The following is a 72,089-nucleotide window of genomic DNA, read 5'->3' on the forward strand; positions in this document are numbered from 1 at the left end:
ACGGTATGCTGGGTGGTGGGGCTGAAAAGAGCCAAGAAACTAAGGGGAGAAAATACACTGGAATTCTGGGGTAAGAGAGATTTGAGGTAGCTGGGCCAAACACATGAGATTCTGTTTAGGTCAAGGATCACGTGGAGAAGGTTATGACATTCCCTTGAGATTGACTATCGTTAAGATCAGAGATTGTGGGACTTCCCTGGTGGCACAGTGGTTGGGAGTCTGCCTGCTGATGCAGGGGACATGGGTTTGATCCCTGGTCCGGGAGGATCCCACATGCTGTGGAGCAACTGAGCTCATGTGCCACAACTACTGAAGCCCATGCACTCTAAAGCCCATGTGCTGCAACTACTGAGTGCACGTGCTGCAACTACTGAAGCCCGCATGCTCCAGGGCCCGTGTGCCACAACTGCTGAGCCCACGTGCTGCAACTACTGAAGCTTGTGCACCTGGAGACGTGCTCTGCAGTGAGAGAGGCCGCTGCAGTGGGAGGCCTGTGAACCACGATGGGGGGTGGCTCCCGCTTGGCGCAACTAGAGAAGGCCTGCGTGCAGCAATGAAGACCCAATGCAGCCAAAAATAAAGATTTAAAAAAAAAAAAAAAAGATCAGAGATTGTTAACAACAACAACAAAAACTCAGTTAAATCCTGAGTTCAAATCTTTGCCCAGTTTCCTCATCTATAAAGGGGGAATAATGATACCTGCTTTGTGGGAGTGCTGCAAAGAAGAAGTGAGATGGACGGCGAATGTAGAGTTTAGCCTGGATGAAGCATATTGGAAGTTTTCAAGGATAAGTCAGTGGGATTTGGGTTATTATTTGCTTTATCATTATTATGGATGGATTTAAAAGAAGAAGAGATCACATTTGCTCGGGAGACTCAAGAAAGGCTTCATTCAGTAGGTGGGCTTTGAAGAGCCTTGGAGAATGTGTGATATTTCTTTAGGGCAATATGGAGGAGCTGTATCTCTCTGCAGTCCTGGCATAGGGACCCAGAGCCTGCCCGTGTAACCACCTTAAGAGTCATGGGCAGAGATGAAACTTTGTATATGTTAAAATTTACAGTACTTGTTTATGATTGTACCTGGTCTGTTCATTTATTTAATAAATTCCTATTTATATCTTTGATTTGAAACAGGCAATACTTGTTAAAGTGCTATAAATCCATAGTAGTCCAAAAAGCAAGTAAAGGGTATTCTGAATAAGTGCTATTGTAAAATAATTTCAGAAGAGCATACTTGTTATTAATGACAGGCAGTGTATTATGTACCCCTTGGCTTGTCATCCTGTCTATGGAGTACATGTTGTAAAGGAAGAAAAGTGGGTAATTATATTTCACATGAACCTCAAATTGAGTGTTCCTTCCTTGTAGTTTTGTAAAGTAGAACTGTGACAAGATTGTCCCTAGTCAATGCCAGGAAAAGTGAAAAATAAATGTCTTTTTAAAAATGTCTCTTATATAAACAAGTAAAACCTGTTAAAGTGGTTTGCAATCATTGAACATAGGTCAGTTCCCATTAAAACCAACTCCATGGATAAATCTGTATTATTTTATGTTGGTATTTTGTTATATCAAATATTGCTTAGCATGAAAGGAAATATATAAAGTTTGCATTGGAGCAAAATAAATGTCAAAATTATTATTAACTTATCCATTGTTGGCAGACTCAAATAATTTTGCAATAAAAGAGTTTTAATTCTTCCTATATTCATCTTAATGGGTACAAGTTTATGGCTCAAAAAATGAACAAGTGAATTTTTAATGTTTTTATATAAACAGAGAAGTTAATTTTTATCTCAGATGTCTATTTTAATAATTGCCTTCAAGATACTTACTAGAAAAATGCAGTTGAGATTTTGTTATAAAGATTTGTGTCTTCTTCATAAAAATTATCTAACAGATTCTAAAAATATCAATAAATAGATAAATAAATAAATAAACAAAAACAAAAAAATCATCTAAGCAGTTCTAAGATTCATTAACATTCTATATCTCAGTCTCATTCCCAAGGAGTTTCTTTGGAATAGGACCTTGTTTGGAACTATAGTTATTATCTGGGTTTTAATAGTATCACTAATTATTAAAGTTTGATATAAAATTCTGGACTCTAGTCATTTGAGGACATTTCTGATATACCTTGTGGATGTGATGTTTGGAATACTCTAACCTGATTTTGGAGATAGAGCTGATCATTGTCTAGAGAAGCACTACAACTTTCTCCTCCACCTACTTTCTCACCTTTAGTAGGCTCAGATCCCATCTAGAGCCATTCCTCAGTTCTTTGGGAACCTTTGCCAGATGTATTAGTCAAGTTTTGCCATGGACCAAAAAATTCTCACTGGCTTACAATAACAGAACTTTTACATCTTGCCTACAGGTTGGCTGGGCAGCTGTGGCAGCCGTACTCTGAGCTGTGAGTCAGGTTCAGGTATGTTCTATGGGTCTTTCATTCTGGGATACCATAATCCTAGATTATTTGGGACACCACATACCATAGTGGAACAGAGACAGGCTTCCAAAAATAAAAAGCCCATGGCAGAAGGGGAAGCAGTCACAGATCTGTAGCAATTCTAAAATCTCACTGGGCAAACATTGCCAAGTTCCCAACCTGGAGGTAGGGAATGTTCCTTGCTCAGGCTCCAATTCTCTTCCCTGGGAATAGCTCTTCTATCCATTGTTCTCATGGCTCTTGGCCCCACCTTGGGGGAGGTAGTTTTCCATGACCTCTTTGGGTCACATCTGAAGAAGTATATGTCCTCCCTGGCAGCTGAGCAGCTTCCTCATCCTACTATCTGCCTGTAGAATGTTGGGGACCCTAAGGTCTTTTTTTTTTTAAATAAAATCTTAATCGAGAATAGTTTTAGATTCACACAAAAGTTGCTGAGAGAGTACAGGGAGTTCCCATATACCCAACACCATGTTTCTCTTGTTAGTGACATCTTACAGTAATATGGTGCATTTGTCACAATTAATGAACCCATATTGATATATTATTATCATCCTAAGATCTTTCATTATGGCTCAAAGAGTAAAAATCTCATTTAGGAAAAAAAAAAAATCACAGTCTTTTTTAATCCCGGCAAGGCTGCTTTGGGACTTACATGTCTCTCAGAAACTATTAAAATTTTCTGTGTGTGGATTCAAGTGAGCTCCATGAGACGACAGCCATTTCCACATCATTTTCAAGCCATGCCTCCCTCTCTCTAGACTTAATTACAGATAGTTTGAGTTTATCAAGTTTCGTGAAACCTAGTCCTTATTTCTCTTCTACAAATTAGTTTGTCCAGATGAAAGAATTTATTGAGTGCCACCTTACTCCATTCAGAGGTTTTACAAAGAGTACGATGGTGACTTTTATTTGCTCTTTGTCCTGAGACTGGGTCTTATTCCTATCTTCATCAGCCTTTGTGGCTTTAAACATTTCTCAATGTTTCGTGTTCTATTTGGAGATGAGACACAGTTCCATTTTACAATTTGCAAGTCTTGGGATTTCTGGAGTCACTCTTCACTCTTTCCTTCCTGCTTGCGAGCAGGTCCGCTCCTTCTTGGAAGACCTTATGAAGAGCAGCAGCCAACTCATGCTAGTAACAGTGTCTCTTGAAATCTCTTCACCCAAAACCACGCATTCATGAGTTATATTTTCTGCCTTCAGGTTATCTCAGGTGACAGTTTTACCAAATATTTACTGCTTCGTAAGATGGATCATCATTTTTCCAGTTTCCAACACTTTCTTGCTGTCTGCTGTTTAGTCCCAAGACCAAAGACACATATTTTATGCTTTTTTCTCAGGAGCATCACATTTTCAAGGACTCATTTCTATGTCAGTCGGCTTTTACTGCGATAATGCTGTGTAATAAACAGCCCCCAGATCTCCATGACTTATAAAACAAAGGCATCTGGCTCATGGATCTTAGGTTGCCTGCAGTGGTTCTGCTCCGACCTGCAGGTGGTTCAGGTCTGCTTCTCTGCCCCTACTGTAGGGCCTAAGCAGAAGGAAAAGGCTCTTTTTATGGCAAAGGGCAGGAAGGCAAAAGGCTAAGCTAAACCACACAAGCACAGTTTAAGTCTCTGCTCCCATTTTATTGACCAAAGCAAGTCACACCGTCTTGTCCACGGAGGGAGGAGAGGAGAGAGCAAACAGTTACCTGACAACAATACACTCTGCCTCACCGCACAGAAGTCTGGCCTCCAGTATTCATCGTTCACGTGGTCCCTAAAATGGAGGGGGGTTGGAAGGCGAGGGGTAAAAATATGGTTAGGAAAAGATTTTTTTACATCTCCTGCCACTCAAAGCTTTAATCCCCGTTTTCCTCCCTCTGAAATAGCTCCTTTCCCCAAAAGACCAGCCAGAGCTGGGCTGCGTCAGTATCTAATTTCCGAGGGGAGTACAGAGACTTTTCAGCTCCACACCTAAATGCTCCTCGGCACTCCCCGAGGGCTGCTGTCCTGCCCTTCACCGGTTGTGTCCATCTCCAAGTGACCCAGAGATGTCTCTTCCGAGCCTTGCTACCTCTGCTGCATATGAGAGTCCGCTTGTACCACTCTCTTCTGAATGGGATGATCCATCTGCCTTTCTAAGGAATTTACAACGTGCTGCCAGGTCTCTAAGTTCTTTCCTGACCTTGGGCAGAGAGGACTGAGGGCAGAGTGGCTCTGCCTTGGTCCCAGCCATGGCATCCAGTTCCTCAACACCAAAGCCAAGGATCCTGGCCCCGCAGATGTACCTTTGCACACGTCCCTCCTGGGGTGTTGGACAGCAGGCCTAGCCACACTTGTAATCCCTACATTTTTCTCAGTGCCCTCCTCTCTTCATCCCCACTAGCTCCAGTTCTTCTAGGCCATCATCACCGCTGGCCTGGCTTCCTACAACAGCCTTTGAGCCCGGCTTTACCGCCAGCCTGCCCATCTTCCAAACGCTCTCAAAGTGATCCAGAGTAATCTCTCCAGGGTGAAAATTTGATCTTGCGGCTCTCTCAGCTTAAATCTTCCGATGTTTTTACATTTTGTCTCTAGTAAATAAAAGATGGCTTTCCACGTGTGCCACGCCCCCCAACCTGTCCCAAAATATTCAGCTTTGGTAAAGGATCAAGTTTCTCCCATGCACTCAGACTCCCACACCTGCAGACCCCTGGATGCCAGGGAAATGGCCCTGGTCACCCTGCTGGATGGACCTCCTGGGCAGGAGGAAGCCTGAGAGCCTCAGGGCCCCACAAGCTTCCCCTCACCCCAGCCCAGCTGCCACGCACCATTCCTGACCTCCCCCAAGGGGGAAATGACTACTGACAGGAGTGGGTTCACACTGCTGGATACATGGTGTCAGCACCACAAATTGTGACACTTACGTCTGTGCCCATTTGATTCTGTCTCTGTGGTATCAGGAAGTAAGTAAAGAAGGAGTTGCTGGGAAGTCAGTGGAGAAGGGGAAAAAGTTAACACTTAAGGAAATTTGAAAAATTCTCTTCTGTAGGGTTCCAGAAACTAGAAGGAAACAATTCCTGTCTGAGGTGGGAATAGATGACCCCGTGAGGCACCTTCTTAAGATTCTCTGGCAGCATTACTGGGAGGTGGAAGATGTCCTTTAGTATTCCTTCCATTTCTGTACATGAGGAAGTGAAGAGATCAAAGCATAGTCACCAAGTTGACAGCACTGTCAGGAATAATCCATAAAAGTCACGTTTACTCATTAACAGATCCTCTTCCCTGGACAGAATTACTGTTCTCTTTGGAAATTATTTTAATCAAGGCTTTTTTTGTTTTCAAGTAATAAACACATCAAACGAGGTCAAGCAAAGCAGTGTGGTTATTGTAAGGATTCTAGGGCATCTTATAAAACTCAAGGTCAAGAAAGTGGGTCTTGTGAGTAACTCAAATGAGAAACTGGCTACTACAGAAAAAATTGAAGCCAAATATGAGCAGTATGTGTTGGTATTCACGTTTTCCTATAATTATTAATGCGAGTAGCCCAGGAGACCAAATGCTGGACTTGTCAAATACCAGCTGTATCCAGCTTCTCTTTCTCCCTGAAACTGACCCTCCCACCACTTTCTATGCAGGGAACCAGCATGTACTTGTCCCCTACACATGGCAGCCACCGGTGGAACCACATGAAGGCATATGATCCAAACGCAGTTTACCCAGTGCTGGCCAGAAACCCATGAGGTGGATCAGTGTGAAGGTCTCGCTCCAGTAGTATCAGTGGTAGTTAGCCAAGCCAAGTAGTTTAGGTTCCTTTGGATTGTGGGGAATATGGAAAGGTTGGCCAGTGAGTAATAAAGATAAATGGAACCAATTTACAGAGGGACACAGATAACTTAGCTAAGAGACCATGTTGGCTCAGGGAGCTGGGGAGAGTCATTGGCCTCTAGAAATGCCTTTCCCAGTTGTAGTTTATAGGTGTCAGTGTTAGTTTGCTAGGGCTGCTATAACAAAGTACCACAGGCTAAGTGGCTTAAACAACAGGTATTTATTTTGTCACAATTCTGGAGGCTAGAAGTCTGATATCACGGTGTTGGCAGGGTTGGTTTCTCCTTGCCTCATAGATAGCTGTCTTCTCCCTTTGTCTTCACAGTGTTCTCCATCTGTGCATGTCTGTGTTCTAATCTCTTTTTATAAGGATACCAGTCAGATTGGGTTAGGGCCCATGTAATGACTTCATTTTAACCTAATTAACTCTTTCAAGACCCTATCTCCAAATACAATCACATTCTGAGGTACTGGGGGTTAGGACTTCAACATGTAAGTTTGAGTTTGAGGGAACCCAATTGAGTCCATAACAATGCCACCTCCCTTTTTTTTTTTTTTTTTTTGCGGTACGTGGGCCTCTCACTGCTGTGGCCTCTCCCATTGTGGAGCACAGGCCCTGGACGCGCAGGCCCAGCGGCCATGGCTCACGGGCCCAGCCGCTCCACGGCATGTGGGATCTTCCCGGACCGGGGCACGAACCCGTGTCCCCTGCATCGGCAGACGGACCCTCAACCACTGCGCCACCAGGGAAGCCCAACCTCCCCTTTTCTAAGAGTCTTGTGTAAGTCTATGCAATCAAAAGAACCTAACAAACTGTATTAGGACCCTCTGTTGTAAGCATCAGAAAACTCAGTTCAAACAGCCTTAAGGAAAAAGGGAATTTATTGGCTCAAGTAACTGAGAAGTCAGGAGTGTCATTATCTTTAAGTATGTCTGAATCCAGAACTCAAATAATGTCATTTGATTTGTCGGGGTCCTGGCAGGAATAGATGACTCCATCCAATTAGGGTTTTGTTTTGTTTTTTTTCAGGCAAGGCTTTACTGGGGCCCCTGCTGCAGCAGCAGGGAGCGAGAACAAACAACAGGTTCTCTTGCTTGCTCACTCCCGGAGTGGGCGGCAAGCTTGTTCCTTATATGGGGGTGAGGGTACGGGTGTGTCCAGGGGTCGGGCCAGAGGGTGGCTTAGGTGTTTTGCCCACCCCTTGGTGGTGTTGTGTGCAGGTTTTAAAAAGAGGACTACTTACAAAGATGAGAGCAGGATTTAGGGAAATTACAAGGGGTATTGAAGTACCAGAGCAAGTAACAGTTAATAGTGGGACATCGTTACCGTCTCTAGGCCTAAAGGAGTAAAGCAAGTATGGATCCTGGAACCTGAAGACAGTGAGCTATATGAACAGGTCCCCTGACAGAAGCCATAGCCTTCAGCAGAGAGACAGCTAACCTGAGGGGACCCCACGGAAAGGCACTGGGAAATAAATGATCTAATGTCTCTGATCTCCTGACAGCATTCCCACCTTGAAGCCAAAGGGGAAGAGAGGTAGATCGAGTCCATTTAGTCAGCTGGTAGAGAGCAGGAGAGAGATCTGGGGGCAAGTGGAAAATACCCAACAGCACTTGGTCTCCCTCTCCATCTTCTGTGTTGGTGTCTTTCTAGGCAGGGCCTTAGCTCATCACCCTTACAGCTTGCAATCTGTGGGAAGAAAGCTTCTCTTGCACAAGTTTTTCCAACAGAAGCCCAGAATTTAGTCTTGTTAGCCTGGCTTATATCACCAAACTCATCTCTATTTCAGTCTATATTTATGCCCATCTCGAAATCAATTACTGTGGCCAAAGGACAACTGAGCAGGTCATGATCACCTGAATATCCTTGGAACTGGGAGGATGGGATCAACCCCATAGAAACACATAGTGTGGAATGGGGGAGAGTGGTTCCCCAAAGGAAAATTCAGGTGGTGGTAACAGAAGAGGGGGGAATACATAGAGGCTGGACAGGCAAGGACATCATGTGTACACTACATTACCCAGACTACTCATAGTCCAGCTCTGGATAAAAATGGAATGACTGATTGCCTTGATTGGATGCAGTATGCTTTGAGAATTATTCATTGCACATAGTTGGAGGTCAGTAAACATTTGCAAAAATCTGTTGGATTATAAATGTTTAGAACCTATGTACAGAATTATTTTGCAATTGACTAGGAGACATTTCTGAATCCAGAGGACATTTTTTCCACTTCCAATCTTTATAGCAATCCTTATATGAATATTGACCTATGATTATTAACATCTTGTTTGTAAAACTCTATATTTACACCCCAAACACTGCCTCTTTCAGTGTTCTGAATTATTTTGTAAACCCTGTTTATTTGCTTTCCTTAGACCACAGTCTTGTGAATTTCTGGCTTGTTTACACACATCACCAAGTATTTTTTTAGACTCATTTAGCAAAAGATCATCATGAAAGAGGCAATAAACTAAAGTAAGGTTAGTGAACAATTTAAATTTAACTGTTCATAAGGCTCCTCTGTTTTGTCCATTAAAGAGAACTGTCCGTGTTGCTAAGAGCTATTTATTAAACTGATAAAAATGAGTCTTGTCTTTGAAAAGTCTAGCTGCTGTTATCTGATCTCAAAGGTGAGCCTGTAAAATTAATCCTTATAGTGTTTGCTTGTCATTCAAGCATGACGTTGATTCTGCCACACCCACTGGTTTTTTTGTTCAGCTCCAGCAGGTTTTTGGCAGTCCTTCTGTCAATGGCTCTTTGGATAAGAAGCCCTGCCAGCAGCGTTTAAGCAGCATTTTGCAGGGAGTGGGAGCAGGGATTCAGATTGGGCTGACGTTGAAAACCAGAGGATTTCCAAAGTGTAAGAATCACTATTTTTAGAGCTTTAATGCCCTTGAAAGGTTCAGATAGGAAACCTTTCCCTTTATGTCTCCTATATTCTGGAGAGCAGTGATTTTAGTGATTTAGTCCATAAATATTTATGCAGTAGACAAGAGAAGCATGGACCCCACCTTAATGGGACTTAATCTCCTGTAGGGGGTTCCCCAAATACATGGATGATGGGGGTTGCCATGGTGTCTGCAGGTAAATTCATGCAGGGTGGTACACCTGCTGCCCATTCATCCTTGCACAGGACATGCCAGGGAGAACAGGAGAGAAAGCCTGAAGTTAGGAAGCAGACACCTTTCTATCTGCGGCAACAAAGGCAAGCAACAATATAAAGAGCCCCCCAAATCTCACACATCCAATTTTGGAATACATGACAAACAGCAAGAGCAGGAGATTGAACTTCTTTCTCATCTCTTACACAGGCATTTCATCTATCTGAATCCCTGCCTCTTTTACTAAGCCTTTCTTATCATTCCAGCTCAGAGTGATCTCATTGTCCCCTTTCTCTCAAAGCCTGTGGTTCTTAGACTTGATCATATACTCCCTCATAGTAGTATTGGATTTTTAGATGTCCCCCTATGCTCCTTGAGGGCAGGGACCAGATTGAGTGCTTTTTTACATCCCATATGGCCTGTATTCTGGGGTAGAACAGGAGCTGTATAATCACTGACTAAAATAACAGAAATGCTTTGCTCAGGTTAATGTTACATTTAGTTTGCATTCTCAGGCCATAAACCACCCAGTAATTAGAGGGTCATTTGTACAGAAGCAGCCTTGAATGTAACAGTAATGAAAAAGATCTTGTCTGGTGTCTGGACGAAGTAGAGCGACCAAATAAAACTCTAATAAACTGGGTCAAAACGAACCCAGAGAACATCAGAGCTGAGAGAGTTTGTACAAAAATCATTTGGTTCACAGTCCCTCCTTTCACAGAAAGGAAACTAGGGCCCTTAGAGGCTGTGGCTTGCTCAAGGTTACATTGAATTTGTGATAGAGGCCAGACCAGTAACTACAGTTCTTGACCAAGTTACTGGGTGAAGAGTCAAGTTGGGAGTCAGCTAGACTCAACTTTGTGTTTACCAAGCCGTCGTGATAGTAACTGGCATTTTGCAACACCATTTTGTTCCTGGCACTGTGTCAGGTGCTTCTTATACAGTAACACACTACTTCATTTAGTCTTCACAACCCATCTGAAGGATGTACTGTATCAGCCAGGGTTCCTCTTGAGAAACAAAACCAGTAGGAGACAGATATCAAGAAATATGTTTATTAGAGAAATGCAAATCAAAGCTACAATGAGGTATCACCTCACACCTGTCAGAATGGCCATCATCAAAAAGTCTACAAATAACAAGTGTTGGTGAGGATGTGGAGGAAAGGGAACCCTCGTACACTGTTGGTGGGAACGTAAATTAGTGCAACCACTATGGAGAACAGTATGGAGCTTCCTCAAAAAACTAAAACTAGAACTACCATATGATCCAGCAGTTCCACTCCTGGGTATATATCCAAAGAAAATGAAAACACTAGTTCGAAAAGATGCATGCACCCCAGTGTTCAGAGCAGCATTATTTACAGTAGCCAAGATATGGAAGCAAATCAAATGCCCATCGGATGAATGGATAAAGAACATGTGGCATATATATATATATAATATATGGAACTCAGCCATAAAGAAGAATGAATTTCTGCCATTTGCAGCAGTGTGGATTGACCTAGAGAAGATTATACTTGGTGAAATAAGTCAGACAGAGAAAGACAAATACTCTGTGATATCACTTATATGTGGAATCTAAAAAATAATACAAATGAATGTATACACAAAACAGAAACAGACTCACAGATACAGAGAACAAACTAGTTACCAAAGGGGAGAGGGAAGGGGGGAGGGGCACATTAGGGGTATGGGATTAAGAGATATAAACTACTATGTATAAAATAGATGAGCAACAAGGATATGTTGTATAGCACAGGGAATTATAGCCATTATCTTGTAATAAAGTTAAATGGAGTATAATCTGTAAAAATACTGAACCACTATGCTATACACCTGAAACTATACTTCAGTTTAAAAGGGAGAGATTTGTTGCGATTGGTTTACAGGATTTGGGGAGCTGACTAGGAGAATCCGAAATCCATAAGGAAGGGTAGCCTGGGGTTTGGGACACAGAGTGAAGCTGCTATCCACAGGCAGAATTTCTTCTTCTTCAAGGAAGCCTCAGCCCTACTTTTAAGTCCTTTCAGTACCTTCTGGGGTGTGTGTCTGATTCACCCCCATGTCGCTCTCCTGCTTTGACTTGTATCTGCTGGAAGTTTGGTTCACTTTCTTAGCCAGACAAAAGAGGACAAATTGGTTGATTCTGGCTCTTGCTCTGTTACGTTTAGCCTGCCTCATCTGAATTCAAACCTCTTTTCTAAAAAAGAAATATTTCTGCCTTCATGAAATAGTTGTAAGAAATGGCCTTGTATGTGGACACTTGGTGAGCATATTCCCCAAAAGTCACTGTCCTACTGCTTCCTGGAATGTTGAAGGTTGTCTACAAGGGCAATAGAATTGGACTTGTTGGGATTCTTTTGTCTCCCATGACTTGAGTAGGGCAAAAAGGGAGTTGATTACCCCTTTTGTGTTCTCAAGATAAGAGCAGTCACAACCCCAGGTCCAATAACCAAGTGGCACCACCGGATATTACAGTTTATCTATCCAAACTTGAAACCAACCACCTTAGAAGACCTTCATGGCCTTGACATTAACATCACCAAATGAAAACATTTTTTTCCCATTGGAAAGTCACAAGTGCATGTTTTTCTATACTACCAACCTGTACTTCGTAGTAGGGGAGCAGATATTTATCGAAGGCCTCACCTGTCTCAACCTGCTGTCCCTGAACACATCTCATGATAGCATCTCTGCACCTCATCCAGGTGCAGCTGGGGAAAAATATACTATAAGTCTTAAATATACTCGGTGTCTCTAACGTGTGGTCCCACACACTCGAGCCTTTTGCCATGTACCTTCTCTCCCCTGTCCCATTCCCTGCTGTCACTGTTCCAGACCTCTCACTATGTCCCTCTACCCAGCTCCTGCCTCCATACCTTACTCTCAGCAGATGACCTTGCCAACGGCCTTGCAGAGAACTTGAAGGCTAGCAGACAGAAACTCCCTCAGCTTCCTGGCTGATCACCTCCTGCTTTCCCACTAAAACCTTCCTGGATCTGCCACTTTTCCTTCCTTCCTCCACTCAGAGGAAGGGATATTCCTTCCTGTCATTCAAGGTGACTCCATCCATCTATTCTCCCCCTCACTCACCCTCCTTCTCTATCATTTCCTTTCTGGACTTTAGACTCTTTTTCATAAGATCCTACCCAAGAGCCTTTAAAGAGGTCCAAGTCTTGCCCGTCAGAGGGGAAGAAGAGAGGAGGGGACCGACTCCTCTAGCTGCTGTCTTGCCTCCTGTCCTCAGACAGGCTTCCTGGGACGGTTGTCCTCATGTCTCAAGTTTCTCATCTTTCCCTCTCTATGAACACACTGCAGTTTGCCTTTTGCTTCCACCATTTCACTAAAGATGCTTTTGCTACGGTTACCAGTGACCTCCCAATGCCAAATCCAATGGATACTTTCAATTCCTTATCAAACTTGATGATGATAGGACACACACTTCACACTGTCTCCTTAAAAAATGCTTCCTAATTTCCAGGACACCACACACTCCTGGTTCTCTCCCACCTCCTGACAGATTCTCACCAGAACACTTCACTGACTTTCTCCTACAACCTGCTCCCTAAGCTTCTGTCCTGACTCTTATTTTCTTCTCATTCTATACCTCTTCCAGTGATGTCCAGGCCTCACCAAGACCTTTAATGGCTCCTTTCTTCTGGTGTCAGAGATCACTAGAACCTATACAAGTTGCTGCAGCAATTCCCTGCAGCCTAGGGAATTTCTCTAGACAACACCGTTCATCCACTGCTTAGAACCTTCTTCTCTTGTTTGGTTTCCATCCCACTTCCTGGAACAGGATCCTTGCTCTCTGCTAAGCCTCTTGGCATGCATGACTTATTTAGATGATCAGCCTGGTTTTTGAGTCTACTGTAACAAGAACAAAATTATTAATGCATGAGTCCTTCCAACCTTTCCCCTCTTCCTGGCCTCTAAAAGGATCCTGACTTTGCAGGTTTTATTTCTTCTCCTCCCTCACCCCCCAGAGAAGCCTCTCTTGCCTTACCAGACTCATCTTTGGGGAAGTGGGAGGGAGATAGGAACAGGAGATCTGGAGACTGGGGTGGGGAAAGGCTTTTCAGGACATGTATGAGGGTTGGAGGAGCAGTTTGTGATGAGAGGGACATAAATGGGAAAGAGACAAGGCTTTTAAGAGGTATTGCTATGGTCTGTGTTCATTCAAAATGTTAAAGAAATGAAAGCGAATAACGAATAATTTTGACGGTACTTGTGGGTTTTGGCAGATTATGATGGCAGTTTTGCTCTAAAAATGGGCCACAGGGTTTCTCAAGCTTACAACTCCTCCCCCCAAGACTGCGAACTGAAGCACGATTCCCCCTTGGACACCAGCCCCACAGCTCAGACTTCCTCATTTTCCTTGAGGCCAGCCTGTGTGGGAGAAAATATCCAAGTGCTCATCTGGTCTTACATATGAGGCTCTGGCTTCCAGACCTGAATATCCAGGTCAGTTCTGTCTTCTGAGCTCCAGACCAGTACATTAAACTGCTTACAAGACATTTCATCTAGACATTTCACAGAACCCTCACAGTCACCTTGTCCCAAAGTTGCCTCTTTATCTTCATCATCCCTTCTTCTTAATGTCCCTCCTCTTAGGTCCCTCAGTAAGACATCAACCTCAACTTAGTCACCCACTACAGAAACCTGGGTGTCATCCTTCCTTCGCTAAGCCCTCTCATCCGGATGGTCACCAGTCCTCTCCTGATACTTACATGTATCGACATGCTGAGCCACTTGATGCTTCCTAAACTCTTGAAGTTTCAAAATTTCTCCCATCATGCCATTGAGCCTTCCGTTGTGTTTGCATTCAATGTCTTTCTATTCCCTACCTCAGCTCTTCTGTTAAACCTTAGAGGATACTTAAACTTCATCTCTTTTTCGAAGCCTTCCTTGATTGCCCTACACGGACTGATCAGTTCCTCCTTTATACTACCCTGAACTTACCGTATTAAGGCAGGTATCACAATGTATTGCAATTATTTTATTTATTCAACTGTCTCTGCTCCTAGACAATGAAATCCTTGAGAGAAAACATTGTATCTTATTACTGAATCTCTAGCACCCAGCATGGTGTCTGGTTTCTAGTAATAGCTCAATAAATAATCACTTAATAATTGTGCAAATGAATTAACAATAAGTTTATGAGGCAGCCAGGAATCCAAATTAAAGATAGAAAAGATAGGCTTCATGGAGTTAAGTAATTTGCCAAAGTTATGCAGCTACTAAGTGAGGGAACAGAATTTGATCTTGGTCTGTTACTACAGCCCGTACCTTTTGTTTACAATAATTACACCACCTCTTAGCTGGTCAAAGCCCTTCTTATACTTTAGAAAATTTTATGTAAATTTTCTTTGCTGATAGTGATAATGTTTATCTCTTTATGGTGACATTTTTAGGGCTTTTTCTTTTTTTTAATAAATTTATTTATTCATTTATTTATTTTTGGCTGCGTTGGGTCTTTGTTGCTGTACGTGGACTTTAGTTGCAACAAGCGGGGGCTACTCTTCGTTGTGGTGCGCGGGCTTCTCATTGCAGTGGCTTCTCTTGTTGCGGAGCACAGGCTCTAGGCGCGCGGGCTTCAGGAGTTGTGACACGTGGGCTCAGTAGTTGTGGCTCGCAGGCTCTAGAGCACAGGCTCAGCAGTTATGGCGCATGGGCTTAGTTGCTCCGTGGCATGTGGGATCTTCCCAGACCAGGGCTCGAACCCATGTCCCCTGCACTGACAGGAGGATTCTTAACCACTGTGCCACCAGGGAAGTCCTAGGGCATTTTCTTGGAGGTATCCCGGGGATACAAGAATTATTTCAACCATTCTGTTTTCATTGCATATTTTTATGCTCATCTTTGAAGGTTTCCTCAAATATTCAAGCTTTTAAAGCCATTTTTTCTACATTTATTTCACAAATTCTAGGTGGTGATATTGTTGGAAAGTAGGTTGGAGTTAGAGTCCCCCATTTCTACCCGTTGTCACTCATGGAACGACAGCCATCAATACCAAGGGCACCCTGAAGCAAAGGTAGGTGGAAGAGTTTATTTTGAAGAAAATTAAAGGATACAATAGTGCTAGTTGTTTGCGGGGAAGTATTTTGTGTTCAATAAATCCTCAGTATTACTCAGCCGAGGACCTCCCTACGGATTTCTAAGAAGTCAAGTCGAACAGCCACGGATACCGCACGAATGTTCTTCTTTGGGATTCATTTCTGTAATTGCTGCCTATGGCAATGTAGCATGTGATGTCTGGACATATTATCTCAGGAAAGAAACAAGAAATATTTCGAAGTCCACACTATTTTAAAAACTAACAAACAGTTGTTTCTCCCCAACTGGAGGCTGGAGAGTATGTGAATCAAATCGGTGGTTGTTTTGTTTTGTTTGCTCATTCACAATATCTCTTTTATTTCATCGGACAAGACTGTAGGGTAATACAGGGTCATTTCTAGTCATTAAAAAAATTGTACCACTTTCCTAAGTAGTTCAGAGCCCCTGAGTTCTCTATAAGTGGAATCCAGGAGAGATGCGGCAATAACCACGGATCAGAGTCATTACTGAATTTTCAGACATGCATCATCCCTTTCCTCCAAGGCTTCTTACAAAACTTTCATTGCCAAATAGGCATTAATCTTTCCAGTACTCAAGAAGTTGGGTGAAAGTGTACACTTTACCAGCATAAATTTATTGAACTATTTATTTAGGGAGAACAGACAGCAGCTCACTTGCAGATGGAGTATGTAGGGAGAAACGTAATGGAGATTCTAGTTAATTTGTTCCACTGTCATTTTCTAAGGACTTTCTAAGCATCAGACACTGTGGTGTGTTAGGGATGCAGAGATTAAACAGACAAACCTGGTCTCTCCTCTCAAAGCACCTCCAGAAGAGTAGGCAGTCGTGGCAGCTACACACTCACTGCTGAGGACCACGATGGCTACAAGCACTGAAACCCCAGGGGCGCACAGAGGAGCACCTTGGTGTAGGATGGGGATGAAGGAAGACTGCCCAGAGGTGGCACCTGGGCTGAGTCTTGAAGACAAATAGGAGCTGGTCCAAGAAGAATGTTAAAGGCAGAGGCAGCGGCCCTGCCTGTAATAAATGAAGGAGAGAAGACAAGGCTCTTTCAGGCAATTGTAAACATGTCAGCGTGCATGAAGTAGAAACGTGAAGGCTGGGAGTGCTAGTCCCATGAAGGGTGTGGTAAGGGGTGGGGAGCAGATCAGGTAGAACAAAAGTGGGAGCAGGAAAAGAGCAGAGGGGGCTTCCATGAAACTGCTTCCACGGCTCACTGTCCAGCTAGAGTTGAGCTGAATGTCTCTGGTTTGCAAAGCCTTTTTCTAGATAGGCCCGCTTCTCAGAAACAGCCCTGAGAGAGTCATTGCCCCAGAGTTCACAGAGCCTGATATCCGGAGCTCAGGGACTCTAGGAGGCAGAGAAAGGAGCTCCCTCCCACCCCCCATCCCAGGAAACACTTACCGAGGAGCCTCTGGCTCCCAAATGGGAATGGACTTCCTAAGAATCCAAACACTGCAGGTCTTTGCTCTGTCAGGGTTAGCCATCATCAGCAATTCAACAGCAATGTTGCCTCAAGCTGTGGAAGAACAACCTGCCTGCATTGCTGTGTGATTGTGTACCCACAGGGCAGGGACCAAGTACACAGTCTCTCCCAGCCCCTTGCTTCTGATAATTGCTTAGTAAATCCTCACAAACTATTGACTCTTCTTTTGTTTAATGGTAATTGATTGATGCTCAATAAATACTTGCAAATAATAATTACAGTTGGGCTCTGTGGTAAGGGAAAAAACAAAGGAAAAGGAAAAGAGAAAAAGTTAATGTACAGAAAGAATGTGGAAGAAGTAATCAATATTAATTCATTGAGTACGTACTAAATCACAAGTCCTCATCGTAGCACTTTTGTGTATTATGTCATTTAATATTTACAATGACCTATGATATACATATTATTATTATCTCTATTTAAAAGGTGAGAAGACTGAGACTCAGAGAAGTTGAGTAACTTTCCTAAGGCCAGGAGAGTGGTTTTCTGACTCCAGACCAGGGATCTTATTTGCTAAATCCAGCTTCTGGTGAGAGAGGGAGAGGCCTTGGGGCTTCACTGTAAAGTTTTAGTAACAGTTCAGACGTGAGTAAGAACAGCAGGAGATTCTGCCTTATATTTCAGTAACTAAAGAATAAAGTTTAAACCTTGCTTGGGAGGCTTAAAAAAAAAAAATCTAAGAATCCAGCCACCGTTCAATGCCCCGTACACTTTTCTTTGGACATTCAGGATCACCACTGTCCGTCCACAGCCTCAGTTATTCTGATCTTTGTTTATAATCCTTTTATATCTGTTTTGATGACAAGTGTGTGCATACTTTCTTGGCGCTCTGCCTTAGCAGGGAAGCCACAGTTCAGGATCTGATATCTAAAATGTGTCATGACAAATGCCCACATCTGATGTATATTTTCCCATGGTATCATCTTGGAACTGCCCATTAGACACAGGAAAAAGACTTTTCAATAGAGTTATCCATGATTGAGTAGTAGGTGGCTTTAAAAGCATTAATTCATAAATGCGCTTTGGCTATCACGTTGTCAAAAGCCCTGCTTAGAGGATCCACTTAAAGATTAAGGGGAGACTGGATAAAGATGGCAGAGTAGAAGGACGTGCTCACACTCCTCTTGGGAGAGCACTGGAATCACTACTAACTGCTGAAAAATCACCGACAGGAAGACACTGGAACTCACCAAAAAAGATACCCCACATCCAAAGACAAGGGAGAAGCCACAATGAGATGGTAGGAGGGGCGCAATCACAATAAAATCAAATCCCGTAACCACTGGGTGGGTAACTCACAAACTGGAGAACACTTAGACCACAGAAGTCCACCCACTGTAGTGAAGGTTCTGAGCCCCACGTCAGGCTTGCCAACCTGGGGGTCCGGCAACGGGAGGAGGATTTCCTAAAGAATCAGACTTTGAAGGCTAGTGGGATTTGATTACAGAACTTTGACAGGACTGGGGGAAACAGAGACTCCACTCTTGGAGGGCACACACAAAGTAGTGTGTGCATTGGGACCCAGGGGAAGGAGCAGTGACCCCATAGGAGACTGAACCAGACCTACCTGCTAGTGTTGGAGGGTCTCCTGCAGAGACGGGGGTGGGGTGGGGGGTGGGTGGCTGTGTCTCACCGTGAGGGCAAGGACACTGGCAGCAGAAGTTCTGGGAAGTACTCCTCGATGTGAGCCCTCCCAGAGTCCACCATTAGCCCCACCAAAGAGCCCGGGGAAGCTCCAGTGTTGGGTCGCCTCAGGCCAAACAACCAACAGGGAGGGAACCCAGCCCCACCCATCAGCAGACAAGATGATTAAAGTTTTACTGAGCTCTGCCCACCAGAGCAACAGCCAGCTCTACCCACCACCAGTCCCTCCCATCCGGAAACTTGCTCAAGCTTCTTAGATAACCTCATCCACCAGACGGCAGACAGCAGAAGCAAGAAGAACTACAATCCTGCAGCCTGTGCAACAAAAACCACATTCAGAGAATGATAGACAAGATGAAAAGGCAGAGGGCTATGTACCAGATGAAGGAACAAGATAAAGCCCCAGAAAAACAACTAAATGAAGTGGAGATAGGCAACCTTCCAGAAAAAAGATTTCAGAATAATGATAGTGAAGATAATCCAGGACCTCGGAAAAAGAATGGAGGCAAAGATCAAGAAGATGCAAGAAATGTTTAACAAAGACCTAGAAGAATTGAAGAGCACACAAACAGAGGTGAACAATACAATAACTGAAATGAAAAATACACTAGAAGGAATCAATAGCAGAATAACTGAGGCAGAAGAACAGATAAGTGACCTGGAAAATAGAATGGTGGAATTCACTGCTGTGGAACAGAATAAAGAAAAAAGAATTAAAAGGAATGAAGACAGCCTAAGAGACCTCTGGGACAACATTAAACGCAACAGCATTGGCATTATAGGGGTCCCAGAAGGAGGAGAGAGAGAGACAGGACCCGAGAAAATATTTGAAGAGATTATAGTCGAAAACTTCCCTAACATGGGAAAGGAAATAGCCACCCAAGTCCAGGAAGCGTAGAGAGTCCCATACAGGATAAACCCAAGGAGAAACATGCCAAGACACATAGTAAACAAATTGGCAAAAATTAAAGACAAAGAAAAATTATTGAAAGCAGCAAGGGAAAAACAACAAATAACATACAAGGGGCTCCCATAAGGTTAACAGCTGATTTCTCAGCAGAAACTCTACAAGCCAGAAGGGAGTGGCATGACATATATAAAGTGATGAAAGGGAAGAACCTACAACCAAGATTACTCTACCTGGCAAGGATCTCATTCAGATTCGATGGAGAAATCAAAAGCTTTACAGACAAGCAAAAGCTAAGAGAATTCAGCACCACCAAATCAGCTCTACAACAAATGCTAAAGGACCTTCTGTAAGTGGGAAACAGAAGAAAAGGACCTACAAAAATAAACCCAAAACAATTAAGAAAATGGTAATAGGAACAGACATACCAATAATTACCTTAAACGTGAATGGATTAAATGCTGCAACCAAAAGACACAGGCTCACTGAATGGATACAAAAACAAGACCCATATATATGCTATCTACAAGAGACCCACTTCAGACCTAGGAACACATACAGACTGAAAGTGAGGGGATGGAAACAGATATTCCATGCAAAAGGAAATCAAAAGAAAGCTAGAGTAGCAATACTCATATTAGATAAAGTAGACTTTAAAATGAAGAATGTTACAAGAGACAAGGAAGCACACTACATAATGATCAAAGGATCAATCCAAGAAGAAGATATAACAATTATAAATATGTATGCACCCAACATAGGGGCACCTCATTACATAAGGCAACTGCTAACAGCAGTTTAACACAACACGATAACAGTAACACAGTAACAGTGGGGGACTTGAACACCCCACTTACACCAATGCACACATCATCCAAACAGAAGAGTAATAAGGAAACACAAGCTCTAAATGACACAATAGACCAGATAGATTTAATTGATATTTATAGGACATTCCATCCAAAAACAACAGATTACACTTTCTCCTCAAGTGCGCATGGAACATTCTCCAGGAGAGATCACACCTTGGGTCACAAATCAAGCCTCAGTAAATTTAAGAAAATTGAAATCACATATATCATCTTTTCTGACCACAACACTATGAGATAAGAAATCAATTACAGGGGAAAAATGTAAAAAACACAAACACATGGAGGCTAAACAATATGTTACTAAATAACCAAGAGATCACTGAAGAAATCAAAGAGGAAATAAAAAAAATACCTAGAGACAAATGACAATGAAAACACGACGATCCAAAACCTATGGGATGCAGCAGAAGTAGTTCTAAGAGGGAAGTTTATAGCAATACAAGCCTACCTCAAAAAACAACAAACATCTCAAATAAACAATCTAACCTTACACCTAAAGGAACTAGAGAAAAAAGAACAAACAAAACCCAAAGTTAGCAGAAGGAAAGAAATCATAAAGATCAGAGCAGAAAAAAATGAAATAGAAACAAAGAAAACAACAGCAAAGATCAATAAAACTAAAAGCTGTTTTTTTGAGAAGATAAATAAAATTGATAAACCATTAGCCAGACTCATCAAGAAAGAGGGAGAGGACTCAAATCAATAAAATTAGAAATGAAAAAGGAGAAGTTACAACAGACACCACAGAAATACAGAGCATTCTAAGAGACTACTACAAGCAACTCTATGCCAATAAAATGGACAACCTGGAAGAAATGGACAAATTCTTAGAAAGGTATAACCTTCCAAGACTGAACCAGGAAGAAACAGAAAATATGAACAGACCAATCACAAGTAATGAAATTGAAACTGTGCTTAAAAATCTTCCAACAAACAAAAGTCCAGGACCAGATGGCTTCACAGGTGAATTCTCTCAAACATTTAGAGAGAGCTAACACCCATCCTTCTCAAACTCTTCCAAAAAATTGCAGAGGAAGGAACACTCCCAAACTCATTCTATGAGGCCACCATCACCCTGATACCAAAACCAGACAAAGATACTACAAAAAAAGAAAATTACAGACCAATATCACTGATGAATATAGATGCAGAAATCCTCAACAAAATACTAGCAAACAGAATCTAATAACACATTAAAAGGATCATACACCAGGATCAAGTTGGATTTATCCCAGGGATGCAAGGATTATTCAATATACACAAATCAATCAATGTGATACACCATATTAACAAATCAAAAAATAAAAGCCATATGATCATCTCAATAGACGCAGAAAAAGCTTTTGACAAAATTCAACACCTATTTATGATAAAAACTCTCCAGACAGTGGGCAAAGAGGGAACCTACCTCAACATAATAAAGGCCACATATGACAAACCCACAGCAAACATCATTCTCAATGGTGAAAAACTGAAGGCATTTCCTCTAAGATCAGGAACAAGACAAGGATGTCCACTCTCACCACTATTATTCAACATAGTTTTGGAAGTCCTAGCCACGGCAATCAGAGAAGAAAAGGAAATAAAAGGAATACAAATTGGAAAAGAAGTAAAACTGTCACTGTTTGCAGATGACATGATACTATACATAGAGAATCCTAAAGATGCCACCAGAAAACTACTAGAGCTAGTCAGTGAATTCGGTAAGGCTACAGGATGCAAAATTAATGCACAGAAATCTCTTGTATTCCTATACACTAATGACGAAAGATCAGAAAGTGAAATTAAGGAAACAATCCCATTATCATCGCAACAAAAAGAATAAAATACATAGGAATAAACCTACCTAAAAAGGTAAAAGACCTGTACTCAGAAAACTATAAGACACTGATGAAAGAAATGGAAGATGACACAAACAGATGGAGAGACATACCATGTTCTTGGATTGGAGGAATCAATATTGTGAAAATTGGGCTTCCCTGGTGGCACAGTGGTTGAGAGTCCACCTGCCGACGCAGGGGACATGGGTTCGTGTCCCGGTCTGGGAGGATCCCACATGCCGCGGAGTGGCTGGGCCCGTGAGCCATGGCCGCTGAACCTGTGCGTCCGGAGCCTGTGCTCCACAACGGGAGAGGCCACAACAGTGAGAGGCCTGCGTACCACAAAAAAAAAAAAAAAAGATCAAGAATACTGTGAAAATTTCTATACTGCCTAAAGCAATCTACAGATTCAATGCAATCCCTGTCACATTACCAGTGGCATTTTTTACAGAACTAAAACAAAAAATCTTAAAATTTTGTATGGAGACACAAAAGACCCCGAATAGCAAAAGCAGTCTTGAGGAAGAAAAACGGAGCTGGAGGAATCAGACTCCCTGACTTCAGACTATAGTACAAAGCTACAGTAATCAAGACAATATGGTACTGGCACAAAAACAGAAATATAGATCAATGGCACAGGATAGAAAGCCCAGAGATAAACCCATGCACCTATGGTCTACTAATCTATGACAAAAGAGGCAAGGATATACAATGGAGAAAAGACAATCTCATTAATAGGTGGTGCTGGGAAAACTGGACAGCTACATGTAAAAGAATGAAATTAGAATGGTTCCTAACACCATACACAAAAATAAACTCAAAATATATTAGAGACCTAAATGTAAGACCGGACACTATAAAACTCTTAGAGGAAAACATAGGAAGAACACTTTTTGACATAAATCACAGCAAGATCTTTTTTGGTCCACCTCCTAGAGTAATTGAAATAAAAACAAAAATAAACAAATGGGACCTAATGAAACTTAAAATCTCTTGCAAATCAAAGGAAACTACAAACAAGATGAAAAGACAACCCTCAGAGTGGGAAAAAATATTTGCAAACAAATCAACAGACAAAGGAATAATCTCCAAAATGTATAAACAGCTCATGCAGCTCAATATTAAAAAAACAAACAACCCAATCAAAAAATGGGCAGAAGACCTAAATAGACATTTCTCCAAAGAGGACATACAGATGGCCAAGAAGCACATGAAAAGCTGCTCAGCATCACTAATTATTAGAGAAATGCAAATCAAAACTACAATGAGGTATCACCTCACACCAGTTAGAATGGACATCATCAGAAAATCTACAAACAGCAAATGCTGGAGAGGGTGTGGAGAAAAGGGACCCCTGTTGCACTGTTGGTGGGAATGTAAATTGATACAGCCACTCTGGAGAACAGTATGGAGGGTCCTTAAAAAACTCAAAATAGAACTACCATATGACCCAGGAATCCAACTACTGGGCGTATACCCAGAGAAAACCATAATTCAAAAAGACACATGCACCCCAGTGTTCACTGCAGCACTATTTACAATAGCCAGGTCATGGAAGTCACCTAAGTGTCCATCGACAGACAAATGGATAAAGAAGATGTGGTACATATATACAATGGCATATTACTCGGCCATAAAAAGGAACGAAATTGGGTCATTTGTAGAGATGTGGATGAATCTAGAGACTGTCATACAGGGTAAAGTAAGTCAGAAAGAGAAAAACAAATATTGTATATTAACGCATATATGTGGAACCTAGAAAAATGGTACAGATGAACCAGTTTGCAAGGCAGAAATAGAGACACAGATGTAGAGAACAAACTTACGGACACCAAGCGGGGAAAGCGGAGAGTGGGGGTGGGGGTGTGATGAATTGGGAGATTGGGAATGACATGTATACACTAATATGTACAAAATAGATAACTAATAAGAACCTGCTGTGTAAAAAAATAAATTAATTAATAATAATAAAGATTAAACATGAGTGTGCTTGAAGATGTCTGCTTTTGCTATATGTAACGTGGCTCTGTACTTTTATGATTCATTATGTGGGTCTAGGAGGCAGACGTTCTGTCTTATTTGTTTGTTTATTTTTGGCTGCGTTAAGTCTTCGTTCCTGCACGTGGGCTTTCTCTAGTTGTGGCGAGCTGGGGCTACTCTTTGCTGCGGTGCACGAGCTTCTCATTGCAGTGGCTTCTCTTGTTGCAGAGCGCAGGCTGTAGGCGCTCGGGCTTCAGTAGTTGTGGCTCGCGGGCTCTAGAAATCAGGCTCAGTAGTTGTGGTGCACGGGCTTAGTTGCTCCACGGCATGTGGGATCTTCCGGGACCAGGGCTCGAACCCATGTCTCCTGCATTGGCAGGCAGATTCTTTTTTATTTATTTATTTATTTATTTATTTATTTATTTATTTATTTATGGCTGTGTTGGCTCTTCGTTTCTGTGCGAGGGCTTTCTCTAGTTGCGGCAAGTGGGGGCCACTCTTCATCGCGGTGCGCGGGCCTCTCACTGTCGCGGCCTCTCTTGTTGCGGAGCACAGGCTCCAGACGCGCAGGCTCAGTATTTGTGGCTCACGGGGCTAGTTGCTCCGCGGCATGTGGGATTTTCCCAGACCAGGGCTCGAACCCCGTCCCTTGCATTGGCAGGCAGATTCTCAACCACTGCGCCACCAGGGAAGCCCCCGGCAGGCAGATTCTTAACCGCTCACCACCAGGGAAGCCCTGTCTGTCTTATTTACCCTGCAGATAAAATATTACTGAGTAAGCAGTAACATATTTTAGAGTAGATTAAGGGGATCAAAAGGGTAAATAAGAGGAAAATATACCCCAGTATCAGAGGTTTATAAACATACATTTAGTCTGTAGTTAAATGCAGTAAAATTAAATGCAGTAGGCTGTTTGCTTTCATAATTTCTTATACGGTCCAACCATAACGGTTACTCCATTGAAATGAAGTACTGGTCAAGATCGTAGTTTCAAGCATCAGATTTAAAAGTGCATATTTCAGTGTCTGCCTTCAGTCATTCATTCATTGAAATAGTTACTGACCACCTGCCTTACACCAGGAACCATTCCAGGGAGTGAGGATAAAGTAGTGAAGAAAAGAAAGGTGTTCCATCGTGAAGCTTATACAGTTCCAGTGGGAGGAGACAGAAATGGACCCATGAATGCAGGGTGTCAGGTGAGGAGAAAATGAAGCCAGGCAAAGGATCTAGAGGTGATGGGGTGGTGTTATTTCAGATGGGGAGTCAGGAAAAGGCCTGTCTGCTGTGGTGACATTTGAGCAGAGATGTGGAAGAAGAAAACTCATGAGGCTTGCAGTGACTGAGGGAAAATTCCGGGCAGAGGGAATAGCACATACAAAGGCCTTAGAGTGGGAGGCTGCTTGATGTGTTTGAGAGACATTGAGGATGCCAGCGTGAAATATTATACTTAGGATTTAAATCTCACTTAATTATAAATAGATAAACATTTTCATTTTTAAAATGTTCTAATAAGCTGATGATTAAGCAGAAACACGTTTTGTTTCAATCCATATTAAAAATCTTTGTCAGTTTCCTACTCGGGATAAATAATACATTTTCAGCTTACTTTCATTTTTTATTCTTCTGTTCACGTCTCTTCTGTGCCAAGCATGTGTGGGTGCCGTTGGGCGCTGGGCAAGCAGCACTGAATTTCACAGGCACATTCCAGCTTTGACCAAGCTTACAGTGTTGAAGAACTTGCACTCCTGGAGATCTTCCTTTTCATGATTCAGTATGTTAAGGCTTAGGAGCCAGGATCGGGATCAACTAGGAAGAGGGATGGGGAGGGCTGAGGGGGGAGGCAAAGACCAGATGGTAGAGGCTCAGGAAGGTCTTGTAGGCAAACAGGTTCCAGCCTCTGAGAGAAGAAGGGAGAAATCAGGTGAGGAGCCTTGGGGCCATGGAGTCAGTGACCCACCAGGCAAAGGGTTTGGGCACCAGGGGGCAGGAGTCCTGGCCAAGCATCTCAGTCAGTTACAGCCAAGCGCCCAAAGCAAGAAACGAGCCGAAATGGCCTGATAGGACTCAAGGTTTGACATGGAGGGTTTCCAAGCATTTTTGTCAAGGCGGAGGAACAAGACCTCAGTTTTTCTGTAGTGCCCAGGCTACAAGTTGAAATGGTGAAGGCAGGGGTTTGACTACATTGTTCACCAGAGTTTGAGTTGATGCATATTTATGGAGTTGAATTGCCCAGTTTCTGACTGATTACCTTAAGTGGACCCATCTGCTTCCCAGCACTGGTGTCCTCTGGACCCCCATGAGTCTCCTGACCAGCCCCCGTCACCGTTATTACTCACGTCTGTGCCCTCTTTCCCAGACGTCCCTGCTTCCCCAGGCCCCTGACTGACAGGGCCGCTCATTGTAGAAAGTGCCAGAGCAAAAACAATGGCATTTTCAATAAATCTCTGATGTCAGTTAGACTTTTTTACATGTCTGTTTTTTTTCTGGAAAAAAATCCAAAAAACATAGCCTTTAATTTTAATTCACATATAATCAAGATTGTTTGTTGTTATTGTTTGTTCTTTGAGATGTTTTTCCTTTGGTAGCTGTTGCCCTATGTACATTTTTAAAACAGACACACACTTTCTTCCCCATACATGGATGCACACATCTTATATCTTTTACATAAACAGTACATCATGTAACTCCATATACAATTATATCTAGTATACATTCATAACCATCATTCTCTATAAAGTGAAAACAGTGTTCAAAATATAAACCAAAGTAGAATGTAAGTGCTGGTCTCTGGGCTTTATATAACACAAGGTAAAGGAAATCTGGTAGCTGGCATTCATAAAATTAGTTTAGGTGTTCGAGTCCTACTGTGTGTTTCTTGGTTGCCTTAGCATCGCAGTGTACAGATAAACTCTGACATGATGAAAACCATGGAAGGAAGGTCAAATGCTCAAAGCTACACTGTTATAAGGATGATTGCAATCACCTTGTTATAGCTCCTTCAAAAGCTTTTTTGAACAATATTTTAATTTTCTGGGTTGAGTTTTTCTTGTTAACTTTTTTCTAAAAAAAAAAAAAAGGTATTCCTACTCCATGCAGAAAATTTGATAAACATATTTATTCCTTCTACCTCTGAAAATCAAGTCCTCTTAATCTCAAGGTGAATGACTGGATGCACGGAGATCACTGTTTGCTCAACTTACGCTTCAGCCAGCATCAACTCTGTAGCAACAGGCGTGCTCAGACCAAAACAGGCCTTGCAAAGAAAGCATTCTGAAATGTCTGTCCTGATTTTGTCAATTCCGGCACAGCATCTCAACTGTGTTGGTTAGTTCCTGTCTACCCAGATTAGTTATCTTTCTGTAACAATTGATAGAGAGGATCTTTAAGTCAGGGACCTGACAAAGGAATCTGTTGGACTGACAGCACCCTTTAGAAGGAGACCTACACCTAAAGTTTACTAAACAAGTAAGTTGGATATAAACCTACAGATGATTCTGAATACTCTCTAGTTCTTTCTTACTCAGAAATTGGTGACAACACTTAGTCAGTGTGGTTTTGGGGATTGTGTCAGCTGTTATACAGCCCAGATGCTCTTTTCCCAGGTTTTGGGATATACTTCCGGGTATTTCATCCTACTGGCCATGGAATGTCCATTTCTTGTGCTGGGGGCTATTATTACTCACCTCAGAGTTTTCAGGCTTTACTTGAAGGCTTTACTTTATTTGCCTCCCTCTACTCTATAAACTGTCCTCTAAGAAACACCATCACAACTCCTGTGCCAAATATATAGATCCTGGGAAGCAGCACCAGAGGCAGCGTTATCCTTCATGTCCAGCATCTTGTGGGCTGCGTGTTATCTGCCTGTTATATGTTCCCATTGCATGTCCCGCTGCCTCTACCTCACACTCAACATCTAAACTTGAACTAATCAGGGCCTTCCCTGGTGGTCCAGGGGTTAAGACTCCGTGCTTCCGCTGCAGGGGGCGCGGGTTTGATCCCTGGTCGGGAAGTCAGATTCCCACATGCCGCGCGGCGCAGCCAAAAAATAAAAATTACAAAAAGAAAAACAACAACCTTGAACTAATCAACTTCTTCCTAAGACCAGCTCCTTTCTTGATTTCCTGCTTCTATTAGCTGTTTTCCCAGTTACCCAGGCTTAAAGCTGTGAAGTCATCTTTGTTGCTCCCTCCTCTTGGTCCTCCGTTAGTCAAGAAGCCCTGATCATTCATACTTTATAATCCCTTCCATAGTTGTATTTTTTCATCAATACCACTGCCATCATTCCAACTCATGTCCTATTACTTTGTGGAGGGACCACTGCAGTGGTCTTCTTGTCCCCTCCTCAGGCTCACCCTCTTTCAATACATTCTATGCTCTGGCCAGATTATTGGTGATCAAAGACTGCTTTAATCATGTCACTTTTCTACTCACAAATTTCCAGCGAGTCTCTATTGCTAAAGGGATAAATCCCAAACTCCTTGATTTGGTGGGTAAGGTCCCGATGCCAAGCTATCTCCCTGATCTCATCTCTTAATTCTCACCTACCCTCAGCTCCAGTGAAATGCCATCTACTTGACCTTTCTTCAACATACCCTGTACATCCCACCCCCTTGCCAGTGCCCAAGCCATTTCTTTCACTTGGTTGACTAACTCAGTTGTCATTCCTAACTTCCTTTTTCCTCTGGTCATCTTCCACTGTAGAAGCTGGAAACACTAAATATCCTCTTTCCCAACCTCCCTTGCAGCTTGGGTCAGTCATGTGTCACAGTGGAACATTTTGAATGTCATCACATTTGTTGTACTACTGTTCTGTTTTACTGCTAGAAAATTTACAGTAATTAGTGTAGAAATGTGGATTCAATGAAATGTCATGATGGGGGCTTAGTGCCAAAAGAGGAATAGTGCTACAGTTTCCAGTTTATTCGGCTAAATTAAAGATTTTCATCTAAGAAACGTAGCACCTATTCTTGAGAAGTTAAATTTTTTCCTTCTCTCTCTTTCTCTTTCTGTCTCTCTCCCTCTCTGTCTCTTCCTCCTTCTTTAGTTTGATAGAAAAAAGATGAAGGAGATGGGATTGCTTGTTTGACATCTGGAAGTAACAGAAAGGTTTAAGTCCTCTCCTTTACCTCTTCTGATTAAAAAAAAAATGGTGGCTTTATTTGATAACTATTTAGAAGCTACATTTCATTTGATTGATTACTATGGCCTGGCACAGAGGTGCTGTTAACTAGTAGTCATAAAACTCAAAGACTTCTTGCTTACCTGAATTGCAGCAGATCCCTTTCACAGGGATATTAATTTTTTTTGTTTTTTTTTTTTGTTTTTTTAATGTGCTTAGGGGGTTACCAAGTCAAATTGTCCAACCCATAAACTGTTGAACTTTAGTCCACAAAATAGTAACTATAGAAACCGAAAGGGTCATTTAGAAAGGCTGTGTACAGTTAAAGACACGTGTGGTTAACGCCAAAAAAGAAAGAAGGAAAGCCCATCAACCCTCAATCCACTCAATGAACAGTTTCACTTCTGTTTCTTAACAGTAAAGTGTAAACCGATTTTGAGGTAAGATATCTGAACAAAAGAGTTATAATGTAGCAACAGCTGCAGAGGTCAGATCAATCTCTCCCTCAGACAGGCAAGTGATGTTTGATGCCTTTGCACATCTGACCAATTTGACTTCATAATCAGTACTTTTGTCAGAGTTCTCATAAAAATAGCATCCCCTAAAGAATTTCAACTCTGGCATTTACGAGGCACGTCAGTTTCTAAAAGGAAATACAGTCACATTTGCTTTACAACCCTCATCGCATGCTTAGCCATGGCAGACACATGCTTTTTTTCCCCCCACATCTTTATTGGAGTATCATTGCTTTACAATGGTGTGTTAGTTTCTGCTGTACAACAAAGTGAATCAGCTGTACATACACATATATCCCCATATCCCCTCCCTCCCACCCTCCCTATCCCACTCCTCTAGGTTGTCACAAAGCATGAAGTTGATCTCCCTGTAGGCACATGCTTTTAAAGGCCAAACTCTAATCCTAAATATATCCCAATGTGTCTAAGAAGAGTGACTATATTTATAACCAACAAATGAAGAACCAAGAGCAGAAAGGAAGAATGAGAGGAAGGAGAAAGCAACTGGGAGAATGTAAAGTAGGAGGGAGGGTGCAAAGCAGGCTCCAAATCCCCATTCCTTCCACTGCTCCCAAGGCTAGTGGGAAGTAGCCGCGTGTAGCACAGGGAGATCAGCTCGGTGCTTTGTGACTGCCTGGAGGGGTGGGATAGGGACGGTGGGAGGGAGGGAGACGCAAGAGAGAAGTGATATGGGAACAGATGTATATGTATAACTGATTCACTTTGTTATAAAGCAGAAACTAACACACCACTGTGAAGCAATTATACTCCAATAAAGTTGTAAAAAAAAAAAAAAAATGCACAGGCCCCAGGTATGTGGTTCGGGATGCTGACTAGATAAAGAAGTCTGATGGAAAGCTGCCCTTGATAAATACTTAAATAGCTCTCTGATAGTGATGGAAGACCAGGGGATGGAAAGCTCCCTTTCTGCAGGTGGGAGGGGGGATGTTCTGATGGAGGTGGTGAGATTCGAGCAGGGTCTGGAATGATGAGTAGGATTGTGACAGATGGAGATGCACCGCAGGCCACCGTGTGCGTGGGAGCCACGATGACTGAATAGGAAAGCCAGACTCAGGTCATACACCAGGCTGAGAATTTCACGCTTTTTGGCCGCCTGAAACGTAGTCGGTGAGGCGTCTGCCACGTGAGCAGGAGGGAGAATGGTTTGAGTGAAGGCCCCAGTTTCTGGCTGAAGCCCACGCCTGCCCTTTCTCCACAGATCTCAGCCTGAGCCCCTGTCATGGCCCATAGCTTGGAATGCCCCTCCCCCTCCTCGATTTCCCCATCCTCAGCCCCACTTCCACGCCCTCCCTGCAGGGGCACCTGTTCTTCTTTTTGGCACAGGACCCTTCCCTCTTCCTGGGACTGGCTCCCTTTTCTGGGGACTTCTTCCTCTCTCCAGCCCAAGCCTCTAAGTAGAGCATCTAATGGGGTCAGCCGGTCACAGCACCTGAAGCCCTGGCAACAGCTGAACCTCAAACCAGTCCTGAGGTTTCTCACACTGAACATAGGGATTTAGTCTCTCTTTGGTGTTGAAGGTACCAGGGTAGAAGCTGCTGATGGACGAAACTGATGTAAGAGAATAAAAAGCGGAAGCAGAGAGAAAGGCGGGGATGAGAACTCAAGATGGCAGCGCTTAAATCGTGGTTCAGCTTTCCTGAGGTTCAAACAAGCTTGTTCGTTTTCCTCTGAGACTCCTTTTTGGCCTCCTTTGTTAGATCGGGATAGGGTCCTGTCACCTGCAGTGAGAAGGATTCTGACTGAAGACGTCCGTGTGGCTAACCTCCATTTTCTCAGCAGCCTTTCCATCCACGTCCACACCCTGCCCTGTGCCCCCGAGGCTGGCTGTGTGGACTGCATCCCCCTCCTCCTTCCAGTGGGAGTCGCTAGCAGGAGGCAGAGGGAGACTGGCTTCTTCTTCGCCTGCTTCTCCAGGCTCCGCAGTTGGTCCGCAAGCTTTTCCAGGACGCACAGCCCCCATCAGGAGCCTCTCCGCACAGCAGTCTCCCTTCCCTCGCCCCTTCCCACCGAAGTGTAGAAATGGCTTCCTGCTCCGACCGGCCTAAAGTAAGCCGTGTCCTTTGCTGCGCTCTCGAGACCCTGCCCCCGCATCTTTGCAAACAGTCCTTTTAGTAAAACTACCTCAGTTACTGTGCTGGAGAGAGTCCTTTCCCTCAGGACTCTGACTACTCCAAGTTCCCAGGGGACTGGTGCAGGTGGGAATCTTTCCTAGACCGGGACTCTTAAGATCTAAATCATAAACTGCTGACCATCTGGGATTATTCCGTTTTGGAACAGTAATTCTCAGTCTTCCATTATCAACTACTTTAGCCTATAGGGGGCTCGCCTTAGCCCAAGGTCGCCAAATCCACGGCCAAGGCTCAGACATTTCCCATCCCCACGTCCTCGTATAAGTTCACGGATGAGAGTGCATCAGTCACAGCTCCGTCCACTGGGCCCAGGTGTAGCATCAGAATCCTTCTCAGCACAAGCCAGCTCTTAGCAGTCGGTACCAGTCCACTGAGGCCTTTCCAGCATGAACCTCAAAGCAGAACCAGTCTGTCGACCCTGCACTTTGTCCTGACACCTGCCATGCCCAGGACACAGCCTCACAACACAGGGACAGCCAGGAATCCCAAGGCCACACCTGGATCCCACCTCCAACTGAGAATCCTTAGACCAGAGCTAAGATAGGGATCATTTACCCTACAAGGGCCCAATCTTGATTTTCTGGGAGCAATTCTTGGAGGCAGACTCCTGGCTCAGGCCTTTAATCACTGCCTGAGTGGCTTGGTCACCCTGGTCACTTATGGCATCTTAATCAACCTTATCAAGACATGGATGACATGGATGAGACATCAGGACCTTCAGTGAACATTAGGGAACTTGATGAACTTTGCAGACGTCTAGCCAGTCACAAAATTTCATAGTCAACAACCCCAAACTCCTATACAGCTTTGAAAAAATAGTTTTTTTCTTTATCTCCATTTTCTTTCTGCAGAAGAGGTATCTCATACATGATGCTGAATGATACTCACCCAAGCATGGCACACCTCCGTTGCTTTATTAGTTTCCCAGGAATGCTGTAACAAAGTACCGTAGATTGGGTGGGTTAGAACAACAAAAATTTATTCTCTCAGTTCTGGAGGCTAGAAGTTAAAATCAAAGTGTCAGCAGGGCCGTGTTCCCTCCGAAGCCTCTAAGTAGAGGATCCTTCCTTTCCTCTTCTGAGCTTCTGGTGGCCTAGGTATTCGTTGGTTTGTTGCAGTAGAACTCCGGCCTTTGTAGTGCTTCATTAATAGAATTTATGGAGAATTACAGCCAAGGCAAAAAGACAATCTGAGAGCAAGCGCACAGTTTGCAGAGGACAAAGTGATGAAATTCCTTTGGTAATCCACTCACTATTTATTGGGAACTATATCACAGGAAATAAGACATTCTGAGGGTGGGTACCAGTCCTTTCAAATCTTCAGAGAAGCAGAAACTTCAAAAAAGCCTGAATCTGCTTTTTTGTTTTCATGAGTCATTCTTTAAGGAGGACAAATCTCAGAACTGTCATTAAAAAAAACCTGTTTTCGGGGCTTCCCTGGTGGAGCAGTGGTTGGGAGTCCGCCTGCCGATGGAGGGGACGCGGGTTCGTGCCCCGGCCCGGGAGGATCCCACATGCCGCGGAGCGGCTGGGCCCGTGAGCCATGGCCGCTGAGCCTGCGCGTCCAGAGCCTGTGCTCCGCAACGGGAGAGGCCACAACAGTGAGAGGCCCACCCGCGTACCGCAAAAAAAAAAAAACAAAAAAAACCTGTTTTCTCCGTAAGAATGGGAGGCAAACCAACTAGCACACACACAACCTGGCATGAGGCCTGCCTTCTGCATTGTAGACAGTGCCCGGCGAATTTCTCGTAGAGTACAAAAAGAAAGAAAGAAAGAAATCACCTCCTTCGATCATTACAGCAAAGCTCTTTGTGATGTGTTTTAATCCATACCTGGAAGGTGTGAATTAAACTAGAAGATATTAAGTGTATCCAATAGCTTTCAGTTTGTGCCATCCTGATTCTGCCTTCGACCTTTCTCAACGGATAGATTCTTATCAGCAGAACACTGTACTGATCTGCACTTTCCTTTGATAGAATCTCTAGTGGCCATGAGGGTAACCATTGCTGGCTTGTTTGCGCTTGTCTTAGAGGCTAGGTGGAGGAAATTGGACACAATAATTAATTCAGATTCATTGCCCAGGGGTGCGTCAAGAAACCCGAACTTGAATCTCAGGTTGCAAAAACGCAATTCAAAGGGAACATGATAGTCCTTTTCCCCTGGCGTTTTGCTGATAGAATTGTAAAGCTAAATGGAAGATTACCCCCTACTGTATTACGTTCACTTTAAACATCCTCCAGTCTGAGAAGCAGCAAAACTACAAGTAAAATGATATCACCAGTGCCCTTCCTTGATTTAAAATACTTCCAGGGCCTCCCTGGTGGCGCAGTGGTTGGGAGTCCGCCTGCCGATGCAGGGGATACGGGTTCGTGCCCCGGTCTGGGAGGATCCCGTATGCCGCGGAGCGGCTGGGCCCGTGAGCCATGGCCGCTGGGCCTGCGCATCCGGAGCCTGTGCTCCGCAACGGGGTAGGCCACAACAGTGAGAGGCCCGCATACCGCAAAAAGAAAAAAAAAAAAAAAAAATACTTCCAGCACGAGTCCAGTTTGAACTTTTTATATGATCTTTGAAAAACGAAAACTGGATACTTCTACTGATTTTGCTCCTTCGTGAAAAACGCGCTGTACAGTGGTACTGCTGGGTGTTTTCTTCCAAAAGCAATTTTATAATGGAAAACCACAGTGACCTTAACCTTATGAAAAGCTGAAAAACATAGACACACTTTATGTTGAACATCAACAAAGATACCTAACTACCAGGCTTATTTCCTGGCCAGTGCATTTGATGTGTTTATGAAGCCTCGTAAAGTATTACAGCAGCTATGACTATATGGAAAGTCTCCTTGGGCAGGTTGGTACATGACCTCAGCCTTATTTAGAGTTGTCATCAGCTCCTTGTAGGATAGTGGCTTTTTACTGTGGTCTATGATCCAATTATGCTTTCCAGGGTGCAGCCACCGGCATCTGTATGATTGTTTCTTGGACTTTTGGTGATGCTTGTTAAACAGTTGCATAAGAAAATTTTTCCACTTGACAGCAGGCAATAAAACATCATCTCTTCTCTATACTCTATTTTTTAAGTATAAAAGCAATGTATGTTCTTTTTTAATTTGTAAAAACAGAGAAAAGGGTTTTTTTAAAAAAATCTTAAAAAAATCTCATCACTTCTTACATCCACTGTTAATGTCCTGGTTATAACCTCACCACTTATTTGTATGCATTGGTTCTTATGTGGTGAAGTTGGGTGATTATACAAGGTATACAACTTTGTGTTCTACTTTTTTTGAAAGGTTGTGTCTTTACTTTTGTTCATTTTTAGAGTCATTTTTAACAACTTCAAGCTATTATATAAAGTGTTGGCACCATAGCTTACTTAGCCAGTAGCTGTTCCGTTTGCCCCCCACCGCCAACTCCAACACACACATTTTCTTCTGGTTTTATAAACAACTTTGTAATGATCATCTCTGTGCGAAAAGAAGAGCGAATTCCAAAAAATTCAGTGGATCAAAAAGTATTAATATTTATAACTCTTGGGTCAGCGTGTCAAAGTACTTTCCCAAAGGGTCCTGTTCTTTTATACAGACTCTAGTTATGTGCAGAGTACCCAGTTAGTTTATCACACACCCTTCTTGCCTTTGGATTTTGTGATATTTTTAATGACTTCTCTGATTTAATTGATGGTTATGATAGTCCCCCTCAGAGTTCTTTTCTTCATAATTTGGTTTACTGCTTGTATTTCTTCTCTGATAAACAAACTGTCTTTTTGTGATCTTTCCCACATCTCTATCAGTGTCTTAATGTTTTTCTTATGTATTTGTGAGAGCTCATACTATTTAATATTTTGGTCTGCTATTTGCTATAAATATTTGTTTTACTTTTAAACTCATACACCCATATTTTAAATTTTTTACTGTAACCAAATATGTGTATTTTCCCTTTATTGACTTCTTTTAAAGAAGAAGTTGCTTTTAAACTGGGAAACCCTTCTCCATGTATAAAGTGGACAAATTCAATTCCATTTTCTTTCAGATTTTCTGTTTAACTCTTTATATGGAATTAGTGTCCATAATGATATATTGCTGTAAGCTGTTTTCTCAATAGTTAGCTAATACTCTTATTTATTTGCTGAATATTTATAATGTTGTATGGCACAGAAGTAATTCTTACATTTGAGGGTCAATCTGTTCTGTTTTATTGAGCTATCAGTTTAAGACTTACAGCTGAAATTATTGTAGCTTTATAATATACAGGCACAACCCATATGTCTCCAGAGGTAACATTTTCTTTCATTAGAATGCCTCTTGGACTGTACTACACAGACATCATTGAACATACTTATTTTTGGTACAATATTTTTTTCACCACTGGTTACATAGGAAACTGATGTTTTTCCATAAAACTCAATACCACATTTTAAGCAAAACTATGGATAGAATAAGACTTGAGTTAATAAATAGTAATAAAAATACATAATAAGTCTTGAGTGAAATAAAATTAGTAGAATAGAGTCATATCGATGTAATAATGTGTAGACCATTTTGAAAAGCACACTAAGTGTCAGCAGTGGGGATTACATCTGGGTTATTACATGCAAAGCAAAAGTTTGTGAATAACCGTTCAGTTTGGTGAGAAAGTGATGTTTTAAACATATTATGTACTAACCTAATGTATCTGATATACAGGTATTTTACTTTGTTCTGGTTTTATGTTAGGAAAATTAGTTGGGTGTTTTATGTTAATGTACCAACCATTTAATTTTTCCCATAAAAATAGTAAAAAATAGGCTCTCAGTCAGCACTTTTTGGGCAGTAAGTCTGATTATCAAGAACAAATTATTGACTTAACTGGGAGGTCCCTGTTCTTTATTATCTTGCAGGACCAGAACTGCCCTACCAATATTTCTCTTTTCTATAATATTTTTTCTTTTCTTTTTTAATTTTTTAAAAACTGAACCATTGAGAGTACGTTGTCTACATGATGCCCCAAAACCTCCAAATACTTTAGTACATAATTCCTATAAACAAAGACATTTCCCACTTAACAACCCCCCCAAAGAAAGATCAAAATTGGTAAATTAACACTGATGCACTGCTACCATCTAAGCCATAAGACTCCACCCAAATTTTGTCCTTTGTCCCAAATTGCTATTTATAGTAAAAGGATCCAGTCCAGAATCATGTGTTATATTTTTTTGTCATGTCTCTTTAGTCTCCTTCAAGCTGTAATAGTCTCTTGATGTTTCCTTGTCTTTCATGACCTTCACACTTTTGAAGAATGTCCCTCAATTGGAGTTTGCCTGATTTTTCTTATAATTGGTTTCAGCTTTTGAATTTTGGGCAGGAATGTTACAGTGTTGCTATATTTTCATTGTTTCTGCCACAGAGAAATACTAAAAGTTAGTTTATTGGTTTCATCTTCACGTTTATAAAGAAAATAAATAAATAAATTACGTAAAACTGGACAAAACTACCAATACTTCTCCACCTCGTTCTTGGTTGACAATAAATCAAATAGAAGGTTAATATACCAGTTAGCTATTGCTATGTAACAGACCGCTTCAAAACTTACAATTTAAAACAACAACCATTTTTCAGTTCATGATTCTTCACATTGGCAATTTAGGCTGGATCCAACTGGGTGGGTTCTTCTGGTCCAGGCTGGGCTCAGATGATCTCAGTTGGGCTACTCATAAGTATACAGTCAACTGGGGGGGGGCTCAGTTGGGATGACTCATTTCTTCAACTTCTAAACTTTACAAGAGAAAGAACAGAAGCACATAAGCCTCTTGAGGCCCAGGCTCAGAACTAAGACATTATCACTTCTGCCACATCTATCAACAGAAATCATAATGTCAGATTCAAATTTTGTAAATATAACAAATTCTATGAATGGGGAGAGCAAGTGCTTTTGATTAAATAGTGAATTCAAAATAGAAGTTGTTCTGGTTACCTATGGCTGTGTAATAAGCTACCCTAAACTTAGTGACTTAAAACAACCCGTTTATTTTGCTCATGTGTTTATATATTATGAATTCTAGAAGGGTTTATTTCTGATCCATGAGGTATCTGTGGTGGCTGAGACTGGATGATCTACCTCTAAGATGACTCTTGCACTCATATGTGGCACATCAGTTCTCCCCACACATGATGTCTTATCCTCCAAGGCCTCTCCAACATGGTTGGGCTTCTCACAGCGTGGTGGTATCAGGATAGCCATACCTCTCAAGTAGCAGCTGACTTCAAAGAAACAGAAAGTAAAAGTTGCCAATTTCATACACCTGAAACCAGCACAACATTGTAAGTCAACTATACTCCAATAAAAATTAAAAGAAAAAAAAAAGTTGCCTATTTCCTAAAACCTGGATTCAGAAACTGGTGCAACTTCACTTTAGCCATATTCAACTGACCAGAACAGTCACAGAATCTAACCAGATTCAAGGGGAGGGACCCAAACTCCCCACTCATCAGTGGGAGGAGTGTCAAAGAATTTGTGGCCAGTCTGCTCTGTGGTCACAAAGTATTATATTCTTCCCACATGCAAAATGCACTATCCCCCTTCCACAGTCCCCAGAAGTCTCACCCCATTTTGTCGTTAGGTTTAAATTGCAGATCTCAGGGAGAGGTGCAGATAAGCCTCCTTATATTTGGTTCCTCAGGTATATACCCTCTCAATCTGAAGTCCTCCTCTGAATAAGAAAGTAAGTTTCCTGCATACACACACACACACACAATTCTGGGGCAGTCATGTGTAGACATGCCCTTTCAAAAATGGGGAAGACGGGGGACACAAAGCAGTCACTGTTCCATAACAATATGACATCCAGGTAGGCACATGTTGCCAGTTTCTTTTTTTTTTTTTTTTTTTTTTTTTATTTTTTATTTTTTGCTGTACGCGGGCCTCTCACTGTTGTGGCCTCTCCCGTTGCGGAGCACAGGCTCCGGACGCACAGGCTCAGCGGCCATGGCTCACGGGCCCAGCCGCTCCGCGGCATATGGGATCCTCCCAGACCGGGGCACGAACCCGTATCCCCTGCATCGGCAGGCGGACTCTCAACCACTGCGCCACCAGGGAGGCCCTGTTGCCAGTTTCTTGATGAAGCTCTAGACGTGCAGCCTTGGTATGATTCTCTGTGGTTCTTGGCTTTTGACCTTTGGGCTCTTGGTTCTGCCCTCTAAGACAGTCTTCATTTTCCATAAAAAATAACCTATGTTTTCTGCTGAGTGAGTTTCTCAGCCTGAGTCCTTCCTGTATTAGTTTAGGAGTCCAAAGCCCTCTTTTTAATTTGATATTGTCTCTGACCCTTTCACTCCAAGGTGGTTTAATTCCTTTAAAAACATTGTGGGATTCCTGTATATCAAACTATAATCCATTCTGTTAGATCAAAGTCATACCCACAAATCCTTTTGAGATAGGCTTTTATCTGCCTTTGGCCTTTTGGAAATCTGCTTAAGGATGGTACAGTAGCCTTAAGATTACTAGAATCTATTGTTTAATAGAGAAGGATGATAAGGCACTTACAATCTTTTGTCTAGCTGATAGGGCATCAACTTAAATGTTTCTGAGATCTTATCAAAGGGATTTATGCTTGCAGCTTTGACTTCATCTTTACCCGAGTCTTTCTTTTACTTTGTTTTACTGCCCTGGTTTTTACTTTTACCTGGAGGCTATTTCTTGCTTTGAAAGTATGTTCTTAGCTGGGAAGCAGATCAGAAATGGTGCTGTTTTGAAGCCAACAAGTCCTGGGTTCTATATATTTCCTCTAAATTCTGCTAAAACATTGAATAACATCTTTAGCTAATTTCTCCCTATCTATACTTTGCTGTATGCAGATACAAGAGCTATTTGGCACTCTTCACATTCCGCCTGGAAATCTACTTATTGAGCTCCACTAGTTTATTATTAGGTACAGTTTATATTTTCCAAAATATGTCAGGTGACAGTTTTATTAAACCTTCTACAACCAAAAAATAGAGGTTGCCTTCTTCCCAGACCTTAATAATAACCTCCCGTTCTTCTCCGTTAACACCCTTTTTCAATCTCTGCCCACTGTCCAGTCCCCAAATCAATGCCACATGTTTTCGGTTTTTGTAATGAGAGCACCTATATCTGTTCCTGTTTTCTATTGCTGCATTACAAACTACCACAAAATTAAGTATCCCAAACAACTATTTTATTTGCTCAAAATTTGGAGGTTCAGAATTTGGATGGCCTCAGCTGGGCAACTTGTGTGTCTGATCTGTTTGTTGTCAGCTGGGGTCACTGGGGCTGGGTATCCACTTCCAAGATGGCTTATTGTCTCACTCATGTCTAGCATCTCAGTGCTCCTTGGTCTCTGTCTTGTGCCACGTAGTGTCTCATTCTCCAGGTCCTCTTCACGGGGCTTTGACTTCTCACAACATGGTGCTCTCAGGGTAACCACACTTCTACCTGGAGGATGGCTTCCAAGAGTGAGTGTTCCAAATGACAGGAAGTGGAAGCCATCAATCTCCTAAGGCCTGGGCCCCAAAACTGTCAGAGTGTCACCTTTACCATATTCTGTCCTTTAGAGCAGTCACAGCACCCACCTAGGTTCAAGCGGAGGAAACATAGACTCCACTTTCAGTGGGAGAAGTGCCAAAGATTTTGTGACCATCTTTAATCTACCATAGAGGTGAATCTTTTGTTCTCTTTCCTTTAACAGGGCAGGGACTTCTGAACCAGAAGATAAGCCAATATGATTGAATCCCAAGTCTAGCCTCCTTAACTGCTGTATTATTATCTTGGTGTCACTTTCCTTCCCTGATTCTCTGTTTCTTCATTTATAAATCCAGTAGGATATGAATATTCCATAATTTAAGATTCATGGCTACATTAGGATCATCCTGAAGGTTCATAACATGAAATAATTTGTCATTTGGCTGAGGTATCCATTTAAATTATGCTTCCTGTGAGGCTGCTGCCCTTAGTCAGCTTATCAACATCTGCAGACAACTCAATAGAGCTTTGTTTTCTTCTTGATGTCATGTAAGCAATTATTTTCATGGTTTATTTAAAATTTATTTTCGTAGGGAAAAACATTCAATAAAAAAGATGTAGCTCTTAACAAAAGTTTTGGATAAAAAATAGAAGAATGCTTAATTGATTGTGTCTCTAATACTATAACAGGAATGCATATACCATCAAATTCAGTATTCCATTTGTTAATTTAAAATACATAATGCAGAGTCTACTTCTCTACTATATCTTCAACTTTGGGATTCCCAAGATCTCTACATGTATCTATTGTGAAAAACAAGAGAGTCTACTACAATGATAATATCTATTTCACAGAGTTGCTAAAATAATAGATGAGATACTCTGTATAAAAGAAACCAGTTAGGGACTTCCCTGGTGGCACAGTGGTTGAGAGTCCACCTGCCAACAGAGGGGACATATGTTTGAGCCCTGGTCCGGGAAGATCCCACATGCCACAGAGCAACATGCCACGGAGCAACAAAAGCCCATGAGCCACAACTACTGAGCCTGTGCTCTAGAGCCCACAAGCCACAACTACTGAGTCCATGCACCACAGGTACTGAGGCCTGTGCACCTAGAGCCCATGCGCCACAACAAGAGAAGCCACCGCAATGAGAAGCCCGCGCACCACAATGAAGAGTAGCCCCCGCTCGCCACAACTAGAGGAAGCCCGCTCGCAGCAACGAAGACCTAACACAGCCAAAAATAAATTAAATTAAATCTTAAAAAAAAAAGTAATCAGTTGACTTAAAACTATTGTTTCACTAGAACGTGGGCTCCTGGGGATAAGGACCCTAGTATATTTTTATCTTTAAGTCGCTAGTACATAGCACAATACCTGACATTTTTCTGACTACAATTGACAGAAATCCAATTCACGTAAGTGCAAGCAAAAATGGGAATTCGTTGCCTCACTCTATCAAAAAAAGTGTGATAAAACTGTGGGAAGAGTAGTTGGTTCAAAGGAATAGCTGGAAGTATTCCTCAAATCTACCAGGAGCTATATCTTTCATTTTTTTTCTCTTTGCAAATTGGTTACATTCATCTTCCAAGTCTTCCGTCGAAGAACTTTCGACCTTTCTTTTACCAAGCCCAACAGTCTTGGATTTTACTTGTCAGTCTTAGGTCAGGTGACAATCTCTGTAGCAATCAAATATGTTGATTTTTAAACGCCAGTTGAGGAGTTTTATAATTGGTCCACTCATAAATCAATTCACTGTGGTCAGGGGGTCATGTAAATGCAAGTAAGATTCCAAGGTAGTCACAAGGAAGAAGCAATACAAGTTTTAAGATGAAAAGAAGATGTAGAGGTGGTTTCCTTGGCAGACAGTCCCACAAATTTCTAATAATCTTGGCATTTGATAAAAAGTTGCTTACCAAGTATCTTTTATTTCATGTTATAGTCCAAAAATATACTCTAAATGTCGTAGCTGTGTCGAGGGCCATTACGGCCTTAGCTGTGGTTGCACAATCAGACAAGACATTATCACAGTTACCACATGAGTAGCTCCCTCTGCCACAGAAACTGCTACATTGGGTTCTAATCTCTGTCTTAGCTTTGTCTCCATGCTAGGGAGTCTACAAGCCATGGTAAAAGATGAGGCATTTAGGATTCTTCTCTGATACGCTGGCAAGGAAAAGGTGACTAGCTTATACCATCAGAATTTCAGTGGCCTATCAAGTAACAAATATAAAGTTCTGGAGATTATGACCCATTGTGGGCATAGAAATGCCACTGCCATGCAAGGAAGAACTATAAACTGCAGTCAGATTCTGCTATTTCAGCAACAAACTGTTCAACTGCCACTTACTTGAGAAACATTTTTAAACCCCTGATAACCCTGCTCTCTGGGAAGGATCCCCGCATCCATTCTCTGTGGTCACTGGATCTGTCTTTCAGAAATATTTATTCCAGAAACACTTAGTGAGCATCTGCCAAGCCCTGAGGAACAAGCTATGCATAAATAAATAATTTTAATGCAAAGTGATAAGTTCAATGACAGATATGCAAGGTCTTTGGGGTGGGTCAAATGAGAACATTTAATCATCCTGGAAGACAGCACTGACTTCGTTGAGATGGCACTTGAATTAAGCAACTAGCAGGCATTAACCAGGCAAAAAAGAAGGGAGGGGATTTTAGCACAATATGAGTAAAGGGAAGCATCATGGTGTGAGCAAGAAACTCAGAATATTTTGGTGTTCCTGAAGTGTAAAACAAAAGGAAGTGAGGGACGAGAAATGAGGCCGCAGAAGAAACTTGGAGCCACGTAATGAAGAGCCTTGGCTACCACGTTCAACGAGCTTAAATTTCATCTTAGAGGGAGTGGGAAGCCTTTGGAGCATTTCAGTGGGGGAATAGAACAGTCTCACGTACATTTATAGTGATCAAGCTGGTTGGTGTCTGGAGGATGAATATGGCGGTTCCTAATGATGACTGACACCAGGCTTGATTTGTTTCACGGTAATTCACGTGGTGTCATGGCCACATAGAGAGCAACACCTGTAAGGGGTTATATTCTGGGAATCAGCCCAGTAGCTAGTGTACTTAAATGTAGTTCCAAATTTATTCCTTAAATAATCCCAAAGAGAATCTATGTGCTTATCCATAATTTCTCATTCCCTTTGTTTTCAGTATTTCTACCATCCCGCAGTTGCTCTAGTATTTTCTCTTCATGCCCTAATAGTCTCTCTCCACTAAAATTTGGGAAAGTATATATACATTCAGCAGCCATTTTGAACTCTGAAATCCCACTGTGTACGTGTTGTAGGGATCAACTCGGGAGCAGAGAATGTACTTTTTTTTTTTTTTTTTTTTTTTTGCGGTATGCGGGCCTCTCACTGTTGTGGCCTCTCCTGTTGAGGAGCACAGGCTCCAGACGCGCAGGCTCAGCGGCCATGGCTCACGGACCCAACCGCTCCGTGGCATGTGGGATCTTCCCGGACCGGGGCACAAACCCATGTCCGCTGCATTGGCAGGCGGACTCTCAACCACTGCACCACCAGGGAAGCCCCAGAGAATGTACTTAGACCCTCTGTTCTAATATCCTCCTTGACCACATCTGGAGTGAACATTGGAGGATATGCCTTCCTTGGGGTCTAGCCTCCTACCCATCCAAAGATGGGAACCCAAGGATCTTTTTAAGTCTTGAAAGTCACAGACTTTTAAAGTTCTGGCTCATGGTTTTTTGGTGGTTAAATTTAAAACTTAGTGGGATATATAGATACATCCTAACAGGCCGCAGCCTAGTCTATCCAACATGGTAGTCACTAGCCATCTCTGGCTGAGTCTTGAAATGTGGCTAGTCTGAAATGAGATGTAAGTGTAAGATACACACCAGATTTCAAAGACTTAATATGGAAAAGAAATGTAAAATTCTCATGAATAATTTTTATTATTGATTACCTATGGAAATGATATTTCTGATATATTGGGTTAAATGAGCCATGTCATTAAAATTAATTTTAGTTTTTTCTTCTTACCATTTTTTTTAAGATTTATTTATTACTTATTTATTTATGGCTGCGTCGGGTCTTAGTTGTGGCACACGAGATCTTTCATTGCAGCACACGGGCTCTTCATTGTGGTGCACGGGCTTCTCTCTAGTTGTGGCGTGCAGGTTTTCTCTTCTCTAGTTGTGGCACGTGGGCTCCAGGGCGCATGGGCTCTGTAGTTTCCAGCACACGGGCTCTCTAGTTGAGGCACGTGAGCTCAGTAGTTGTGGCGCACGGGCTTAGTTGCCCCGCGGCATGTGGGATCTTAGTTCCCTGACCAGGGATCGAACCCAAGTCCCCTGCATTGTAAGCCAGATTCTTTACCACTGGACCACCAGGGAAATCCCACTTTTTACTTTTTTAATGTGACTACTACTAAAAAATTTAAATTTACATATATGGCTTGCATTATATTTCTATTAGACGGTGCTGATAATTAGATGGTAAGTCAGCAGAAAAAAAGGAAATGTGCCAACGTGCAAACCAGTTCTTAAAGTTTCCACCTGGAATAACACAGATAACTTCTCACATTTCTTTGTCCAAAACAAACCACATGTGCATGCTAACTTTTTTAGGGGAATGGAAATATTATCAAACCAAATGCACTCAGGGGACACACAGTCTCCAGCACTAAGGACAGTCACACCTCCTTCCCTTAGGCAATTTCATTAATGCCACTTACATGACAGACTTAATACTAAACATCAGTGAAGGGGCTTCCCTGGTGGCGCAGTGGTTGAGAGTCCGCCTGCCGATGCAGGGGACACGGGTTCGTGCCGTGGTCCGGGAGGATCCCACATGCTGCGGAGTGGCTGGGCCCGTGAGCCATGGCCGCTGAGCCTGCGCATCTGGAGCCTGTGCTCCGCAACGGGAGAGGCCACAACAGTGAGAGGCCCGCGTACCGCAAAAAAAAAAAAAAAAAAAAAAAAAAATCAGTGAAGGCTGGAACCCATCAGTTTATTATTCGCACCATTGCCTTGCTCTTTGCACGTGCTGGTTGAATGCAGATTTCCCAAGAAGCTCTGGATGATGAGCTAACATGAAGCAGTGTTCCTAGGACGAGAATAAGGAACACTTCTAAGAATCAGTGTCAACCCTGCTTAGGTGTAGTGATACACATCAATGCTGACCACCCGGGCAAAGCTGCAGGAGGCAGACCCTCTTGGTGGGAAGCAATCAGAGATGGAGTAGATACTGCTGAGCCAAAATGTCGTGAAATATATAAATAATGATGCACGGCACCAGCGTGCACGTATTTAGAGCAGTCATGAAACAAAAAGCAGTGTGCATGCGTGCATTACATGTCAGCAGAGGCACTGTAGGGGTACTGGCTTAGCAGAAAGACAGGCAGGAAGCTGGAGCTGGCAGAGCAAAGAACGTGCAGAGGCCGTGGATCTGGGCTGCACAGCAGCTTTGCAACTTGATAAGGTGCCAGGGGCCTGGATGCACGCACAAATGAAGCATCAGGGCAAAGCTGTGAATCAGACCACCAGTCTGAGCAGCACAGTGACGACTGGTTAGAGAAAGTAGTGGGGTAAGAACCAGTTAGGAAGGTAAGAAACAAGTGGGCTTACGCACTGCAGAGAAAGGCCAGGAAAGCGGCCTGACACTGCACCGGAAGGAAACGGGCAGGGGAGAATGAACGAAGTAGAGGTGTACAGCACCGAGAGGAAACCTCAGTGTGGTGGGTAATCTGCAGCGACAACCAGGACACTTCCTGTTTGCTTCTTTCTGGTACAGGAGTTCGTTCCTGGCTCAGTCTGGGAGCTATTGGTGGGAAAGGGTAAGAGGGTGAATCTGCCAGGAGTAGGGAGTATTCACAGAGAGGTAAGAGAAGATCCTGACCATTTCACATCTAAAGAACAGATAATTACACAGTGGAGTGTTTGGAGCTCACACACCACACAGAAAGATATGTGATGTCTTTACAGGTGCATGTTGGCTTCATGACCCACTTTCAACGGAACATAGGCTCATCCTGAGCGGTCATGGTTGGCCCAGAGCCAGTCAAGTTATCTTGTTTCAGCCTTGCATGTGACCCATGCTACACGCTGAAAAACTGACTGCCAGGGCAAAGCAGAGCAATCTGGTAACATGATTCACCCCAAGGCTAATAGAGGTACAGCAGACAGTCCCTCAAGACTTGGCCAGTGGGGTAGTCTTCTTTCTGAGAGCTCATGCTGTAGTTTATTAGTTGGTTTAGTTGCTTGGCTGGGTGGTGATGGTAGTGTTGTTTGAGGTTTCTTCCTTCCCTCCTTTCTTTTCTGAGCATGAAGACCATTTGTCCACCTTAGGAGTTGGGAGAGGAGACTTATCTGAAAGAGTAGAAGACAGAAGTGTGGGGACAGGCTTAAGGCCTGGGCTCTCTGAGAGGATGACCAGAACTGGCTCACTTGTTCAGGGGTCATTAGGCTCCTTCGTGAGAGGGAAGGAGGGCACCGTATCTTTTGCTTATGGAGTCTAAAGAAGGAAGGACTAGGAGTTGTGGAGAAGACTTGAGGGGAGGGACTGGGGCCAAGGAACCTCTCCCTCCTATTTTCCTACCACACACTCTCCTGAGGACCTCATCTATTCCCATGGCTTTTTTTTTTTTTTGGAGTACAGTTGATTAACAATGTTGTATTAGTTTCAGGTGTACAGCAAAGTGGTTATACAGATACATGTTCCTATTCTTTTTCAGATTCTTTTCCCATTTAGGTTATTACAGCATACTGAGCAGAGTTCCCTGTGCTATACAGTAGGTCCTTGTTGGTCATCTCTTTTAAATACAGCAGTGTGTACATGTCAATCCCAATCTACCCCTCCCCCCGACCCTTCCCCTCTGGTAACCATAAGTTCATTCTCTAAGTCAGTGAGTCTGTTTTTGTTTTGTAAATAAGTTCATTTGTAACATTTTTTTTTTTTTTTTTTTTTTCCTTTTTGCTATACGCGGGCCTCTCACTGTTGTGGCCTCTCCCGTTGCGGAGCACAGGCTCCGGACGCGCAGGCCCAGCGGCCATGGCTCACGGGCCCAGCCGCTCCGCGGCATATGGGATCCTCCCAGACCGGGGCACGAACCCGCATCCCCTGCATCGGCAGGCGGACTCTCAACCACTGCGCCACCAGGGAGGCCCGTAACATTTTTTTTTGATTCCACATATAAGCAATATCATATGATATTTGTCTTTCTCTCTGACTTACTTCACTTAGTCAGATAATCTCCAGGTCTATCCATGTTGCTGCAAATGGCATTATTTCATTCTTTTTAATGGCTGAGTAATGTTCCATTGTATATATGTACCATATCTTTTTTACCCATTCCTCTTTCAATGGACATTTAGGTTGCTTCCATGTCTTGGCTATTGTAAACAGTGCTGCAGTGAACTACATGTATGTTTTTCTCTGGATATATGTCCAGGAGTGGGATTGCAGGATCATATGGTAGTTCTATTTCTAGTTTCTTAAAGAACCTCCATACTGTTCTCCATAGTAGCTGCACCAATTTACATTCCCACCAGCAGTGTAGGAGGGTTCCCTTTTCTCCACACGCTCTCTAGCATTTATTGTTTGTAGAATTTTTGATGATGGCCATTCTGACTGGTGTGAGGTGATATCTCATAGATTTGATTTGCACTTCTCTAATATTTAGTGATGTTGAGCATCTTTTCATGTGCCTCTTGGCCATCTGTATGTCTTCTTTGGAGAAATGTCTGTTGAGGTCTTCTGCTCAGTTTTTGACTTGGTTGTTTGTTTTTTTAATATTGAGCCACATGAGCTGTTTGTAAATTTTGGTGATTAATCCCTTGTCGGTCACATCATTTGCAAATATTTTCTCCCATTTTGTGTGTTGTCTTTTCATTTTGTTTATGGTTTCCTTTGCCGTGCAAAAGCTTTTGAGTTTAATTAGGTCCCATTTGTTTATTTTTGTTTTTATTTCCATTACTCTGGGAGAAGGATTGAAAAAGATATTGCTGCAATTTATGTCAAAGAGTGTTCCCTACGTTTTACTCTAAGAGTTTTATAGTATCCAGTCTACATTTAGGTCTTTAATCCATTTTGAGTTTATTTTTGTCTATGGTGTTAAAGAAAGTTCTGATTTCATTTTTTAACCTGTAGCTGTCCAGTTTTCCCAGCACCATTTATTGAAGAGACTGTCTTTTCTCCATTGTATATTCCTGCCTCCTTTGTTGTAGATTAATTGACCATAAGTGTGTGGGTTTATCTCTGGGCTTTCTGTCCTGTTCCACTAATCTATATTTCTGTTTTTCTGCCAGTACCATACTGTGTTGATGACTGTGGCTTTGTAGAATTGTCTGAAGTCAGGGAGCCTGATTCCCCCAGCTCCCTTTTTTTTGTTTTTTTTTTTTTTTCTCCTGAAGATGGCTTTGGCTATTCAGGGTTTTTTGTATCTCTATACAAATTTTAAGATTTTTTTTGTTCTAGTTCTGTAAAAAATGCCATTGGTAATTTGATAGTGATTGCACTGAATCTGTAGATTGCCTTGGGTAGTATAGTCATTTTGACAATATTGATTCTTCCAATCCAAGAACATGGGGTACCTTTCTATCTGTTTGTGTCATCTTTGATTTCTTTCAGCAGTGTCTTATAGTTTTTGGAGTACAGATTTTTTGCCTCCTTAGGTAGGTTTATTCCTAGGTATTTTATTCTTTTTGATACAATGGTAAATGAGATTGTTTCTTTAATTTCTCTTTCTGATCTTCCATTGTTAGTGTATAGAAATGCAACAGATCTCTGTGTATCCCGTGGCTTTAAATGCCATCTGTATGCTGATGACCCCTTCCAGGTTCCAGGTGTATATTCTGGCTTCCCACTGGACTTCTCCTTCTGTCTGTCTCACACACAGCTGAAACTTAATTCCAAAACCTGAATGGATTTCTGCTCACTCTCACGAGTGCATTTTCCCCTCAGATTTCCCCATCTTAGTTAATGGCACCATCATGGGCCAGTCTTTCAAGCAAGAAATCTAAGTCATACTCGCTTCCTCTTTGTCTCACTTCTCAGATAGAACCCAACAGGAAGTCGTGTTGATTCAACCACCAAGTAGATGGAGAAGGCCTCGGTGCCTCCCGAAGGCCACTGCACTCAGCAGCAGCCTCCTCACTGGTTCCCCTGCTTGCTTTCTCTTCTGCATCCTACAACCCATTCTTCGTGCACTTTGAAGCAAGGATGGCCTGGAATTTCAATTATTTCATGTTATTCTCCCATTTCAGTGGCTTTATTTTTCACCTAGAATTATATGCAAGCTCTCTACGGCCTTCCTTCCTGCCACTGACCATACCTCACTTCTCCTCTTGTACTATTCTGCCCCTTGCTCACTGTCCATCAGCAACCCAGATTTTCTTTCTGTTTCTTTGACATACCTACCTCAGGGAGTTTGCATATGCTGTTCTTCCTGGCTGTGACACTCTCCCTTCCTTCAACTGCTTGCATGATGACTGTCTCCTCATTTCTTTGGTCCTACCTCACATTACCTCCTCAGAAAGGCCTTCCCTGGATGGTCACCCTCCCCTGTTATTCGGTCTCTGCCTCCTGCTCTTTTCATTCAAAGTACATGTCACAATTTGTAGTAATGCTTTAATTCAGTGTTTTACTGTCTGAACCACTGGCACCTCGCTTGGGCCTTGCATATAGAAGATACTCAATATGTTTCACTGTTACTGTTTGTTCCATGTATCTTACACCTTCATTCTACCATCATAGTTATGTGAAAATTCACTTGGTTGGCCAGGGTGTTTCTGTCCAGTAGACTGGAGGTATGGCTTCTGCAAGGGACACCAAGAAAATATCCAGAAAGTGTGCTGCACTAAATGGGTTAACATATCAGAGAAAATTGCCCCATTACATGAGTGGGAATATTTTTCAGTCTGTGCTTCACGATCTCATCCATCAGCCATTCACTCATCATGTAAACAAGAAATCCCCTGCATGTGCATTAGACCTTGCCCAATACACATCTGATCACGGCATGAGGACAGCCTGCTGAGAACAGAGCAGGCTGCATAAACTCTAGAGGTCGGCTGGAACCCTGGCAAGGGAGGGGAAGAATTCCTAAGTTGTCCTTTGGTGCTGGTCGAGGACACACTGGTACACCGTGAGCTTGAGTCCAAGTAAACTAAGTAGCTCTATTTCACAGTAATTAGACTTCACCAGTGTCTGGGTCCCATGCATCAGATTGGAATAGAATTTATAAGACTGGCCTTCTTACAGGGACAACTTGAAGGAAGAGAGTCCAAAACATCAAGGGATGCTGAAGAAACATTACCCAGGGCAATGTAAGAGTGTGTGCCAAAGTGTGGAAGTAAAACCATATTAAGAGGAGAGGTGGGATTAACCAAGAGTTAGGAAAGACAGGAACGTGAGTCAAGTAAAACTGATAAACCGGAGCCGACCTTGGAAGGCACAGGATGGTCAGGCTGGGAAGTTCCTCCTAGAGTTGCCTCTACATCCTGCTGCAAGAGACCCCTTTTGTCCCTCCAGTTTGGTAGGGTGCCAGAAATTCCACCTGCTGTGCTTAAGAACTTAAGAACTATGTGCCTGAATGGCCATAAAATTCCCCTGCAGTTTTAAGAATTTAAGAAGTTGCATCAGATTGCTGGCAAAGCACTCAGACAGAAACACGGGTCAGGAGGGAAAGGGAAGAGGCGAGATGTGCCAGGACGGAGTGTGCTGGAGAATAGCTGCTTGAGTACCAGGTGTAGAGGTGCGGAGTGTCTGCCCTCAGGACCAGTAACTCAATCTGTGCCTCTACGCGGTGACTCATCTAAGCTCATCCCACAACACTATAGTGGAAAGTTATAGACATCACAAGGTTCTAGGGAGCCCTGCTATTGTATCACTTTGGGTACCCCGGGTTTTTATATAAATGTCCAAGAGGCTAGGATTTATAGAGAAAGAGAACTCTATTAGTTTGTCTACTTTCAGTTGCAGGAACAGGAAGGCAAAAGTACAATTTATTCACTTTAAAAACTGAAAGGTTTCAGGGCAAAAAACTTCAGGCATGGGCTTCCCTGGTGGCGCAGTGGTTGAGAGTCCACCTGCCGATGCAGGGGACGTGGGTTCGTGCCCCAGTCCAGGAAGATCCCACATGCCGCGGAGCGGCTGGGCCCGTGAGCCATGGCCGCTGAGCCTGCGCGTCCGGAGCCTGTGCTCCGCAACGGGAGAGGCCACAACAGTGAGAGGCCCGCATACCGCAAAAAAAAAACAACTTCAGGCATGAATGAATTCAGTAGTTCAAACCCCACCAAAAGCCAGCCTCTGTCTTTCTCCCTCAGGTCTGGCTTCATTCTCAGACTGACTCGTGTCCAGGCTCTCTTCCTGTCTCTTTCTAAGAGGAGAAAGAGCTTCTTTTCTCAGTAATTCCAACAAAGATCTCAGGACTGGCTCTGTTTGTACTGATTTAGTCATATGCCTATCTCCAAACTAATCACTGTGACTGGGGGAATACACTGGTTGGCCAAGACCTGGGCAGTGTAGGAAGGAAGTTTAGCTCCCCCTGGACCACCTGCACTAAGGGTAAGAGAAATTTCCCAAATAAAAATAAAAATATTAGGAATTCCCTGGCAGTCCAGTGGTTAGGACTCCATGTTTTCACTGCTGAGGGCCCGGGTTCAATCCCTGGTTGAGGAACTAAGATCTCACAAGCCGTGCAGTGCAGCCAAAAAAATAAAATAAAAACTAAAATATTGTTAAAATAATATGGTAAGAAGGAGAATGGAGGCCAGAAGAGCAAACACAAGACACCAAGGGGACTGGGATAAACTAAGATGGGTGTGAGGACATAGAGCGAAAGTCAGGATTTAATCAGGAGAGTCCTGGTGCTGAGCTGAGTGAGATTGGAATGTGAATTGAATGAAAGGGGCCAGGAGAGGACCCACGTACAGTGAGCAGAAGGGTTGGTAACTGGGATTATTCAGGGCAAGGTTCAGCCCAGGTTCACTAGAAAACAGAGCCTAGAGCAACGCTTAATTGCTCATGCTTCAGTGGGAGGTGCCATGTCAAGGCTGCAAAAATGAGGGAGAAAGGAAATGAGGCTAGAAGCAAGCAGGATGGTGTCACTCCTTCATGAAGAGACACAGAGGACCTCTACTGTAAAGGGGCCATTTCCTTTACACTGTACTGGAACCCCATACCGTGGAACAGTCTGTTGTAGGGAGGGACAGAGAAGAAATTTATCTGCCATCCCCACCAATCAAAGTGTGTGCCCATGGAGTTAACTCCCCCAAACCCCTGTGATGTTGCCTGCCCTGTTCAGTATGCGAAGCCAGCTTTATGTAACCTGTGACATGGTGTTTCATCCGAGTGCATGTGAAGAAGTAGTGGGAGGCACCAAAGACTCTGGGCATTGGCCTCAAGCCGTAGAACAGTCTGGAACTGAGCAGATCAGGCAGGGAGCTCATTGCTGCAAAAACAGCTGAGGAGAAGCAAGGGGCAGAGGACCCAAGAGCTGGGTGAGGCCAGGGGAGTCCGAGGGGGCACATAGGGTGTGTTCGGTACAGGGTTCATACGTCCAATTAGGATGTTGTAAACTGCTGCTAGCCTAGCTTGGCCCATTGTAGGCCCTCCACAGGTGTGGATAAATGAATAAGTTAATATGTGCTAGGCATTATGGTAGGTCCTTGGGATACAGTAGCAACGAAAGCATAGATTTCAGGCAGATAAATTCTCCAGAACAGGTCAGGGATCAGTTATTTCATTTTTAGGGGAACCTAGCTGTGCTGAGGACAGGACTTTTTTTTTTTTTTTTTTTTGCGGTATGCGGGCCTCTCACTGCTGTGGCCTCTCCCGTTGTGGAGCACAGGCTCCGGACGCGCAGGCTCAGCAGCCATGGCTCACGGGCCCAGCCGCTCCGCGGCATGTGGGATCTTCCCAGACCGGGGCACGAACCCGTGTCCCCTGCATCGGCAGGCGGACTCTCAGCCACTGCGCCACCAGGGAAGCCCTGAGGACAGGACTTTTTAAAGATGTAGTCTTGACATGGGTTCCATGCTGTAATCTCTGAAACATTCCCCTATTTTCTCATGTGGCCCAAGTGGTCTCTGCCTCCTGTCTCTAGAACCTGTGAGTTTAATAAGTTTTGTTTGTTTGTTTGTTTGTTTTGGTTTTCCTGAGTCTTTCCTGTGTCTTCTCTTTTGGCTGCACCTGACTGACCATTTCATAAAAGAATACAAAACAAACACCAAGTTACACACAAGGCATTATATAATAAGAACATATGTTATATCTGTATCTGTGGATATATCTGTGTCTATGGATACATCCATATATACAGTATATATTGATCTGACATTGCAGATGGCATGTCACTCATGATTTCGGGGGATATAATTATTAAAATTTTAAACTATAGCCACTCATCCCTGTAACAATTATAACTAACAATTCTATAGCATCTACACGTCTCAAGCCCTGTTCTGAGTATTTTGCTGAAGTTAGCTCATTTAATTCTCCTAACAATTCTATGAGGTAGTGCATAGCCCGCCAAGAGATCTTCTTAGGCTCAACTAAACTCTCAGACTCACCAAGTGAAGACGGACCACCAGCCTATTCGGGGTATAGGAGAGGAACCACAGCTCACCAGCAGGGCACTTCAGACACTTCTCTTCCGTGGCAGTTCTTGAAACAGTGCAACAGCCTGGGGGCAGGAAATAGGACCCACATGGGATAAGTGTAGGATCTGCCTGGCTTAGAAGCCTCATTCTTCACCAGAGCCAATACCTCCTGTAGGGTTTTCCCCCCCTTTTACTTAATAGACATGATATTTTAGAGCAGTTTTAGGTTTCAGAAAAATTGAGAGGAAAGTACAGGGAGTTCCCACATACCCCCTCAGCCCTCGACACAGTTTCCCTTATTATTAACATCTTTTATTAGTGTGAGACATTTGTTACCCTTGATGAGTGAATGAAGATATATTGCTATTAACTAACATCCTAGTGTATTACTAGGGTTCACCCTTGGTGTACATGCTGTGGGTTTTGACAAATGCGCAACGTCACATATCCACCGTGATAGCATCATACAGAAGAGCTTTACTGTCTTAAACCCCCACGTATTCTACCTCCTCATCCTCTTCTTTCCTCAGACCCCTAGCAACCACTGATCCTTCTACTGTCTCCATAGTTTTTGCCTTTTCCATAGTGTAATGTAGTTGCAGTCACACAATATGTAGCCTTTTTGGTCTTTCATTTAGCAATACCTTTTTAACATCCCTCGATGTCTTTTCCTGGTTTGACAGCTCATTTCTTTTTAAAACAAAAATTAATTAATTAATTAGTTTGTTTCTTTATTTATTTTTGGCTGCATTGGGTCTTTGTTGCTGCGCGCGGGCTTTCTCTAGTTGCAGCGAGCAGGGGCTACTCTTCCTTGCAGTGCGCGGGCTTCTCATTGAGGTGGCTTCTCTTGTTGCGGAGCACAGGCTCTAGGCGCGTGGGCTTCAGTAGTTGTGGCACGTGGGCTCAGTAGTTGTGGCTTGAGGGCTCTAGAGCACAGGCTCAGTAGTTGTGGCGCACGGGCTTAGTTGCTCCGCGGCATGTGGGATCTTCCCAGACCAGGGCTCGAACCCGTGTCCCCTGCATTAGCAGGCGGATTCTTAACCACTGAGCCACCAGGGAAGTCCCTGATAGCTCATTTCTTTTTATTGCTGAATAATATTTCATTGTATGGACGTACTGTGGTTTGTCTACCCATTCATCTGTTGAAGGACATCTTGGTTGCTTCCAAGTTCTGGCAATTATGAATAAAAGCTCCTGTAAACATTTGTGTATAGGTTTTTGTGTGGACCTAAGTTTTCAGCTTATTTGGGCAAATACCAAGGAGCATGATTCCTGGATCATATGTTAATATTTCCTGTAGGATTTTTATAGGCATAACTACAAGGATCCTGAAAGATACAAGCCTAGTTTTAAGGGTCACTGTACTCAGGGAAGCCCAAAGCATGGCATCCCCATAAATGCCCACTGGGCATTTATAGATTTTTTCTAATTCCTCCCAGTCCAGATGCAATTTGCCACTCAGGGTTCATTTTTACCATAAACAACGATGTCTAGTAACATGGTTGACATTTCTACTTTTCCCAGATTACTGCAGGAACAGAGCTGGATAGTCAACCAATGTTTAAGTCTCACAGAGGGATAATAGGTTTTGTTAAACCCTTTGCTCACAGATGTGTATTTTTATTTCCCCCATTTTTCAAATGAAGAAGCTGAAGCACAGAGGATGCCCAGGATCACATAGCTAGTAAAAAGTGGAACCAAGGGGCTTCCCTGGTGGCACAGTGGCTGAGAGTCCGCCTGCCAATGCAGGGGACATGGGTTTGTGCCCCAGTCCGGGAAGATCCCACATGCCGCGGAGCGGCTGGGCGCGTGAGCCACGACCGCTGAGCCTGCGCATCCGGAGCCTGTGCTCCGCAACGGGAGAGGCCACGACAGTGAGAGGCCCGCGTACCACAAAAAAAAAAAAAAAAAAAAAAAGTGGAACCAAGAATCAGACTCAGGCATTTGGCTCCAGAGTCTATGCTCATAAATGCTATATTATACTGCCTCAAGCATTATTTGCCTTTCTTATAAATGGAGGTAGTGTTTATGTAAATATGTCATGGGTTAATATCCCTAGAATATTAGATGATAAGCCTGTGACCACTGAAGTTGCTGTAATGCTGATTTTATCTAAGAGCCTCTCTATTTCTGTGCTCTGGGGGAAATTTTTTCAAAACCTCTAATTTTCAGGGGGTGGGGAAGTCCCCAGGATTTCTGGGGACTCTCACCAACTTAAGGCCTCCAGATCTCCTCTGACTCAGGCCCCGGCACCAGAACTTACTATCTCTATTTTATTTCCCACAAAAACCATGATGCAGAATTTGAGCACTTTACTGGTTTTCATAAGATGTACAGTTGCCTCAAGCTTTTGTGATTTTGTAAAATTTCCTGCATGTGCATGAGGTCACTGAGAAGAGTCACCTTGCTTAGTTCATAGTCTTCCAGCAAACATGGCATGTGCTCATGTTCATTTCCCTTCTTTTCCTTTCTCTCCCTTCTCCCTCTGCCTCACCACAATTGCAAATAAATCTCTCTTTTTTTATTCTCTTCTTTCCTCAGAAGACTTCAGAGCACCTATACCCTGCAGGCAAGTACTATTTCTTATGAATACAAGCTTCCAGAGGTTGTATTCATAAGAAAGGTGAGCCTTGCCCAAGAAGAACCCGTGTACACTTGTTATATAATATGTTTTCCATCTCATTACCTTGTGATCAAGGTAGCTGATCAGCAGTCCATTATAATAAGCCTTCAGCGACTATATTTGGTAACGGTGTTGCAATGACCAAAATATCACCAGAAATGTGTCACTAAAGATCTTTTCTTAGTCTGTTACATTCTTTTTTTTTTCCAAATGCGTCTGCACTAAGAGCATCATTCTTTTTTTTTTTTTAATTGGAGTAGAGTTGCTTTACAATATTGCGTTAGTTTATACTGCACAGCAAAGTGAATCAGCTATACATATACATATATCCCCTCTTTTTTGGATTTCCTTCTCATATAGGTCACCACAGAGCATTAAGTAGAGTCCCCTGTGCTATACAGTAGGTTCTCATTAGTTATCTATTTCATACATAGTATCAATGGTGTATATATGTCAGTCCCAATCTCCCAATTCATCCCACCCCCTCTCCTTTCCCCCTTGGTATCCATACGTTTGTTCTCTATGTGTGTCTCTATTTCTGTTTTGTAAATAAGATCGTCTATACCAATTTTTTCAGATTCCACATATATATGTTAATATACAATATTTGTTTTTCTCTTTCTGACTTACTGCACTCTGTATGACAGTCTCTAGGTCCATCCGTGTCTCTACAAATGACCCAATTTCGTTCCTTTTTATGGCTGAGTAGTATTCCATTGTATATATGTGCCACATCTTCTTTATCCATTCCTCTGTTGATGGACATTTAGGTTGCTTCCATGTCCTTCCTATTGTAAATAGTGCTGCAGTGAACATTGGGGTGCATGTGTCTTTTTGAATATTACATTCTTGTTTTCTACTTTTTATTTTCCTTTTAGTATAGCCAACAAAATAGTAGAGAGAGCAGAAGCAATTTATTTCTCATTCAGAGATTGTATGAGATTTTCTCATAAATCTCAAGCTGTACAACCCAGGAATCATTAATATCCAGTTGTTCTACTCTGTGTCATCATATGTCCATTAGTTTTGACTGAAAGGGGGCTTTTTTTTTTTTGCAATGCCTGTCTTTGTTAGTGTTTAGCCAAAGTTGTGGTTGGCAAATCAACCACAGATTGAAACATTTCATCTTTCATTCTTGAACTAATATTTTCAGATTTGCCATGTGATGTAATTTAGGTCAGAGCCATCAATTTCCTGTGAGATATTGTATTCACTAGGTTTTAGTTCAATTCAGCTCTATAAATATTTTGCATGCCTAGTGTTTACAAAGTGCCATGAGAGATGATGGGACAGAGTCCAAGGTGAGCAGGGCTCTGTCACCAGCCTCGAGAAAGCCAAGTGGAACAGGTAAGACATGAACCCAGCACCTGCAACATAAGGTAGAACATAAGTGCTGTAAGAAAGAAGAAGGTGCACATATTGTACTGTGGGATCCTAAGAGGACGGGTCAATCACGTCCAGTTGGGAAGATCAGGAGATGGCATTAGAGTAGGTCTTTGAAGGCTAAGTAAAAGTTTGAGAGATTGGGGTGATGGGGAAAGTATTAAAGATAGGAGGCCCACAAAGGCAAGAGTCTGGACGTGTAAGGGGCAGAATCAGAGATCAGCAAAGTGCTTCTTTTGGCAGGAGCACAAGATGCTGAGAGAGGACTTTGGGTAACAAAGCTGGAAAGGTAGGGCACGTTTCAAGAAGCTGAAAATCTGCCCTAAAATAGTAAAGACAGTTGAGGCTAGAAAACCTTCCAGTCTTGAAATTATAAGCAGTTTTAATCTCTCGGGTAGAGACTGGAATTTACCTTTGGGGCCAAACTGCTAAATCAGTTTCTGTAAACATAACTTCATTGGGCCTTTTAATTTTGTAGATATGAGGGCAAGTAAGTACTCACGGTTTTTCTTAAAGAAGGACAAAATGCGACGAAGTAACCCAAATGCAAATGCTTTGAACAGTCTATTTAGTAACGTAAATTGGGTGTATCTTAAGCTCAGGTATGCTCCTGCAGAGTTATAATTTTTTTTCTCAGTCTAGATTTAGAATTTCTTATGTCTGAAAATTGCTGGTTGTTCTTGGGTGATGTGTTGATGGATTCTTGCCCAAGCATTTGTTTACGGGAGATCAGGAATGAAAACCCGGCTGTAGTAGGGGTGTGTGAAGGACCATTCTACTCTTCACCACATGCTGGAGGAAAGGCTGTAAAGGAATTGTATTTGGCTTGTGGTAATGCTTCCAGGCTGGATTCTTGGTGGCCCACATGTGGTGTTACATAAACTAGACAGCCTAATATTAGTATATGTGGTCTGGGAGGATGGGACCTGCTGAGGTAGGTGAGCCTAATACTTAAAAGTGTGGTTCCCTGTACGGGGATGATTCTTTTCAGTATCACTCATCCTGGGAAGACAATCCTCCTAAATCAGGAAGTGAGGGCATTGAGGACAGTGTTTTTTCTCTCTCTAGGCCCAGGTGCATTGCTGGTCTGGACTCCCTAGAGGGGACATTATGGGAGCATTTGTGGTAGAGTGAGTTGAGCCTTCCATTTGGAAGCAGGAGCTACTTTATTTAACGACTCTGAGGTCATGTTTTGTGGGCTCTAAGAGTAGTCAATTTTCAGTAGCAGTTTGACATTATTCTCTGTGTTATGCTTGTGTTACCCTCAAGCATTGAATGAAGTTTTGTTAAAAAGCTCTAGCCTGGGGCTTCCCTGGTGGCACAGTGGTTGAGAGTCCGCCTGCCGATGCAGGGGACACGGGTTCGAGCCCCGGTCCAGGAGGATCCCACATGCCGCGGAGCGGCTGGGCCCATGAGCCACGGCCGCTGAGCCTGCACGTCCGGAGCCTGTGCTCCGCGACGGGAGAGGCCACAACAGTGAGAGGCCTGCGTACCGCCAAAGAAAAAAAAAGGCTCTAGCCTGGCCTCAGGTGTGCTGCGAGGAAGTAAGGAGCACCCATCCAGGGTTTGGAGTGAGAGGCCACAGGCCTGCAGCACACTTTCTCGGAGGTCTGAGAAGATCTGAGTGGTGGTGTCAGCAGTGGACAGCCAGGCCTTCTCCTGAAGTTCAGGAGCAGCGGTGGCAGCCACGTGGAGGGCAGTGAAGTCAGACAGACAGACAGAAGACCCAGAAGGACCAGCTCCAGATCACACATGAGGCAGTGCCCTGGGAAACTCTGAAAAATAACGTGGGAAAAGAATGAGAGAAAGTGAACTGAAGGATGTTCCACAAACAACTAGCCTGTACTCAAGAATGTGAATTTCATGAAAGGCACAGAGAGGCTGAGAAACTATTCTAGAGTAAAGGAGACAAGAGACATGACAACCAGATAAAATGTGTGATCCTGAATTGACTCCTGGATCCAAGAAATAAATGCCATAGAGGACATTTAATTATTGGGATAATTGGTAAAATTTGAATATAGGTTGCGTATTGGATAATAGTAATATATCTCTGTTAAATTTCCTGAATTCGATTAGTGAGTTGTGGTTATGTAAGAGAATGTATTTAGGACATAAGATCAGGTATTTAGAAGTGAAAGGTCATGATGTCTGCAACTTTTTCTCAAAGGGTTTAATCAAAAAAATAATAGCAGGGGCTTCCCTGGTGGCGCAGTGGTTGAGAGTCCGCCTGCCGATGCAGGGGACATGGGTTCATGCCCCGGTCCGGGAGGATCCCACATGCCGCGGAGCGGCTGGGCCCGTGAACCATGGCCTCTGAGCCTACACGTCCAGAGCCTGTGCTCCGCAACAGGAGAGGCCACAACAGTGAGAGGCCCATGTACCGCAAAAAAAAAAAAAAAAAAAAAAAAAAAAAAAATTGTAGTAATAAAGTGAATGTGTGCACGTGTGTGTATGTGTGAATATAGAAGGGGAGCAAGAGGAAAAGTAGATGAGACACTGAAAGGCTGTAATTTCACAATTGAACACAATGCATAATAATTTATTATTGAAAGTGTGACTTTAGATGTATCAAATAGTACATCATGGTAAGGTCTGGGACATACAGGTGCCTTTATTTTGTAATCATATCTTGGTAAGGCTTGAGATACACACATCATATGTTTAAAATACTTAATGCTACATTTATAAGCACTTTGATAAGCGTGCATACCACATAATAATGTATCCCTTTTCCTGTCACCTGTAACATTGATTTAGAGCTAAAGCTTTCTAATTGCTTTGTGTTATGTTATGATGGAGAACAGGTGTACTGATGGGCATGATTGGTTCACTTGCTACTCTGAAAATATATTGACTTAACTCATTTTTGCATCCTTAACATCTAGTAATGTTCCTAATAATGGTGGTTAATGAGTGAGTTAACTAAATGACTTGAATAGCTGTATAAACAGCACTTAAAAGAGGCAATGAATTTCTACCACTTTATGAGATATACAGCATGGACAAAGGGAGATAAAAAATGGACAAACCTTCCTGATGAGATCAGTGGACAGACCTCTCTTTCCATTTGTTTGCCATGGTATTCTCTTTAACCCAGATTCACATCTGGCTTTTTTTTTTAAAGTTTCATGTGTACAACATTATGTTTCTACTTCTGTCTACACTACAGTGTGCTCACCACGAAAAATTTAGTTTCCTGTCATCACCATACAGTTGATCTCCTTTATCCATTTCTCCCTCCACTCCCACTCCACATCTGACCTTTATCTGGTTCCGCTATGACTTGGAGAAGCTCCAGCTTTATTCCTTCCTATCTGGGTATCTCAGCAAATGGCTCTCCTGAGTTCAGTGTTGTTTCTGGCATTTGCTAAGTTCATCTGTTTGATGCATTCAGCCCTTGAGTAGGGAAGGTCTTGGTTTCTGCCAACCAGTTCCCTCCCTGGGGACTAATAAGTTAGGGACCACATTAAGTTGAATGTCAAGACCATTCCAAAGTACTGACCCAAAATACAGTATTCCTGGCTGGCAAGAGATAGCTATCAAAGCATACTGGCTGAGCATGTATTCCCCTGTGTGTGTGTGTGTGTGTGTGTGTGTGTGTGAGGGGGAGACAGAGAGAGAGAGAATAGGTAAGGAGGAAGAAATTGGTAGATGTTAGTAAAAGCCAAAATAGAGTATATGTCTATTTTAAAGAATAAAACCATCATTTTTGCTTTTTTCTCCATTTTTGAGATTGCTATATATATACACATAATTCAAAATTCTTAAAGTATTAGGGAACATTTATTAACTTATTCTTCTCCCAGTATTCTGACATTATTAAAATTATATTTTAAATGTGATTTCATGAATAAGTCAAAGAATGAGTCTTTAGGCCTAGAAGTGTTCAGTGTTCAAAGTTTTAAGTGCATTACCCCAATATATTATGGATTTAAAGATGGCCATCCATTTCATAAAGAACAAGATTAAAGGCAATAAGAGAAGTAATTTGTGTTTAGAGACCAAGAATATAGTAGGCGTAAGTTCATATCTGGCAGTCGGTGAAAAGTTAATGGCCCTGAAGGAAAAGGGCCATTTTCCATTTTGCGTTGTGCTCTCTGCACAGGTGATGATCATCATGTTAAAAAAACTAAGACAAAGGCTCTCTTTAAGCCTTGGACAGAGAGGATATTATGAGAAACCCTGACTGCCAGAAACCCCGAGATAATTGTGCCACTCTCTGTAATTCCTAGGCAAGAAGATAGGTGTCGGATAAGGCAAAAGGCCTCCTAATTTTCAGACATAGGAAGATGTTTTTTAATGCATTTACTTAACAAAACTTTATTGAGAACCTTATTAGGTAACAAGTACTGTGCTAAACACTGGGGGTAAAAAGAGAAATAAGACATGGTTCCTAGAGAAAGGAGACGCTTAGCAGATAACACAAACATCTGGGAAGTGCATTATGGATTTGCGCAGGATGTCATCAGGTGGTCAGAGCTGTAGTTATGAGCGTGGGCTTACAAATTAGACAGATGTGCGGTTGATACTGGCTGTCTCCTACAAGCCATGTGGATCTGGAAAAGCAATTAAATAGCCCTGGCCCTCATTCTCCATCTGGGAGTAAAATCTACCTCCTAGGCTTGTAATAGAAATGTAATGAAATAATGTAAATAAAGCACTTAATACCATGCCTGGCACAGAGTAGCCACTCAATAAAATGGCAATGATTGGGGTTATTATTATATCTGGAAACTGTGTATTGGTAATGTTAATCCTGGGCAAGATTCAAAAACTGTAAAATATTTTTTTTCCTAATAAAGAAAGATGTGACCACTGAGAGCCGTACAGCGGGTTCACCAACAAAGCAGCCACGATGAACCTCATTGCTTTTTTGGCATAGTTACCCCGACACCTAGTTACTAACAAGTCAGATAAAGAAAGAGGTAGGTAGGCGTAGCGTCAGTGGGTTTAGCAAGGCACCTGGCAGTCTCCCATACCACACCGTTAGGCATTTGGGAAAACTAGGTTAGGCCTGGTGATGGTACAGTGACGTGGATTTGCATGTGGCTGATGGTGCTTCACCAAAGGGTGATGTAAACCTGAAGAGAAGTGTCTACGGCCGTTGTTCCTGCCCTACCAGTTCAAAACTTTTATGAAAAGAGCTTTAATGGCAGTCTGATAAGATATAACTTCTCATTAGACGAAATAAGCAGTATGTTTCATGATGGATTCAGGGCCCAAAAGGAGCTCTCTCCACAGACCAGAACAACAGACCTACTAAGCTCCTTGAATTTTATTCTCTACGTGTAGTCTTTAAAGTAGTCTCGATCATTGTGGACTACATGGTCTGAATTTACAGAGAAACAGTAAAGCTTAAGGGTTCTACTCCAGACTGAAAGCAAGGACAATGTTAAAGTACTCATCTTACAACATATTAGAGACGCATTCCTTCTGCAGAAGGAGAGACATAGTTCTGACAATCCTACTGTGTCACTATTTTGTACTAAACACATATGCAATATCATCTAATAAGAATTTAACTCAGTTTCTTAATGTCCTGGTTTTATCATTTTGGTAAATAGCTAAAACTAACTTTTGGTGACAAAATACAAGCTTTCTCTCTCAACTTTTTGATAAGTTTCCAAATTATACCCAGATGTTAGCCTCAAAATTAAAATAAAATTATCGCCCCTAAAACAATTGCTCAAACTTTCCCTTTAGTGTTTAATAAAATCAACATGGATGTTTGCATAGCATTATGCCTTAAAGAACCATTTATGTGGCTTCTGTTTTCATGGAGTAAAGGTTATGTTGAGTTGAAGATATATGTTGTCTCAATGGAAAATATACTTAAGCAGGGCTGATGCTTGTTACAGTCTTTCTACTCCCTGGAACTTGAATAACAGCCTTTCCAGGTATGAAAAAGCCAAGTGAACCTGTACAATCATCTATGCATAACTATCAAAGGACACGTATTTCTGGAATGCGCTAGTCCCTCTTTGCCTTGAGGTGAACTCTATAAAGGAAAGTAACTGTCGAAGCAGCAGCCCGGGGCCTCTGGGTTCAGAGCCAGCAGTGATCAGCTTTGATGTGCTCACACGAAGCCTGTATCGGAAGAGCGCCCCTTCGAAACTCATGTCTTTCCCAGAATCTCAGAATATGACCTTATCTGGAAAAAGCATCTTTCCAGATACAATTAGTTAAGATGAGATCATATTGGAGTAGGGTGTGCTCTGAATCCAATCTAACTGATGTCCTAATAAGAAGAGGAGAACAGACAGGCATACAGGGGGAAGACAGTATGAAGACACAGAGACACACAGGAGAGAGCCATGTGATGACAGAGGTAGAGACTGGAGTGATGCATCTACAAGCCAAGGAATGCCGAGGACTGTGGGCAATACTGGAAGCTGGGCATGGACCACATTCTCCCCCAGAACCCTGGAGAGACCATGGCTCTGCCAACATCTTTTATTTTTTTTATTAATTAATTAATTTATTTATTTTTGGCTGCATTGGGTCTTCGTTGCTGCGCGCTGGCTTTCTCTAGTTGTGGCGAGCTGGGGCTACTCTTCGTTGTAGTGCGCGGGCTTCTCATTGCGGTGGCTTCTCTTGTTGCATAGCACGGGCTCTAGGCGCGCGGGCTTCAGTAGTTGTGGCACATGGGCTCAGTAGTTGTGGCTCGCGGGCTCTAGAACGCACGCTCAGTAGTTGTGGCGCACGGGCTTAGTTGCTCCACGGCATGTGGGGTCTTCCCAGACCTGGGCTCGAACCCATGTCCCCTGCACTGGCAGGCTGATGCTTAACCACTGTGCCACCAGGGAAGCCCTCTGCCAACATCTTAATCTTAGACTTCAGCTTCCGGAACTGTGAGAGAATAAATTTCTTTTGTCTTAAATCACCCTTTGTGATACTTTGTTACAGCAGCCCTAGGAAACATATAAAATCTGAGGTGCCTATGGAGAATGAATTTATCATGGGATTTGTGAAAAATGCAGATTTGGGGTGCCTCAAGGGTTCCATAGATTTCTGATGAGGCTTCACAGAACATCAGATATGGCCTCCTGACTTACCTCCCTTTGACTGGTCTTGCCCTACTACTGTCTGTTTTCCCCTTGGCCACCAGGGTGATCTTCCCAAAGCCCACATCTCATCCCTTCATGCCTCTGCATAAAACACAACAGTTGTCTTCCCCATGGCCTTCAGGATAAATCCCCAGTCTCCCAGAATGGGGTCCTCCTGATCTGTCCCCAGCTTATCTCAGCTGGTGCCAACCCTCCCCCCTATAACTTCTCCTCCAGCCACCCTAACTGTTCAGGGCCGCCTGCCCTTTCTCCCATCTGGCCATTGTGCCTTTATGCCCTCTGCCTGGAGCACCTTCCTCTGGTGCGTCCCAGTACCCCTTCTCCCAGCTGGTGCTGCTCATTCTCGGCTTGGACGTCTCTTCCTGGGAGGCTTTCGCTGCCCCTCCCGAGTGCCCCCCGTGCGCTGTGCCTCACCCAGCATTGCTCTTCCCTCTGCGCTGCCTTGCTTGTTGATTTGTGTAGCAAATAAATTTCAGGTGCGAGAAACGTGACATTCCATTCTTACTAAAAGCAACTAAACACGCTTCTCATTCTCATCCTCTTGAATCAGGAAAAGTCAGGCTCTGAGCTTCCCCACCCCATCCCACACTCCCATGAAGTCAGCCAAGGTTTCTGAATTCATGCAATACCAGAAAACTGGTTCTCCAGCCGTATGATGCTGCAGTTGACCGGCGGGGTGCCGGTTGTCTGGTGGACTCGGGGACCACCCCTCACCCCAGCAATGCTTTCCACTGGTGGCAGGAGGACACAGACCCTCCTAGCCACTCAGAGCCTCAGCATGGATTGGCCAGGCAGAGTTCACCCCACCTTATACACCCCACCATAGAGAGCAACCCTCAAACTCCTTACTTTTTTTTTTTCCTCCAAACTCCTTACTTTTATTTACATCTAGGGAAACCTCTACTGCCCCTCTGCCCCATGCACGTGTGTGCGTGCACACACACTCACACACACACACACACACAGAGCTAAGCATTCCTGTCTTTCCCACTTAAGTCTCTTTCCTCTGCCCTGAGTCAAACCAGAATATTCTTCCTCAGTCCACTAGAAGCAGGTAAGGTGTGTGCCAACCAGTTGGGTACTGGTTCGCTGGCAAACTCAGGGCCACCCTCACAGCCACATAGGATAGGATGGGTAAAAGGTAACTGGGCTTTACAAGCACAGTGCAGGGCTCTCCATCTAGGTAGAAACAGAAAAAGATCTTGATTGGCATTGCTCCACACTCAAAACAAAAGCAATATAAAAACCAAAATACCAGTTAATTTTTAAAAAACACTCCACCTATTACACAGTTTTTCCTTTCCACTGAGAGGAGAGGGAGAGTGCCATGTTCACCATGACATTGTACTTGCTCTGTAGTGGGTGTTTTAACCATTACACGGTACTGCTAGATAATAGACTATCTTTAGAAAATGGGCATGCTTGCTAATAATAGCCTAGAGTAGGGGTAAAAAGCTTAGAATTAGACAAATCTGGATTTGAACACATGCCCTGCTACTTATAAGCTTGTGACTTTGATGTACGTAGAATATTTGACAACCTGAGTAAGCCGTTATTTTTAACATCCTCTCTGCTGTACAACAAAGCTTTTTCAGTAATAATGTGATAATTGGTAAATGGTCATTATTTTCTTGATTAATTCTTTAGTTTTAAAACAATTAACAGGTTTTTGTTTGTTTGTTTGTTTGTTTGTTTTTGCTGTACGCGTGCCTCTCACTGTTGTGGCCTCTCCCATTGCGGAGCACAGGCTCCGGACGCGCAGGCCCAGTGGCCATGGCTCACGGGCCCAGCCGCTCCGCGGCATGTGGGATCTTCCCGGACCGGGGCACGAACCCTTGTCCACTGCATCGGCAGGCGGACTCTCAACCACTGCGCCACCAGGGAAGCCCAATTAACAGTTTTTTAAAAGTACATTTCGAAGCTAACGATATCCAAATTCAAACAAATATTTAATAAGAACAGATTATACCTCAGAGTTGGTAGTTGTTTTATTGCTTTAAATTTTAAAAACAAAAACTCCAAACTGTTCGCATAGAATGACAGCATTAAAGTGACTCAAGTTCTGTTCTTTGTATTTACAATCATGTGCTATCATTGTTTATTTTAAATTTAGTATTTAAACACAGGAATAGGTAGTTCCACAGGGGTTCAAGATATGAATTGCACTCAAAGCAAGCTCAAACAATTTCAACCCATCAATAATTTCTCTAAATAGATAGAGGAAGACTCTATAACTCTTGTTCTCAGATCACTTCCATGTAGAATCCAGTGTTTATTAAAGGAAAAGTAAGTTTTAAAGTGTGCTAGTTAAAAAAAAAAAGTGCTAGTTTTGAGGCATATACTCTATTATTAAAATTCCATAATACCCACAACAATTGCTTAAAATGTGGCCAGCAAAAGATTTTTTTCTGGAAGGAATATTTTATCCCTGACATTATCTAGAATTGCTGGTATATAATGATTTAAACACATGCATGCACGTGCACACATGCATGCAGACACACCCACACCCACACACACGTTCATAGGAAAGTATTCATAATAGCCAAAAAGTGGAAGCAACCCAAGGGTACATGGATGGATGAATAGATAAACAAAATGCGGTATATACATACACTGGGATATCATTCAGCCTTTTAAAAAGGGAGGAAATTCTGACATATACTACAACATGGATGAACCTTGAAGACATTCTGCTAAGTGAAAAAAGCCAGTCACAAAAGGACCGTGTGATCACACTTGTATGTGGTACTTAGAGTTGTCAAAGCTATTGAGACAAAAAGTAGACCGGTGGTTACCAGGGACTGGAAGTGGGGGGGAATGAGGAGTTATTGTTTAATTCGTTCAAATTTTCAGTTTTGCAAGATGAAAAGAGTTCTGGGGATGGATGCTGGTGATGGTGGCACAATACTATAAATGGACTTAGTGCCACTGAGCTGTACACTTAAAAATAGTTAAGATGGTAAATTTATGTTACGTACATTTTATGACAAATTTTTTAAACGCTGAAAAAAAAGAGAGTCTGACTTTTCGTCAGTTTTATTATTATATTTAAATCTCGGCAGCCCGTGCACCTCCTCATTGCCTGAACTCAGGGCAGATCGCATCCGCATCCACCTCTCGGTGTTCTCCTGGACTTTTAGCAAGTTTCTTAACTTCTTCGAGTCTTAGTTCCCTTGTCTGCAAGGTGGAGATAATACTTTCTTCAGGGAGTTGTTGGAAGAATTAAATAACTGCCCTTTGGCTCATAGTGAATGCTTAGTGCTAGCGCTATATTCGTATTTAAATGATGTTTAGATGCCAGGGAAGTGACAGGAATAATGTTGGCAGAACTAGAAACTGGCAGCATGATAAATGGGTCCTTTTTTTTTTTTTTTTTTGCGGTACGCGGGCCTCTCACTGCCGTGGCCTCTCCCGTTGCGGAGCACAGGCTCCTGACGCACAGGCTCAGTGGCCACGGCTCACGGGCCCAGCCGCTCCGTGGAACGTGGGATCTTCCCGGACTGGGGCACGAACCCGTGTTCCCTGCATCGGCAGGCGGACTCTCAACCACTGCGCCACCAGGGAAGCCCCTATGGGTCCTTTTTTAAGGAGGGAGGGTAACAAAGTGCAGTGTGCAGTTTTGACCTACTGTTTCCCTTTGCTGAATATGAGTTCCTCTAAGGGTCCAGGCCCATCCCACTGCCTCTACTGACCACCCAAACCCAAGCAAGCATCCTGCCCATCTTTGAAATTAACAGGAGTCAACCTCACAGATTTAAGGTGTTCCTTTCAGCTAAACAGTACCTGAAGGGTATAATGGGGTGCCAGGCCCAGCAACATTATCAGCATCTTCTTGACCTGCTCCAGGTCTTTTGGCAAAGGTTGGGAAACTGGAAGTGCACATAGAGTGGTATCAACAATGGTTAACTCTCATTAGCGCTTCCTCTCTTGTAAAGTTAATTTATAATGATAATTTGTAGAATACTCTTCTGTATGGAACTTATTAATTCTCAGAGGCAGCTTCTGCTTCTGCAGCATGCAGGAAGCTGTACTTGTTCCTGCAGAAACAGGATCTCATTGACCACATCTGATATGACAACACAGGGAGGAAACCCAGTGTCTTTGGTAAGTGTATGAGACCAGCTGCTGCTACAGGAGTTAAAAAAAACAAAACAAAAAAAGTAGAAAAGAATACACAAGCCAGTATAATTTACAGCGCACATGCCTTACAAACTAATGACTGCAGTGGCCTCCGTTCCAAAATTAAGGACTAGAAACTGGTTTTTTTTTTAAAGGAAAAAAGAAAGAGCAGCAGAAGGCCCAAAATGGAGTCATTTGCCCCCAACGATTCCAAACTGAGACTTAATTGCAGTTTGAATCCCTCCCAGAAATGACAGTCAGTCTGAAATTTCCTGGTCAACACTGCTGGGGTAATCGGCAGGATAAAGACCCCTGCTGTTCCTTTCCTCCCAAAGAAGGAGGCCAGGCCTGGAACAACCCTTTCTTTTCTTCTGCTAATACCTTCTTCTGCCCCACCCTCCTTCTGCCCATAAAAACCTTCCATTTTGTACAACCTCTCTGCGCGTCTGTCGACAGGCTGATCTCGGTGTAGTGCACTTCCGCTTCGCAGATGCTGCAGTTTTTTACAGATTGAAGGTCTGCGGCAACCTTGCGTTGAGCAAGTCTGTGGGCGCCATTTTTCCAACAGCATTTCCTCACTTCTTGTCTCTGTGTCACATTTTGGTAATTCTCAAATTATTTCTAACTTTTTCCTTATTACTGCATTTGTTATGGTGATCAGTGATCTTTAATGTTACTTTTGCAAAAGGATTGCAATTCCCTGAATGCTCAGATGATGGTTAGCATTTTTTAGCAATAAAGTAGTTTTTAATTAAGGTACGGACATTGTTTTTTAGATATAATGCTATTGTATACTTAATAGACTACAGTAAAGTATAAAAAACTTCTCTATGCCCTGGGAAACAAAAATTCATGATTTGCTTTAGTGCGATATTCGCTTTGTTGTGGTGGTCTGGAACCAAACACGAAATACTTTCTGAGGTACTCCTGTATTTGCTATATGAGGTGCTGCCTGATTCCTGAATCGTTGAGTAAGGCCAACTAGATCTTCAGACTTTCTCGGTTCAATTCTGTTTTTTAACAAAACTTACATCCTCTTTATTCGGGATTTTTTAAAACTAATTATGGAAGACAATTTTTCCCCATCCCTGCATAATGGGCAAGCTATTTTGAACATAAGTGACAGCTACTGATGGGGATTCTGAGACCCAACAGCAGCCATGTCACCAGACTTTAGTTGGGACATTATTTTTTTCTAAAGAGTGAATTAAAAAAACAACTGAGCCTTGTTTTTCAAAAGGAAGTAAAGACAAGTGATGTAAAGGCAAGTGATATGAAGAAAATTATCTTCAGAGTCTTATTTGACACACTATCAACAAGTATCCATAGTGCATCTAGGCGGCCGTGTTTGAATTGAAGGACATTTTTAAAAGGCTGCCAGTTGAATGACAAAATGGGTTTCAGCACAACACTACCGCCACCACACATCTTTTCCCCTGAATCGTGGTATGGGTGGAGAAGGAGATGTTCTGAAGTATAACTCAAGTTTATAGAAGAGACAGAAATCACATAACCTGCATTAGGCACAGGATCCTTAGTAAGAAGAGGAACGAAAGGAAGGAAGGGGAAAAGAAAGTAGAAAGAAAGGAAGAGACAAAAAGAGAGGGGGAATGAGAGAGGGAGGGAGGAAGGGAGAACGGTAAAAAGAGAGAGAGAGCAGGAGGGGAAGGGAGGGAGGGAGGGAGGGAGAGAAAGAAAGAGAGGAGGAAGATAGGTTAGAATGTACATTTCGCCAGCTGGTTTGTAGCACGTGAAAGTGAGCAGCACTGTGTTCCCGATGGTGGCAGGGGCCCAGCCACACTCTCTTCCACACTTGGGTCTGGTGCCCCAGCTGGAGAAAGCAGAGACAGCCCAGGCCGGACGCCAGACTCGGAAGGCAAGGATGTTAACAGAGCTGAGAGAGGGCACAGGTAAGGGCCCAGAACAGACGGGATCTGTGGCCGCATGGAAGGCCTGCAGGAGGCACAGACCGTGGCACGGAGGCCTGCGCCCAAGATGTGGCTGGAGACCCATCCCAAATCCCTGCCGCCCTGAGGACGCTGTGTGGTGAGACATCACCTCTGGAAGCCAAAGGGCTGAGCGCCCTGTTCCCGGCATGTCTGCCTTGCCGTCAGGGAAGCCGTTTTGTTGTGAATTCTTCTGTCCTGTCACACAATAGGGCTTTGGAACTGAGGTTCCTCTTGAAAGTGTCAGGTAAATGTTTTCAAATTAAAATAAAGCCACTTGACAAAGGAGGCTTTGCTGAAGTAATAGAGATTTTAGGAAGGAGTGCATTAGAGGGTTCTTGACTACTTGGGAAGCAGATTGTCACCAAGGAATAGGTGACTCATTATTAAAGAGAGAGACACCGTTGCCTACTTCAAGGGGCGCGTCTACCAACAAACGTCCAACTCACGAAAACCCATTGGTGAATGCCTTCTCCTGCAGCTCCACGTAAGGGAGACGCCATAAAGAACAACCAAGTAAGCCCTCCCTTCCTCCTGATGAAACAGGACTTTATTCTACTGATAATCAGTTTAGACACGTAAAAAGGAAAATACTCCACAGAGGACAGTGAATTGAATGATTCTTCAGCAGACGAATTCTCAATCCAGCAATTTTGACGTAACCAAGATAAATAAACTGAAGTTCTATTGAACAAGGAAGGATATTGATACAACCTCAACTCACTTGTTCTACAGAAAATATCAAATTCTCCCTTTTCTGGAGGGTCTTGGAACCTCTCACCAAGAGAACATGGGCCCAAAGCCATGTGTTCAGGTATCCTCTGAGCAATGTAAATTCAGCTCCATTGTCAGAGTAATCAAACCTGCTGAGTGGGACGGGTTTGCCCCAAATTGGTTTGCCTTAATTCAAGGCCATGTTTCTCTTTATCGTTAGAAAAACTGGTTTTAGGTAGAATGTCATGCAAGGACTAGAGTGGCTGGGATCTTAGAGCGAG

Source organism: Mesoplodon mirus (genome assembly GCF_964341445.2).
Source record: "Mesoplodon mirus genome assembly, chromosome: 16".
In the NCBI taxonomy this organism is placed as follows: Eukaryota; Metazoa; Chordata; class Mammalia; order Artiodactyla; family Ziphiidae; genus Mesoplodon; species Mesoplodon mirus.